This window comes from Lutra lutra, chromosome X, assembly GCF_902655055.1.
Source record: "Lutra lutra chromosome X, mLutLut1.2, whole genome shotgun sequence".
In the NCBI taxonomy this organism is placed as follows: Eukaryota; Metazoa; Chordata; class Mammalia; order Carnivora; family Mustelidae; genus Lutra; species Lutra lutra.
Genome location: NC_062296.1, coordinates 77,756,030 through 77,828,118, shown reverse-complemented (window position 1 = coordinate 77,828,118; position 72,089 = coordinate 77,756,030).

Genomic DNA, 72,089 nt, shown 5'->3' with positions numbered 1-72,089 from the left:
TGCATGTTTTGAGACACAGGTTATAAGGAAAATCTCAATACCTCACCCTTAATTTTGCTCTAAACATAAAACTGCTATAAAAAAATAAGCCTTAATTCTTTTTTATTATGTAAGGTCAATGCTCAACACAGGGTGTGAATCCATGACCCCAAGATCAAGTGTCAATGCTCTACTGATTGAGTCAGCCAGGTGCCCCAAGTCTTAATTTTAAGAAGAAATTATACAAAAATTGGAAGTAGACAAGACTGACTACTAAACGTTGTCCAAAAGACAGTTAATGTAACAATTGTAACAATATTTAGGTCAAACAAAGTAGACTTCAAGGCAAGACTCTACTACTAGAGGCAAAGAGAGATAGTAATTCAGACAGTGGATATCTGTATCTATCTACATCTATATCTATATGTAGATCTGTATCTATAAAATAATGAAGGAGCAGAAAGAAGACTAGCTGAGGACAAAGCACAAACTGACACACTGAAACCCCTCCCCAGCCCCATATGATATGTGTAACATTCAACCAGGAAGCTCCCAACTGCATAGCTGTTAATGTCTAGCTAGAGGGGAAAACAACCCTATTAGCTTGACAATGGCAAGGCCTCCAGTATCCTGTGAGTCTTTAGCATATGAAAGTTCTTTTGAAAATCTCCCTTTTCCCTTACATCCCCCTAACCCCATAGTATATAATCAATTGCTCCTTACAACCCCAGTGCAGCAGCTCTTTCTGCCCACAGGTCCTGTACGCATGCTTTAATAAAACTACCTTTTTGCCCCAAAGACATCTCAAGAACTCTTTCTTGGTCAATGGCTCAGGTCCTCACCCCAACACACCTCACTTATATTCCAAAACCACATCATCTGGCACCCAACAAGGGGTATGTGTGTGTGCATGTGTGAGAACATGTATTATTTGAGGCACTTTGGGAACATAAACTGACCATATTCTTTTTTTTTTTTCTTTTTTGAAGATTTTATTTATTCATTTGACAGACAGAGATCACAAGTAGGCAGGCAGAGAGAGAGGAGGAAGCAGGTTCCCTGCTGAGCAGAGAGCCCAATGCAGGGCTCCATCCCAGAACCCTGTGATCATGACCTGAGCTGAAGGCAGAGGCTTTAATCCACTGAGCCACCCAGGTGCCCCATACTGACCATATTCTAAGTCATAAGCAAACCTCAAAAATTTTGGAAGGACCAACAAAGTTTGGAAAACAATTAAAGGGTATCCTTAAATGTGTATAAATTAGGCAACATACTGCTAAATATTCTTAAGATCTTTGCAGATACAGAAATTTTATAAAATTCAGTGCCTGATAATAAAAAAATCTCTTATCAAAATAAAAATGGAAGGAAACTTTTTAAGACTGATAAATGTACTCTATTATAATACAACAACATAAGTAATCTCATGCTTGCTTAATATTAAAATGAAGAGGCTGGATGAGCTGTGCCATTACTGAAACTGGGAACTCAAGTCCTGGCTGGAGGATATGGCAGGTAATTGGGCCAATCACGCGGGGCCACCTGGGGTTGAAAATGAATCACCCTGAAGATACTAGAAATCTAAGCCTGTGCTATACAGGAGAAAGTTTGCATTTATACTGATCCCTGAGGGCAGGAAATAACAGCCAGAAGAGTTAACAAGATAATCAGTCCAACATTGTTGACATTTACACAGATAACCAACTAAAGCTCACTGTAATGTCTCCAGTCAAAGGCAAGGAGAGATTTCAGGGAAAGATAAAAAAAAAAAAAACCCACCTTAAGTATGCAAAAAAAAAAATCAATCAATCAATAAATTAATTAATTATACCATTCAAGGAAACCAAGCCATGATAAAGTTGGAAGACTGAATTAATACTCTGAAGTAGGGTGACTGGTGGTGCAGTAGGTTAAGCATTTGACTCTTGGTTTCGGCTCAAGTTAGGATCTCAGGATCTTGAGATCAAGCCCCACATCAGGCTCCACACTCAGCACAGAGTCTGGCTGAGACCCACTCTCCCTCTGCCTCTCCCCCTGCTCTCTCACTCGCTCCCTCTCTCTCATAAATAAATAAATAAATCTTTAAAAAAAAAATTTTGAAGTAGAGATATAATAAATCAATCTGAATGGCATTTTAAGATAACTGTGCTTAAATTCAAGGAACTTAATTGTCTCTCAATAAGTGACTGGAGATATAATTGTGGTACATTTGTTCAGTGGGACCCTGTACTGTGTTTAAATAAGGAAGCTCTATAATTCTGTGAAATAGTCTTTAAGATACAGTTTTAGGATAAACAGACAGGTGCAAAAAAGTGTATATAATATATCATCTTTCTTGAGAAAGCAACATACACACACACACTCTCAGACACACACACTCGTATCTTTGGAAGGAAACATAAGCCACTGTGAACGGTGTTTGCCTCCACAGAAATGGACTGAGTGGCCAAGTAATAGGAATGGGAGGGAAACCATTTTTACAGTGACTACTCCCTTTGAATTTCATTTCTTGTTTATGTATCAAGTTCAAAAAAATTTTTTTATATCCTTGAAAATGAAAATAAAATATACAACATTGAGAGGATAGTTATGAAACCAAGTCCTGGCTGGGCAAAATGACAAAACAATTGATTTTAACTTGTACATGCCTGTGCTCACATGGGTTTCCCCGAATCATCCTTTAATACTTTGTTTGAAAGGCTCTGAGAGGCAATATATTGAGCTAGTCACTACTCAGTTGTCCTAGGAACTCTGGAAGCCAGGCTAAGCGCTGTCCCTTACAAAACCCTAGCTCAACTAAACACAATATGTATGGTATGAAGCAAGTTTTAAACCTAACTCCCCTATTTCTCCCTTCATCAAAAAGTTGGCTGACAAACTAGGTTTTTTTCCCCATCAATTCTTCTTTGTTTCCAGGGGCCCCCAGGCATCCTAAAAAAATCATATTAACAGTGTGCATTATTGCAGAAATAATTTCCAAATGCCTGCGAGTTTATACTAAGAGGGCATACTAAAAGAGGTAGGGATTTCATGTAGCATGTCTCCACGTTCCATGCTAATTCTATAGGCTTCTGCTTTTCTTCCGTTAGCTGAAGAAAATGTGGTCTTTTCTTTATTGTCAGTTCTTTCCCTATTCCCTCATAATTACTGTCCAAAAGACTAAGGATAATTATGAAATAGCTATGGACAAAAAAAGTTAGAAAATGGGCCATCCTCAGGGCTGGGTTTGGATGAGGATGAGTTTTGATAAATGAAAGGAAGGAAGATCAGATATTAGACCCATGGCCCATGAACTCCTTTGCTTGCATTTGTTAAATGGTTTCATGAGGCAAAGATCTGAACTTTCCAGACATTAGAGGACCCACCTTGTGAACTATTAATGGGAATGTAAATTGGTACAGCCACGATAGCAAACTGGATGGTGCTTCCTCAAAAAAGTAAAACACAGAACTACCATATGATCCCACAGTCCCACATTTGGCTATTTATCCAAAAGACATCTCTTTAGATCTCAAAGAGATTCTGCACTCCCAGTTCACTATAGCATTACTCAGCATAGCCAATAGGTGGCCAACAATGTAATGCCCATCGCTGGATGAAGAATAGGGAACACGTGGCACATACCTGCAATGGAATATTACACAACATCTAAAAAAGAAGGAAATCCCACCAATTGCAATAACATGGACAGACCTGGAAGACATTATGCTAAGTGAGATAAAACAGACACAGAAGGACAAATGCTGCATGATTCCATGAATATGAGGCATCTAAAATAGTCAAACTCATAAAGACAGAGAGTAGAATGATGGTTGCCAGGGACTGGGAGGAGGGAGAACTGTTGCAGTTGCTGTTAAACAGCGTGCATATTTAACATAGTGCATACAGTTAACAATACTTTACGATGCACTTAAAACTTTGTTAAGAGGGTAGATTCTCATGCTCAGGGTTCATATGAACAGTTTCTCTAATAACAGAGCCAACAGCTGTCAAAAGAAATAAGCAAAATCGTGATGCAAATCAAAAGCTGCATTTGAAATTGCTAAAATCTGGGGCAATAGTTCCCCTCCAAATTGGTGTATTTTCAAATATGAAAGTCCTTTATGTTCAGCCATTAGGAATTTCAAAGTCAAAGCAAAGGTTGGTGTGCTGCTGCACTATAAACCAGAATTTCCTTGAGCAGATTTTTTGGTAGGATTACTCCTACAGCCTGTAATTCAAGTGTTAGCAGGGGTTTGACTCCTGTCAGAAAAAAGAGAGAGCTTGAGCAGAAAATCCACACATTGTCCCCACAGCCTGTTCTAGTCGATGTCAGCTTCAATGTGACACTGCAGTCACTGAAAAAAAGTTTTGACCTCAAATTATACCTAAATGTAATTAGTACTGTTGGAAAAAAGAGTTTCGGTAGTTATTTAATATCAGACACTTCTTGTGAAGGTTTTTTTTGATGCAAGGGCGTTTTACTTCTTGTTGTTAATTTAAGCCACTACAACAACAAAGAAAATGTTCATTTTACTAAGTGCTTGTTCTAGGATAAGCACTTGTCTAAATATTCTATATATGTACCGCTTCATTAACTTTTAATAATAACCCAAGGGAAGTACTGTTATTAGCATCATTTTATGGATGACAGAGTTGATCAAAGAAGTTAAGTGACCTGGCCGAAGTTACAAAATTAGTAAACCAGGTATTGAACACCAAACTACACAATCACCAAATATAATTTTTCTGCAGCAGCACATAACATTGCCAGATAAATACTTCTTTGTGACTATATATTGTCAATTTTGCCTAATTAGGTAAATTTCATTTGCCAGTGGGAGTGAAGGAAGAAGAATGAAGAAACACTTTTTAAAATATAGACAATACTTTATGAAACATATCCTAATCGTTAACTGAATAGATTGGCTTGAGATTTACTTGTTTGTATATTTGCTTGTTGATTTTCTGTTGTCTCCACAAATACATAATTCCTACGAGGAGAAAAAACTGTTTGTTCTCCAAGGTATCTCTGTCACTAAATGACAGGAAGTAGCACATGGTAAATATGAAATAAATATTTGATGAATAAACAACCTAATGAATAACAGGACAACATATTTCCTGTTAGTTCCTTCACTTGGATTTTAATTAACACTATATGTATCACTTAATACTTTTCTTTTCTCTCTACCACAGATATTAGTATGCTATGAAAGTAATTCCCTTCATAAGCATTTCCTGAATTATTACATTAAATGGCATATGTTTCCCAAAAAACTGTAGACTCTTTCCTTCATCTTCCTGCCCTTATTTGCTCCTTCTTTTGCAATATTCAAAGTGAAGATCAGGAAATTGAGATATTAATGACAGATACGAGAGAACAGAAGACAATGGAACACTTGCCAAAAGACTAGTCCTTAAGAAATTGTGAGAAACGAGAAGTAACAGAATAGAACAGAAGAAGGCTGTCGGGGCGCCTGGGTGGCTCAGTGGGTTAAGCCGCTGCCTTTGGCTCAGGTCATGATCTCAGGGTCCTGGGATCGAGCCCCGCATCGGGCTCTCTGCTCGGCGGGGAGCCTGCTTCCTCCTCTCTCTCTGCCTGCCTCTCTGCCTGCTTGTGATCTCTCTCTGTCAAATAAATAAATAAAATCTTTAAAAAAAAAAAAAAGAAGAAGGCTGTAGTAGGACGTGGAGAAATTTTTAGTGACGGTCAAGTTTAGGCTGCACAGGAAATCAAACAGATGGTAAGGAGCCAACAGAAATGTTTACTAACAATGGGTTTCCCATCTGTGGTTGCATATACCGCCCAGCTCACATGGACAACAATTGCTACTGGAGCAGAAGAAGCTGATCTCCATTTGATACTCCAGCTATTGTAGAAGAATGGGGATTCTTGCCTTGTGATCTCTGAGGTTTTCCAAGAGGCATATTTGTCATAATTTTCTGCTGTCAGACAGCTAGGTGGTTAGGAGGGTAAGTGAACAGTTAGTTCTTTCAAGCACTCCTCTAAAAGGCATAAGGGAATTTCTCCCAGGCTGCCAGGCCCTGGTAGCACAGGTGTTAAAAATTAATTTCTAGTGAGTGTAAGACCTACATTGTGGGAGAAAAATTAAACAGATACACACACACACGCACACACACACACACGTTTGTCAAGTGTCAGTAATTAAGGAAAACTATTTCTGCAGAGTTCATGATAGCCATCTGGAGTGTCTTTGACCTTTCTCTTTAAGAGTCAGATGAGGCATAGCCATTAGGCACTTAAAAAACATATTTTCACCATACGTTGTTGGCCACACAACTGCACTATTAGGCTGTTAAAAAAATCATAAGGAGTGTAAAATGTTCCCCTACCTTGCCTAGCAGGAACAGAATTGTAGACAGAAATAACTGATGGGTTCCAAGGTGACATGCAGTTTTCCAATCATGTCTTCCACAGTGCGTTACGTTCATGTAGAGAGTCACCTAAGTGATGACTAAATTCAAGGACTAAATTAAAGGACTAAATTGTCATATCGTTACTTCACCTTTTAGGATCCAATTTATCCAGCAGTTTTTTTTCTTGTTGTTGTTGTTTTTTAAACCACTAGTTTGAAGCTCAAATCTTTTACAACTCTCAGAACAGATGGCACAGCCATATTAGCAATGACACTATATATACACACCAAGTGAACTGGTGCTATTATCTGGCTAAGTGACTGTCAGCATTTCCATTACAAACCCCAGCTTTCAAGGGTCTATAATTCAGATACTTTAAATAACATCTGGCTGAAACTTGGTGTATAGAAATGATGAGTGTTGAGTAAAAATTAGTATAATTTTGTGAATGTGTAAATACTTCCACAAGACTCAGCTTGATCAATCGAGTCCTTTTTTTAAGGGCTGACTTCCACTTATTAGTGTATTTTGGGGGTTCTAGCACATGCCATTCATTTACTCAAGTCAGTCATTCATTCACCAAATATTCCACATTTATCATGTGTCAGGTCTTGTTCTAAGTGATACAGATACTCCAGAGAACACAGTGTCTTCTCCCTACAGGGATTATATATTCATCAGGAAAACAAAATATCAGCAAATAAATATACCAATAAATAAATATCAAGTCAGTATGCACAGTTAAGGACTAGAGTACATTTCATAAAGTATTCTCAGTATTTTATTTTTTAAAGAGTTAATTTCTTTGTCAGAGACAGAGGGAGAGCATAAGCAGGGAGAGCACAAGCAGGGGGTGTGGCAGGCAGAGGGAGAAGCAGACTCCCTGCTCCATCCCAGGACCCTGGGATCACGACCTGAGCTGAAGGCAGAGGCTTAACTGACTGAGCCAACCAGGTGCCCCATCAGTATTTTAAAAAGTATATCTTGGTCCTTCTAATCTTTAATTTCACTGTTGAAAAAATGATCTTAATCATTGTTAATAGGAATAAATTCAAAGCACACCATGAAATAATTTTAGCTGCCACAGAAATTTCCTCACCTGGCATGACAAATTTTAAATGGACAAAAACATATCTTAAAAATATAGAAAATGGGCTTTAGAAACAAATCACACCAGTTTTTAGATAACTGATGTTTTATTTCCAAAGGGGAAAGAGGTACTCAGGTTTTGCAGGTCCTAAGGCTTATACTATTGGGGGAGTCTTCTTGTATGAAAATGTAGCTCCAGTAACAAATTAAAAAAAAAAGTTTTAAAGTTAATATCTAAATTGAGAAAGGAATAAAAAAATTACAAATTGATAAAAACTTCCATATATTTCAACATCTAAAGATCCAAAAATCCAGGTCTTAGATAGAAACCCATGTAAGTGACAGTGTCTAAAGCTTTCATTTCACAATCTGCAAGGTAAATTTGTCTCTAAGTAGGTGAATTGCCAAAAGTCAATATGGTGAGTTGATACCAATCTTAAAACCAAGGAATTTTTTAAAACCTAGAATAAAATTTGAAAGAAAATTTAAGACAAACCAAATACTGATTGAATTTTAAAAAATAAGAACCAAACATTTAAGCAACATAAGAGAAACCAGAAGAAATCACATTTGTAAACATTTGTCTGCTGCCTAAGCTATTTTTTCCCTGTAAAACCACATATCGTTGTCTGAAAACTTGTTTTCAAGGCCAGAATATTGTTTTCTCCCTACCTAGTAAATTAATTTCATGTAGCAAACCCTGTCTCTTTTGGGCACATGTAAGATAAGGATCATAGGCGATATCTCATTTTGGTGAAAAAGAGCATTATGCTAAGCTAAAGGTCAAGGCATATGAGTGATGAATGATCATGGTGGCCCCAAAACTCTACTTGTTAAGCATAAGGTTGTAAAGGAAAAAGGCCAGGGTTGGGATACAGGTCAAATCTATTTTTTCACACTTACTAGATTAGAGTTCTGAGGTAAATGGATTTCTCTCTCTACATTTCAGTTGTTTTATCTACAAAATTTCAATAACAGTGTCTTTACTGTAAGGATATTTTCAGGCTTAAATGATATTCCTATGTACAGAGAACCATGCATACAGCACAAAATCACCAAATACTAGCTTCGCCTCCGTCTATACTTTCAAGTAGTGTGAACTCAGAACATGTGTACAAAAGCAAAATATGTTGTATATAACCCAGTGTTCTTTCTGGTAGTGTCCAGTCACCATAAGGTGATCTCAGCACTCTGATGATGTCTTCTGTTATAAGAGCTTCCAGGGACTTACTCTATCTTCTTTAAAAACAAACAAACAAACAAACAAACAAAAAACCCCACAAACATCTCTACATCTATGTGCATTACAGAATTATTTGTTTATCGTGCAAAATATCCTGTAGGTGTAATGATCACAGTACTTTTGTTCAAAGATATCCCATTAGCCAGCCAATTATGCTGGTGATCTGTTAGTCTCCTTTACAGCCCAAATGCTCCCTGCTCTCCAATTCATATGAACCTTTAAGAATGCCATATGTTCAAACTGCCTCACTCTGTACTTAATCCCTTTCCTACTATTATCCCCGTCTGTGTAACTGCATGCTTTGGGGAATGAGTACTTGACTTTTTGTTGGTTTTAAATCCAAATTACTGCCCAGTTTATTTACATGTGCTTTCTTTAATTGCTTTCTTCGGGTATTGGTTTCATGTTTACTTGACCAAAAATCTTGGTTGAAACAATCTGTTATGAGCATATGTGGAAAATTTCCAACTTGCCCATCTTATTCCTGGTTTGCTATTCTAAGAATATGACCATTTATGTCTCAGTATTGTTGACAAGACACATCCTATCTTTGTTCCTCTATCACTGCAGACTAGTTCTCAGACTCTACATTTTCTAAACTTTTATTTATGCTATTTGGCTTAGGTGAGGAAAATACCTAAAGTCTTTTAATTAATGAATGTTTAATTAATGAAAAGCAATTAATTGTCATTACTAACATCATTTTCATCAATTGTCATTAATAACATCATTTCAAGCCAAGTAATGGCTATATGGCTGGTAATGAGAAGTTAAATGATATAATTGTTACTGTTACCCCTGAGAGGTTATGGAAAATCCTGAGAATATCTCATTGACTTGATGTTTTCATTAATATCAGGATTGGTTCAGTATTTGCTTTAAGATTGATTTTAACTTCAGTGCCTCAGTCGGTTCAGAATCACACTCTTGGTTTCGGCTCAGGTTGTGATCTCGCAGTTGTGGGATAGTGCCCTGAGTCGGGCTCTGAGTTCAGTGCAGAGCCTGCTTCAGATTCTCTCTCCCTCTCGCTGACACTCTCTCTCAAATAAATAAAATCTTAAAAGAAAAATATTGATTTTTGACTGTCACCTCAACCTGACACATCATATTTATATACCTCTGAAGAATTGGCTAGTATATATGGTAAAGATACAATTATCTAAATGCTCACGGTGCCTCAGACCAAATGGTATTTTTGGTTAATGACTTATTTTTTTTAAAGAATTCTTTATTTTTATTTTAAAGAGAAAGACAGCAAGCTGGGGGAGGGGCAAAGGGAGAGGGGAAGAAGACTTCCCACTGAATGGTAAACGGGTGCTTAATCCCAAAACCCTGAGATCATGACCTGAGCTGAAACCAAGAGCCAGATGCTTAATCAACTGAGCCACCCAAGCATCCCTTGGTTAAGAACTTTCTGAAGAGGTCTAGCAAAAGAACTTTTGGGGGGTGCCTAAGTGACTCAGTCGACTAAGGATCCGCCTCTTAATTTCTGCTCAGGTCATGACTAACTCGGCTGGCTGCATACAGAACTTGCATGCATGCACACGTAAATAAATAAATAAGGAAACCCTAAAAGAAAACCCCAAGGAGGAGAAAAAATCCTTTTCTCCATCTCACAAATTCTTTTTCTCATTGCTCTAAGATACGTCAGTCACATTTAGTGTGACATCTAAATCCATTCATAAGAGATTTGCAATAATTATTATCTAGCTTTACTATATTTATAGCCTCTTAGACTGAAGGGTGAATGAGTATGTATGTAAAGTTGTAGCTTACCCCTTGTTCATGTGTACTTATGTATAATTTTGACTAGTAAAACTAGACAGAAAGGTAAAAAAAGGACTATATTTCATAGATATTAATTTTATTAAGATCTCTCTTGTTGTGGACTACATATATGAAGTTATTTCTTGAAACTTTTGGCATCAGTCCATGCGCACTGTTCTCATTCTCTGTCTCTTCCTTCTCCTCTTCAGTCCCTACTCCCTTCCCTCAAATTTAAATGAAAATAATTTTCAAGACACATATTGCTAAAAATAAGTCAATGAATAATTGAAAAAAAAATGATCAAACCCTTAAGGTGATTAGGGGAAAAAAACCGACATAATCCTGCTTTGCCTTTTCTGGCTTAGCTGATCAACATATAGTTCCAAGTCTCCTATAGGGGGAGCTGCCGCACTATTAAATGCTGAAGACCTGGCCTACAGTGAAAGGTCTACGATTTTAAGCCTACTTTACATAAATAGAAAAGAAATAGTAAGGGCTTATTAACATGTAATTGTGGAACACAATTTTTTTTCTTTCTTTACAATGTCACAGATGTCAACTGAATGTTTCTAAGGAAGTTGATACTACAATCTGTTGGTAAAACACGGTATTTTTTTGTTTTGTTTGTAGAAGATCATAGACCAGGTGTCAAAGCAAAGTATTAAATATGGGCTGCATCATACACGAAAAGACAGATAACTTTACAAAAGAATAAAATGATAACAATTTCAGAGGCATGAGGGACAAAGGAGGGACAATTCTCCCATTCTTCTGCACCAACGGCAAGGGGAAATATAACAATACAAAGCAAATTTTATTAAATTGATGTCAAAACTTAATGGCTGATCCTGGAAATGTGGTTTTGTAGCAAATGACTGAAATATCATGAAGGGAAGAGAGGAAGTAATTAAGATGAGATTTCTCAACTCTTTTTTATATTTTGAGAAGCACCAAGCTATAACTTGCGAAATTTAATTAAGTTCTGATGGAAGCCTCAGTGTCTTTTATTTGTTTCCTGACTCTTAGCTAAGGGTTATGAATAGTAATTGTTTTCAGTTATTGTTTAAAAGAATCTAACAACCAAAAATTAAAGTATAAATCAGTTATTAGCAAACACTTTAAAATATTAGATATCTATAATAATGCTAGTGATGAACTGAAAGAAAATAATTTGAAGATTTAAGGCAAAGTTCCTAGGGTTATAAAAAATAGTCAATAAAGACATTTGAAATCCAGCAAAGCCATGCTTATGCAATAAAATTATATCTTTTCTACAATTAAGCATTTAAATGAAAAATATGGTATCTTTTAATGGTGAAATTTATGTTAATTGTTTTGCTTGCTTTCCCATTTTACTGAAAGAATTGTAAATTTGTTAGATTTCTTATTTAAATTCAAGAAAAGTATTCAATTTTATGATGTTTTTAGATAATAGAGTTAGTTATACTACAAACGTTTAAATATTTACAATGCTTTATACCTGGATGATTTATACAGACTATGAACAGACCATTTAAAATATTTCTCTAAAGCTTTATTTTTCCCTTTTACAGTCACTAAATTCAATGCCTGAATCAAGCTCATAAATTATATAACTTATTGGTTAGTACAGTTACTGTTGCTTTTTCCACATGCTAAACTCTTAATCATAACTTTTATAATGTACAAACTGACAGTGAATGGGCTAAAAGTTTTTTTGACCTCAATCAATTTTTAGTGATTAATTATTCTGAAATTTACTAAATTGATGACAGAGAACAGTACATTTGAAAGTTTTTAGCAATGGCACAGCATGATTCCTATTGAGGATCTGAAAGAATATAATATGTACAACAAAGAAAACTGAGTGCAACAAAAATATTTTTATAGAAATAGAAAAATAAAAAAAGAAATAGAAAAATATAAATTTTATATCCTTCACAGGCTCAGAGTTTTATCAGTATCAAAAAATCTCAGTGATATTATTTCTCTGACACTGGAATGTATCAAAAGAACTATTGAAAGTTGTAGGAAAAATGATTATTTTCATCTACAAGGCTGTTTTGTGCTACCTTTCATCTTAAGAATTTCAGAGTCCTTAGCATGTGAAATGACTTACTGAATAAATCATGCATGTACTCAGCTTGATTTGCAACAAAAGAAGAAAGTGAAATCTGAGGTTAATCAATTAGTTAACTTGAAAAGTAGTATTTTAATTTAACAAATGTTCTGAGCATTATGCCTGGAACTGTAATAATCCTTGGAAACAAATAGTCCAGTGAGATACCATATGCTTGTCTTCCACTAGACAGGTCTAAATTCATAGCCAACCTAAGGATCTGGATAGGGAGACAAGAAGCTTGTAAAACTGAGGGATCGGTATTTATACAGATAACATAAAACTCAGAGATGCCAGTAGAGAGACAAGGAAAGAAAGAGAGGCATTCAGAGAGAGCTTTCCTAAGGCAATTCAATATTGAAGGATACTTGTAAGTGCAAATATAAGTTAATACATGCCCACCCTGTTGTTCTAATGAGATACAATATACACAGGCATAAATTCTCATATAAATCTTTTGGTTAATTTAAATATAAAACCTCAGGAAAATATGGAAGGAAAGGTCAAATACCAATCTGTAATCTCTGATTTCATTGATTTGTTTATAAATATTTAAATCTCAAATATTAAAATACACTATTTTGACATATTTCTTTATTCTACTCACAGTTAATGAAATGATTTTATTAAAATGCACCAAAGCCTACACCATCATCAATGTCCTCCCATCATCTTGATCCCTTTTCTGAGTCCTCTAACACTGTTCTAGAGCAAAGATTCACCACTTCAGTCTAAGTAATTACAGACATTGCCCAGCATTGAGTTTGCATTTGGTATTCACACTGAAAAAGTTAACTGAAGCCATGAGCGCACATTTGCATATTATAGAGACTTGGAAAAAAGAAACCATCCTTTTGATCTCCACAAAATAACTACTTCTGATAATTCTTTATTATTGTTACTCTTATTATTAAAGATTGATTCACATTGAATGTAGGCTTGGAATGAGACTTTGTGATTTTTAAGTAAACTCTAACTTCAATGTGGTACTTGAACTTGCAAGGCAAGATCAAGCTCTAACGTGCTCTACCAACCAAGCCAACCAGACGCTCCTGATAATTCTTTTGAAAACAATCTTGAAAAGATTAGTTTTTAGTGACATTTGGCAATAAAAATATTGACAAAGGAGGTAAAAATGTTCTACTGGGTGAAGGCAGGCTGGTGGGGGAGGGTGGGAATTGTTAAATGAGCATTCGTCAGAGTTAAGGGGTACTTTAAAAATATTTGCAGTGTGAAAGTTTTGGGTGATGTTCATTGAAGTTTTTTGGAAATGTTATTTGCTGGTATGCAGTCTGAATGTACAGGAAGAAAATATAATAGGTGGTATTTCTCTCTCTCTCTCTCTTTTTAATAACATCACATTTCTTTCTTTCTTTTTTTGGTAGACCGTGTTTTAAGAGTGAGGCTATGGCACATGCTGCAAACAAGGAAGCTATGTTTTACTACCGGTGGTACAAAGAAGGGACAACAGCACTGTAAAATGTAAAGTGCGTAGTGAAAGCACATAAAACTGGAACGGTCCTTGGGGCCCTTGTACACCATGCTAAGGATCTGGAAGTGTGTGGAGTTGGCATTTAGTTGTAGGGGACACTGGGAGGGGGCCTGGGAAGAGATATAGGATATGCTCCAGAAAGCAATGCACATGGTCATATTCAAGTGATGTTTAGGAGTTAAATTAAATAGAATTGGGCAGGATAATCCATTAGAAACATACATCTAAATCAATCAAGTTTGAATCCATTCAACATTTTATCCCCAAATGATATATGTATTTTGGCAGGAGCTACCAGGATACCTCTCACTTCCAAATATTCACACAATACAGTTGCCATTCTGGATTCATAGATGAAACCACTACTTACACAGTGTCATTCTGTGAATTTGGTGGTGGGGGTGGTTGGGGGACAAGTATATATACAGTCTAATACAGATTGCTGGCTTTGAATTTTGGAAGGACTTACATGAACTCCAAAGGACTTCTCCAAGTAAAATTGACAATTTTGGATCTCCTTTGACTTATTTCCCTCTTTGACGAGTCGGCCACACTTCTGAGCTACAACTGAGGTTTGAATCCCTTATCTGAATGACTTCCTGCCTACTGACATATTCATATATTGATGGCTAGGACAGTTATCTACTCAGTTCCTACATTTATATTTTTAGGAGAGAAAAACTCTTGTTCCTTGTTTTTCTCCATTTTGCCATGGTTTACATATAAAGACTGAAACAAACTTTTCACATATTATGGAAAATATTTGTGGTACAACTTGGGTAGAAAAGAGTGAAAATAGCTTGTAAGAACACATGCCCCAGTTCCTTTCTCTTTAGTTCCCTGTATGTTTCCTACATAATAGATTGAGAGGCCTTCTTTTAGCATCTATGTATCTTCTGGGCGTTATCGGCTCCCCAAAGAGGTCCCCGTGGCTTCTTTGAGATAAAAACAGTCCACAAATATATCTGAAGTTGAACACTTATTTTCTTTTTTTCCAGCCATCAGTGGGTGTGTAATTCACCATTCCAAAATGTAGTGACTTCAAACAACATTTAGTTTGCTCACAGATCTGCAGTGTAGGCCGGGCATGTCAGGGACAGCTTGAATCTGTTCCATGTGGCATCAGCTGCTGTGGCTCAAAGACTGGAGCCAAGAATAGACTGAAAACACATCCCCTCGAATGTCCCAGGCTTGCACTTGCAAACACCAACAGCAAAGGGATGAACAGATGAGGCTTCTTTGGTTTCCTCTCTCTGTCCCTATGTGGTCTCTCCAAAAGGTCTCTTGAGCATGGTAGCTTCAGAGCCAGATTTCTCAGATGTCGGTTCAGGGTTCCCAGGACTGGTGTCCCAAGGGAAAGAGAGTCTGGCAGATGCTTCTCTCTTTGTAGGAACCAGCTTCAGAAGCCATACATCATTTTATTCTATTCACAGAAGAAGACACCAAGCCCTTTCCCACCCATTGTCCTAGGTTGAGGGGAGTTGAAATATTTACCTCCTCTTGATGGCGATAGTTCAAGATTCTAGTCACTTAAAGCAAAATACACTCTGGCAAGTATTTGTAGCTGAGAAAATTTTTCTTCTTGGTCCAAATAAAGTCAGTAGCACATATAGTCACATCATACTGAGCACTATAAGTGAATGCAAACTGTATTATAAATGGGTATTTTGCTTGGGAAAACGGACTAGATAAATATTGCCATGCAGTCTGGATGAATACAAAATATTATCTAGGACCTCAAAATACACCTTGGAAGTAGAGTCACTAAAGCAATCCAAGAGATACAAAATGGATAACCTGTTAACACAGTTTGAGAAAAATATATTTGAAAAACCTGTCTACCCCTTTTAAAGGTGTAAATGGACATATCCTCTACAGCAATTAGAAAAGTAGCCAGAACACTAAAAGCGCTCTTCAAATAGAAAGAATAGGATCTCGAAAATGCATCACTTCCATGTCATTTATATTTCATTTTTTAATTTAAACCTCAATCAGTCTTCTTTTCCTAATTTGATCCATCCATCTCCTACTCTCTACAGTACAATACTCATTTAAATTATAAGCCCTTTTTGTAATAGATGGTTTTTCTAAGAGTAAAATAACTTCAATTATAAGGCCGGAGGAGGGAAGGTTGAAGTTAAACACTTCAAATTATTCCATATTAAGTACCTAAGAAGAGGAAATCAAGAGTGCTGACATGGCAGAGTAGAGGAACAGATATCAAAGGAGACTGTTCTTTAACGATTACTGACCGCCTGTCGATTTCTGCGTTACTGGCAGAAACGTTACTGGCAGTAACGTTACTGGCTGCGGCGCCACACTAGCAAAACAACCGAGCGGACAAAGGAGTCATTTTAGCACCTTCATCTTCTTAGGAGAATTGTTCCTAAAAATTTAGCTACAAAGTGGTCTCGAACTATCTGACTCAAGTTAAAGTGGCAGAAGCCTTTTCTTCTCTGACCACATGTTCACGTGTGCACGTATCTGTCATTTGCTTGCCAACTTGCTTCCTCTACTGCTCACCGAGCTTAATGCATATGCGGTTTTCTACAGCTGCTTTAATACTAAAAGAGCCCCTACTGGTATCCAGTAAAACAATGGAGTGCATATGGTGTCTTGATCCCTTAAAATCATATTCTCTTAGAGACTTAACATCTGCTGGGAAGCGCAAGGAAAGAAATGTTGAGGGGAAAAAAAAAAGAGAGCGACAGGGAGAGACACAGATATAAGACAAGTGATTACTTTCTTTTCTAAACCACCCAATAAAATCAGACCACAATCTCTAATGTATTAAAATGAACATTTTTGGGGCACCTGGGTGGCTCAGTGGGTTAAAGCCTCTGCCTTCAGCTCGGGTCATGATCCCAGGGTCCTGGGATCGAGCCCCGCGTCGGGCTCTCTGCTCGGTGGGAGGCCTGCCTCCTTCTCTCTCTCTCTCTCTCTCTCTGCCTGCTTGTGATCTTTGTCTGTCAAATAAATAAATAAAATCTTTAAAAAAAAAAAACGAACATTTTCCCATACTCCCCATCACCGACACTCACTTCTCCTGATATAGGGAGGGTGACTAACACTGTGGAAATGTGTCCTCTGTTGGGTACAGTTAATGAACAATAGTCAGTTAAGCATCTGCCTTTGGCAAAGGTCATGATTCCAGGTTCCTGGGATCAAATTCCACATTGAGCTCTCTGTTTCATAGGGAGCCTGCTTCTCCCTCTGCCTCTACTTCTCTCTCTCTCTCTCTCTTTCTCTGTCTCTCATGAATAAATAAATAATTCTTCAAAAAAAAAAGAATTTATCTCTTTTATAATTAACTTTTTACATATGGTTGGAAAGATCCCTCATCCTCGAATCATAAAGATAATGCTCCTGTATTTTCTTCTAAATATTTTGTTCTCCTTTAACATTTGAGAAATTAAGCCATCTAAATAGTGTGTGTGTGTGTTGTGTGTGTGTCTATGTGTGCATGATTTAAAGTAGACAATGTTTTTGTTTCTTAGATGGAGAGCATCATTTGTTCCATTAACTTTTTTTTTTTTAAGATTTTATTTATTTATTTGACAGAGATCACAAGTAGGCAGAGAGGCAGGCAGAGAGAGAGAGAGAGGAAGAAGCAGGCTCCCTGCAGAGTAAAGAAAGCCCGATGTGGGGCTCGATTCCAGGACCCTGGGATCCTGACCTGAGCCGAAGGCAGAGGCTTTAACCCACTGAGCCACCCAGGCACCCCATTTGTCCCATTAACTTAAAAGACCATCTGTTCCCTGCAGATCTTCCCTGGTACCTGTGCTATTCATTCATTCATATACACACACAACACACATGCACATGAACTCAGAAACACACTTGCTAGCATAAATGACTTTTACATTGTTTCAAACAACAGTTTGTCTATAACTACAAATACCACCCTGTCTTTACTGCTAAAAGGATATACTAATCAGGCTCATTTGCTTTTTAGAACATGTTGCCAATTCTTTGGAGTTTGCTCCTGCTTGTAGATTTGTCAAGCTCCTTCATGAAACATGTTAATGATATTTTAAGTTTCATTGGAAATATATAGAACAATTTGGAGAATTGGTACCTATATGAAACATGAATTATATCAATTTACTTGTCATCTTTTCTTCCTTAAACTAAAAAGCAATGGCCCTTGGGTAGTTCAGTGGGTTAAAGCCTCTGCCTTCGGCTCTGGTCATGATCTCAGGGTCCTGGGATGGAGCCCCGCATCAGCCCAGCTTTGGGCTCTCTGCTCGGCAGGGAGCCTGCTTCCCTTCCTTTCTCTCTGCCTGCCTCTCTGCCTACTTGTGATCTCTGTCTGTCAAACAAATAAATAAAATCTTAAAAAAAAAAAAAGAATTATGTTGACTGGTTAATTTGCCCAGATATTCATTGGGGCAGAAAATAGATCTACACTCCCTAACTCTGTGGCACAAAGGAACAGTACATTTCTCAACCGTCTTTAGAGTTGTGAAGGAGTCGTATTATGGAATTCTGACCACTGGCATGTGGAAAAAAAAATCAAGTACATAACTTCCAAGAATAAATCATGACTTCCAGTCATAAATCAGCATGCATTATCATCCCAAGTGCTGCTTTGTGTGTATACGGCTAGAAATAGGAGACACCAGAATTTTAGTGCCATAAAATAGAACCTATGCCACTGTGCTTCAGTCCAGGTTCATCAATCAACAGTCTCTGAGGCTTATTGGAGTACTTATGGGAAAACATGTGTGGCGGGGAAAAGGAGAAGTTGAGAACAATAGAGTTTCCATGGAAGCTTCCACTAACGCTAAGAAACACTGTAAGTGGGCTCACTGTTCAGTTCTCCCAGCTCTTACATCTGCATGTCGATTAGGCTTTGGCTGCAGGCAACCCTGGAAATGGGCATGATCTCAGGGCACAGCACTTCACCAGCTGAGGCGATCCCAAAAGAGAACAACTTCGAGCTTGGTAGCAGTAGCACTCACAGCCTCTGGGGGAATAGGCTCTTTATTCTTCAGGGTGACTCTAAGAGGTGGATCATACCATCTTCCTCAAAGCAAAGTACACTCTGACAAGAGTGAATACCAAAGAACTAAATAGTAGTGTTCCACTCCAGAGATGCAAGAATTTACCCATGTCCATAGCTGGGGTTAAGTACCCTACCTGGTCTAACAGTTCAAGTAAGGTTCTTTCTATTCCCTCTTGGCTCAGAGATTTTAAAATGATGAATGGTATTGAATAAAAAGTGTTCTCAGCTAATTGTAGGTGGTCTTTCCTTTCAATTAGCATGGGGAATGAATTAGCAACATCTTGCACCACTTGTTTGAACTCAAATTGACTACTGGGTATTATTTGTATACATGACTAGATGTGACATATTTATATTATGTTTATGTAATATTAGTTTTTTTTTTTTTTAAAGATTTTATTTATTTATTTGTCATAGAGAGAGAAGCGAGAGTGAGCACAGGCAGACAGAGTGGCAGGCAGAGGCAGAGGGAGAAGCAGGCTCGCTGCCAAGCAAGGAGCCCGATGTGGGACTCGATCCCAGGACGCTGGGATCATGACCTGAGCCAAAGGCAGCTGCTTAACCAACTGAGCCACCCAGGCGTCCCGTATGTAATATTAGTTTTATAGAATGATATCATTAGTAGTTCTTATTTGCCTATATTCTGGATATTTTACAGAAGACTCCAAGTATATTTTAGTTAAAAATGAGGGGGCGGGGGACAGAAATGTCTATAATTTGGGGTTTGGTACTTTCTTTCTGAAGAAAAAAAAACAAGACAATTCAACTTCTCTAATGACTATAAGATATTTCGGGTTATTTCATGTCTCCTTGAGGTGACACTATCAAGATTTTTCAAATCTACAAGCTACATTTTCCTCTTTTTCAAAATTTGGTATTGTTTCTAGACTCTCATCACATCCTCAGTTTTTATTCCTGTGGTTAATTTTTGAAAAATACTTAATACAAAGCTGTTTTATATTCTTCACCATTTATATTCTTTATATTCTTCACCAGATTTCAACATTTCAAGTCCCTTGGGGTCTAAATCTGTTACATACTGCTTCAGCTGATTCTATAGCATTACAGCTTGTTTCTCTGTGTTTTTGGTGACATAGGCTTATGAGGATGTACACGGTTGAATGTAATGATAGGACCCCAAATACAGATTCAGAGGCCAGAAGCACATTGGGATGTCCTCTCTTCCTCTGAGGATGTTTGCCAACCATGGACTCCCAGGTTCTGCTCTACTTTGTGGAGGACCCAAGGGTTAAACTTGTATACACTCCGCTTCCCATTAGAAACCCCTTAGAAACATGTTTTCAACACAGCAGTGCATTAAGTTAAACATTTGTTGCAACATGTTATAAACAACCATAAGAAGGAAGTAAATCTATAAATACATCTATTCTTTTTTTTTTTTTTAAAGATTTTATTTACTTATTTGACAGAGATCACAAGTAGGCAGAGAGGCAGGCAGGGGGTAGGGTGGAAGCAGACTCCCCACTGAACAGGGAGCCCGATGCGGGGCTCTATTCGAGGACCCTGGCGTCATGACCTGAGCCAAAGGCAGAGGATTTAACCCACTGAGCCACCCAGGCGCCCCTACATCATCTATTCTTAATGATCGTTTCCCTATTTCTATAGTAGAAACAATTAAGAGAGAAGGACAAACAGAAATAATATAATTGACATACTATGAGGCTACTATGACGTCTTCATTGCTGCTGCCACCATGGCCACTCTAACTTCCACCCCTTTAATTATACAGGTCCAGGTACTTGTTCAAACGTATGCTGAAATCTTACAGATCTAATTAAATAATGACAGTAAATGAAGAGACTTCTTTTCCTTTCCACTCCCCTTACTTGTCACATCAATTCAGTTGTAAAGCTGTGAGGTTTCTTTATAGACAGCTGGGTGACTGAGGAAGGGTGGGATGACATGAGCAGTCAGCGTGTAAGCAGATCAAAGGGGTATCTATCCGTATGACAGAAAATGGCTGGGTATAAGGTGCCAAGTCCTGAGTAGAGTGCAAAAGGCATTCATACAAGTGAGTAGTCAGGAGCCCATGTGAGATTAAGAAGAGCTTCTGTATGGGGCAGGTGATCCAGTGAGACGTTTCAGAACTGGAGTAAAGAGGTCCTCCGTGAGCAGATGCAGGTCAGCCTAGGGCCAGGGCCCAAGAAGGGTGAGGAGGCAACTCCCAGAGTTGGCTTTGTACAGGGTTTGAAAAAAAGAAAAGAAAGCGAAGTCTACAAGGAAGTCAAATTTGCCATCGGGTGTCAGATTCTAAGTGGGGCGAAGATAACATTCATGTGTTTGGGAGTCCAGCATGGGAAGTAAGAGACAAAGCAGAGTGAAGAAGGTGTCAATACACTGAGAAGGAGTGTATCAGAGCCTGACTACAGGGAAGTGAGCATCCTTGTGGGTAAGGAGGGGTATGACCAGCCAGATAGGAGTGAAGAGTGCAACGACATACGTGGGGGGACTGTAGCAGTGGAAGCAGACTGGTTATATACAGGGGATTTTATCAGATACTGAATATATTAAGGTTAAAGGGAGCCAGGATTCTCACTGGTGAAGAAATAATTTACAACTACAGAAAGGGAGAATAACAGAAAGGGTCCTTTGATTTTATATATACATATGTTTGTATGCCTTATATATCTATGGGTGTACACATATGGACATGTATACATCATGTATATAAGATACATATTTCATACATATTCATATATAAGAAATATTTCATGTATATTCACATATATAATATCATGTATAGGGCATACACCTTGGAGCAGAGACCCACACAAAAGCACCAAACTTTTGGCATCCATGTCTTGGCTTCTTAATACCAATCTCCATTAGAAGAAACCAAGGGTTAGGAGGAGGGATGATTCTATGTCCCTGGCAGAGAAAATATCTATATCTTCTATTGGCCAAATTTGAGCTCAAAATAAATAATAATAGTGGATATGGGGCGCCTGGGTGGCTCAGTGGGTTAAGCCGCTGCCTTCGGCTCAGGTCATGATCTCAGGGTCCTGGGATCGAGTCCCGCATCGGGCTCTCTGCTCGGCAGGGAGTCTGCTTCCCTCTCTCTCTCTCTCTCTCTGCCTGCCTCTCTGTCTACTTGTGATCTCTCTCTGTCAAATAAATAAATAAAATCTTTAAAAAATAATAATAATAGTGGATAGTAGGACATTTAATACAATAAGTCTGTCTCTATGCTTAAATAACTGAATAAACAAATAAGCAGGTAGTTATTTAAATCATTTCAAAGTAACCTTCCTCAGAAAATACTTAGTAATTAATTAGAAGAATTTTACAGTGCCTAGAAGATGACATTTCACTCAAGAGAACAAAGTGAGCATTATCAGTAATAAATCAAGTCAAAATTGTCCCCACTCCTATAGGAAATATTAAGAATAACACAGCATCACTTACTAATTTGAATATAATTCTAAGGAAATGTCAGACAAACCCAAATTGAGGGTAATTCTACAAACTAACTGGCCTGTAAACCTCAAAACTGTAAAAATCATGAAAGTCACAGAAGAACAATTCCTGACTGACAGGAACTAAGAAGATATGAAAAATTACTGTAATATCGCATTCTGAACCATACCCTTTTGTTATAAAGAACATCGCTGGGACAATGGTCTATGAATGGGATTTGAAGTCAGTTGGTGGTCATCTAATAACATTAATGTTCTGACTTCAAAACAAGGGCATCCCTTATATCACTAAATGTTTTGGAGGGGTTAGGACATCAGGTTAGCCACCGATGCTTTCATAGTTCAGGATAAAAGAAATTATTTGTTCTTGTAACATATCCTCAAGTTTGAGATTACTTTAAAGAAATTATTCAAGAATACTGTATCATTTGCAGTTAGGGTGTGTGCCTGAAATGTAGTACATAATCAAGAAATATTTATGATGTGATTTGATGAATAACTGAAAGAGAATGAAAAATAAAGTTTTTTGTTACAATGAATTGATATGCTTGAAAAATGAATAAATGGGAAGGTATGCACTGCACATTTGAAAAGAACAAAAAGAATCATATTTAACACATAACAATTAGGTTATAGCAAACTTTTTAAGAATGCAAGAATCGGATATACTTAAAACTATTTATACACAGAGCCTCTATTTTTAAGATTGCAAGAGCATTGAAAAGAAAAACATTATCAAAATAGCAGGCATCAATCACTGTTAATCAGCCTCTACCTCCAGTCATATGTGGAAATTCATTAAAATCCAAGTGTTTCGAAATGGTTCTAAGAGCACCCGGCCTAGAGAGGAACTCACGTGCCTAAGGTGGCAACAGTGATTGTCTTCCCACAATGCTGTGGTTTGCAATACTAGTAAGGTTTCCTCTTTCTGTTGAGGTTAAGAGGCATAGCCAATTTTGTCATATGCTCCAGAAGTTCCTGTGGTATCCCTGCCTGCCAAAAGCAGTGTTTCAGCAGCTAGGGCTTGCTGATGTTTGCAGCATGTTGTCTAATAATGGGTATGGAGAGTGATTATGTTTGAGATGAGAATATTATCCCCTGTCACTGGCAAAGTCACTAACATACTGATATCATTCTTCAGAAGACATCACTCACTTAATGTCTTCAGGACAATCAAAACTGCTCTAACAACTTTTTGTTAACATGATCTGCTTATAACCAACCTGCTTTTTGTGTTAATTCAATTTGGGGTTATTTGTTTTCTAGTCACTAGGACTTTTGCTAGGAGGTAGTCAAGAATTTAAAAGGTTCGAAAGGGGGGCACTTGGGTGGCTCAGTGGGTTAAAGCCTCTGCCTTTGGCTCAGGTCATGATCCCAGGGTCCTGGGATCAAGCCCCACATTGGGCTCTCTGCTCAGCAGGAAGCCTGCTTCCCTCTCTCCCTCTGCCTGCCTCTCTGCCTACTTGTGATCTCTGTCTGTCAAATAAATGAATAAAATCTTAAAAAAAAAAAGGTTCGAAAGGAGCACAATCTACAATGAAATCCTTCTTTCTAATATGTCTCCTTGCTTTGAGCTCACTCTGCAGAACTTTTTTCTTTTCTGTGTGGTCTCTCTGAAAAATCTAACAGTTAAGGCTACCTCTATCTACCCTTTCAATACACACAGAGTATTAAAGTTGTAACTCAAGAGTCACCCCCGGACATGTGAATGCCCTTCGAGCTCATACCCAAATGCCAACACATGCATAGTTTAATCTGATAGCTCAGAAAAGTATACTAAACTCCATTCATCTGGAGTGCATTGTTAGTTCATTACTCTCATTTACACTATTAGAGGCATTAGTGGCTTTAGGCAAAACTTCTACTAAATTCCAAGGACATCTTAGAAATTCCATGAAATACATGGCCTCTTATTTCATACTGTCTTCTAAAATCTCGTTTTTATTTTACACTTACTGTACACATATCTACAGAAAGTATCATATGTGTTATTGTATCAGATAATTATGAAGTGTACTTGTATACATACAGTCCACAAAGTTGTAGTCAAACCAAATTATCTATATTAAAAATTGTGCACAACTGACAAATTTTAATACTTTTAAGTTAAAGTAATTTAATACCCTTTTAAAAATTATTTTGTTAGTTGGGAAAAATAAATTTAGCTCCATTATTTTAATGAAAATAAGCATCGCATGTCTATATAAAATAATTTATTTTTATTTTTATTTATTTTTTTTTTAAGATTTTATTAATCTATTTGACAGAGAGAGATCACAAGCAGGCAGAGAGGCAGGCAGAGAGAGAGGAGGAAGCAGGCTCCCCGCCAAGCAGAGAGCCCGATGCGGGGCTCGATCCCAGGACCCTGAGATCATGACCCGAGCCGAAGGCAGCGGCTTAACCCACTGAGCCACCCAGGCGCCCCTATATAAAATAATTTAAAATTGGGACACTAAAATATACAAGCTTTAGCATTCTTCAGTATAATGAGCTAATGTAGGTTTGACAAATAAAGAATGGCTTTTAGTACTTCAATAAATAGCATGATCATGGAAGAAGTTTTATCTTTTGAGAAAGCAAGTTAGTAGTAATTAAACATGTACATTAGGTGAATAATACAGTTCCTTTTAAGAGAGGGTCTTCATTTGTAACACTTGCATAGATGCTAATGTATAATTTGAATTCTTTGGGGGTTTTTAAATAAGGCAGGATAAATAATACACCGATAAACACTCTCATCCTAAAATTAAAAAAAAAAAAAAAACCCTCACACAACTTCATGAAGAGAAACCACCCCAAAGCAAGAGATTAACATTAAAAATGAGGAAAGAACAATGTTCATTTCAAGGTTTCCAAGAGAACATAAGCAATGGCAGTTACTCGACAAGATGACAAGGGCATGACAACACTAATTATTTCTGTGACATCATCCTATTTAAATGACAACTTCACTTTGTTAATCGTGGGGTTTTTTTTTAAACATCCTGTCTCCTATGGTTTACAGTTTTACTAGATAGCTTATTATTTATCTTAATGTACTAGAAGGATTATAAATAATCTACACGCATATATATATTTAATCTTTTAAAATAATTAGTGCAATTTAGGGAGGGAAAATTTAAACATAATAAAAACATACTGAAATCAGGAAAATTAAGAACTTTTGTAAATGAGCTTTTAAATTTTCTTTTGTATTATGCCACACCTAACTATGGGCTGCTTCTTGGGAGAGAGTGTAGGTGAACATCCAGGAAACTCTTATCTGTTTCTTGACCATTTTCACTTAGTCGATTAAGGCATTTATATCCTCAACCATTTTTTCCCAAATTGATTTTATGCTCCATTAAATTATATGTTAATAATCATGTAGTTAAGATGATCTCATGTGTATTCTCTCTCTTCCTTTAAAGGCTAATATTTGCGTCAAGTAGATTTTGAATATTAGGCTTCTGCATAAGAGTTGTTTTGTTTCCTTTTATTCCCAGCTAATTGAGATAACATCCTTGTATTAAGATCTGAGATTTGCTCAGAATCTCTACAACCCTACTTATAAATACAATAAAAATTGGAAGCTTTTGGAATATATTTTTAGTTGTTAAAGCTCTGCCTGGGACACTGGTTTGTCTGATTATAGCTTACAAAGAAATGCAAAGAATGAGACAGATACATTGGACTAGTTACTATCCCAAGCTTCTCTGGCCAGAAGGTAAATAGCTGCAACAATGAGACCATTTAATTCCTGTCTTTTCAGACAATATGCTTTATAAGCCCAACCATACCTCCTGCAACTGGGAATACTGTGGTGGAAGAGAAAATAAATTGGGGGTGGAAGAGAAAAGGTCAGGTCCAGCCTAAAAAATCACTTGAAACCTTTTTCTCTGACATTTAGTTGATCTGGCAACTAGCTTTGATGTACAATGGAGACTATCAATAATATATTCTAATACTCTGTTTACTGAATGGTCTCCATTTTTAGCATACCTGATTTCTAGAATCTAGGGTTTATGATGAGGGGTAAAGCCCTAATGGGTGTGGAGCAGGAGGGATCTCAATTTCTAATCACAAATTTCCTCCCTGGCCATTTTTCTACATGATTTTTACTGGGACTAAAAGATGGGGAGAGGAAGCTACTCTTGGTATGTTATTATAACACTTCTGTGTAGGATGGCTTATTCTCTATGCTTAACAGTTATTCCTTGAAGAGCTTGGAACTGGAGAATATTCCAGTAAGTGCAGTATTTCCTGAAAATAAGCCCTTGCCCTTATTACAGTGTCATGTGAGGATACACATTTGTCCCTGGGTACATAGGTTTCCTCCCCCCAACTTGCCACCTGATTTCTTTTTGTCATGGTAAAATATACAACACATAAAAATCTACCATTTTAACCATTTTTAGGTGTACAGTTCAGTGGCATTAAGTTCATTCAGAATGTCATACAATCATCACCAATATCCATTTCCAGAATCTTATCATTCCAAACAGAAACTCAGTAGCCATTAAAAAATAATTTCCATTCACTCCAAATGCCAGCATGGGCAACCATCATTTTCTTTCTGTCATTAACAATAGGCCTATTCTACATAGCTCATATAAGTAGAATTATGCAATTATCTTTTTACGTTTAGCTTATTTAACTTAGCATAATGTTTTTAACTTTCATGCACATTGTAGCAATTAGAATTTTATCCCTTTTAAACCATGAATAGTACATCATGCACACACACATACACAGATACAAATGTGTGTATATATATGTGTGCACATATGTACATACATATATGCAAATACATATATTTATACAAATATACACATACATGCAGGCATATAAATACATAAATATGCATACACATATACACACACACATGCAGACATATAAACACACCAAACGTGGTTATTCATTCATCTGTTGATGGACATTTGTGGTGTTCCTACCCTCTGGCTACTTTGTATAGTGTTCCTATGAACACTCATATACAAATATCTGTTTGAGTTCCTGCTTTCAGTTATTTTAGGCATATACCTAGAAGTTCAAGTACTTGACAGTATGGTAATTCTATATTAATCTTTATCAACAACTACCATCCTGTTTTCCCTAGTGGCTGTACCATTTTACACTCCCAACAACAATGCACAAGAGTTCTAATTCCTCCACAATTTTAGCATCTGTTAATTTTCATTTTTTTAATGATAGCCACCTTAAGGGATATACACTGATATTTATGCAACTTTTTAGAGATTTTATTTATTTATTTGAGGGAGAAAGTGAGAGAGATCACAAGCACAGGGAAGGGGTAGAGAGAGAAGCAGACTCCCACTAAGCAGCATAATCTAATAAAAGCTGTAAACATGAACCTGTCTTTTTCTTAATCTTTTTTATTTTCTTTAAATATTTAATTTATTTATTAGAGAGAAAGAGAGCTAGAGCAAGAGAGAGCATGAGCAGAGGGAGGGCCAGACAGAGAGGGAGAAGTAGACTCCCCAGTGAATAGGGAGCCCGATGTGGGACTCAATCCCAGGACCCTGGGACTGTGACCTGAAACTAAGGCAGACACTTAACTAACAGCCACCCGGGCGCTCCTATACACACAATTTTTAAGCTTTCTCAGGGTTTATAGTGTTTACAGAGTAGTTCTTCTTCTTTTTTATTTTTTAAAGATTTTATTTATTTGAGAGAGAGAGCGTACAAGCAGGGGGGAAGGGGCAGACAGAGAGGGAGAAGCAGGCTCCCCGCTGAGCAGGAAGCCCAGTACAGGGCTCTATTTCAGGACCCCGAGCTCATGATCTGAGCTGAAGGTAGATGCTCAACCAACTGAACCGCCCAGGCACCTCAGGGTTTATAGAGCTCTAATGCAAATGTATATAGTACTTCTATTTTCTTCTTCATATTGCCTCATAAATTTCTATTATTTCTTGAATATCAAACTCTACTAACATTTGTTAATGAGCATTTCCTAATCTGGGGTCCTATTCCTTCTTCTTACCTTGAGGACAGTGAGGAAACTCAAGATAATTATCAAACACTTATTTGAATGGGAAAATAACACTATTCCAACAGGCAGATAACAAGAAAATTTAAGATCTATGAAGAAAATCATGAAGAGACAGCTAAGTAAGAAGTCTAGGGAAAATATCCAGCTATCATTATGCCTTCATAATTAATATTGTAATAACTCAACACTACTAAAAGGACAAATGTGATATTAACTTTATGCTTGTTACTGTAATAATGAAAATAGTGGAGGTTATTCTTTTGTCGTTAGATTAACAAAACAATCTTCATTTTACTTTTATTTGAATTCCTATTCATTATGTTGAAAACACAGTTGAAGCCAAAATACACGTTTTACAACTAGTCTAAAGAGGAAGTTCAAAGACTGGAGAAACACTGTCCACATTGCCCCATGGTGGCAGGAAATGCAAGGGGGTAACATCAGTGGAAACCTTCAGAACTGGCAGGTTTCAGATTATCTTTATAGCAGTTACTTCTACTGGCTGCTTCCCAGTGGCCCTCCTTAGATGAGTAGCTAAAAGGCAAAGGGAACCAGACACAATGTAGGGCGGGGCATTTGTTAACACACAAAAATCAGGTAACAGACTATAACCATGGAGTGCAACCAGCAGATTATATTCTCCCCAACTGTTACCTCAACTGGGTTCTTCCTAGATGTCACAAGATTAGCAATTGTGATTAAAGCCTATTTATGTATAAAGATAAATTTAAAAGTGTACTGTAAATGTTAGAGTTACATGCAAATATAAAGTATTATCAGCATATGGATATAGAACTATTCATTGATTTAATGAGATTTTCTATTTTTAGAAATTAATTTATATGAAAATACATTAGCTATGATATGATTATATTAATTTCTAATGTTAAAATGATATTTTACCTAATATTTAAATTACTTCTTTTTTTATGTATACAGTAATATCTATTCTACTAAAAGTGGAAAAAAGCCCACTAGATTAATTAGGCATCCTCTCCCATGTCTATTTTGATTTTCCAGGTAATTTAAACTAAAGTCAGTTTGGAAATAGTGTGTTGCCATAAAATGCTGATTGCAAGTGGATACTAGTGATTGTTTCTCCAACTCTCTCTCCCTGCGGGATAGGAAAAGGAAGCAATTGATTTTCTGTTGGCTTTGCTGCTTGGTAACAATTGGAAATAGTTTGGGAGCTAATGAAGTTACAGATGCTTTAAACTTGTCATTCTGAGCATTCACTGAGGAAACTGAACAGAAGAGGGAATCTTGCATTTAGAGTGGTTAGTCTCTTGAAAAGTATATACATAAACACATGATTAGTTAAGAGCCACTAATTGACCTTTTTTTGTACTACTTGAACTGTAGAAACATTAATTATAAAACTTCTGGAGGGCGCCTGGGTGGCTCAGTGGGTTAAGCCGCTGCCTTCAGCTCAGGTCATGATCTCAGGGTCCTGGGATCGAGTCCCGCATCGGGCTCTCTGCTCAGCAGGGAGCCTGCTTCCCTCTCTCTCTCTCTCTGCCTGCCTCTCTGTCTACTTGTGATCTCTCTCTGTCAAATAAACAAATAAAATCTTTAAAAAAAAATCTTCTGGAAAGAATCCATATTGTGTATTTTGTCTTATCATATCTCAGGTAACTGTAATAATTAATTTAGATTAAGTGTCCAGAAAAATCCATAATATTAGCAAAAGAATGGAAAATACATCAGTGAAACAGAACTGTCAGGTAAGATCAGAAACATCTGTATGTGAAAGAGGAATATATGATAAAGATGCCATCTTAAACTAGCAAAGAGTATGATACTAATTTAGAGAAAAGTAAATTAAATAAAGATGGATATGTAACTTATAATATTCATCAAAGTCAAGATGCATTAAATACTTATAAAGAAAACAAATTAAGTGTAAGAAGGAAGACAATGCTAGGATCTTGAGCTAGGAATGGATTCTTTAACAGCAAAGAAAAAAATTTTAAAAAGGAAATCATATAACCTTGACTACATTAAATTTGTATATTTGCATGGCAAAAGACAGTATAAAATTATAAATCAAGTGTAAGATCATAGGATTATATTTGCAAAATACTTCACAAACACAGGCTTAGTATTAACAGTACGCAAAATATTACTATAAATCATGAAAAATAAAACAAATAGAAAAACAGACAAAATTCACAAGAAGCAGTTTACAAAAAGAACTTGAAAGAAAGGGAAAACAAATTATCTGTAACAGATTAAAAGATGTATAAGCAGTAAGGAAAATTCAAATTTTAAAAAAGATAATATACACCATTGCTTTTAACCCATCAGGGTAGTATAAAGTTTCAAAATTTGAAAATAACATTATTGATACAGTTGCAGAGCAGTAAGATCTCTCCTACACTACTGCTGAGAGTGTAACTAGCACTTTGGTAAAATTATTAATCACAAAACACACATAGCTCATGACTTTGGAACTTCATAACTCCTTGTTGTAAGGATAATAACTCAAACACACATGAAAAACATTTCTTTTTTTTTTTTTTTTAAAGATTTTATTTATTTATATGAGAGAGAACAAGGGAGGAGAGGGAGAAGCCAGGGAACCCTTCATGGGGCTAGATCCCAGGACTCCCAGATCATGACCAGAACCAAAGCAGACACCCAACTGAATGCCACCCAGGTGCTCCACATGCCCACACTCCCTTCCTTCCTTTCTGCCTTCCTGCCTTTCCTACCTTCCCTTCTCTTTTCTTTCCTCTCTTTCTCTCCTTCTCTTTTTTTCTTTTCATTCTTTTTCTCTTTCTTTCCTTCCTCTCTTTCTCTTTCTTTCCTCCCTCCCTCTCTCTTTTCTTTTCCTTCCTTCCTATTTATTTATATGTTTATATATTTATATATATATTTATTTATTTTACAGACAGAGCCAGAGAGGGAGGAGAAGGGGCAGAAAGAGAGAATCCTAAGCAGACACAGTACTGACCATGGAGCCCAAGGCAGGGCTTAATCTCACAACTTTGAGATCATGACCAGAGGCAAAATCAAGAGTCGGTAGCTGCAAGCACCTGGGTGGTTCAGTTAGTTAAGCATGTGCCTTTGGCTCAGGTCAGGATCTTGGGGTCCTGGGATTGAGCCCCTTGCTTAGTGGGGATCCTGCCTGTCCCTCTCCCTCTGATGCCCTCCCTGCTTGTGCTCTCTCACTCTATCAAATGAATAAATAAAATCTTTACCAAAAAAAAAAAAAAGAGTTGGTGGCTCAACCAACTGAGCCACCCAACCCAGGTGCAACTACATGGAAAGCATTTCTAATCCACCTTTATAATAACATAAAATGGAAGCAATGTTTATGTCAATCAGTAGTTGAAGAACTGAAAAACTTGGTATATTCACACAATGGAATATTATGTGGCAGTTAAAAAGAATGAGGCATAATTTAGTAAATTTGAATATTTATCTCCTCAGGACACACCACTTACTTTAAAAAAGGTCACATGACCCATGTATATAAAATTCAAATAAAAAACCATAAAACAGCAAGTATATCTCTATGATATATTTAATATGTTTTAATTTCATAAGAATATTTTATTTCTACATATTTATAAGTTATGCAAAATGATGGCATATGAAATCAGTATAATCATAGCTATCATGATTTTAGTGGTACAGATGGATAATAAGATAAATAAAAAACATATAGTAAATCATATAATGATAAATGATAAGGAAAAATAATAGATAACTCACAGAAAGATAACAGGAATTAGGAGAGAAAAAATAAAAAAAAATTGCATTGCCAGAAAAAGTATCAGTGAGAAGGTAATATTATATAAACTTTCTAGAAAATGAGATGGTAAGCCATAAAGTTATTTGAGAGGAGAGCATTCCAAGCAGACAGTGCAAGGCCCTGAAATAACAGCATGGGTGACATGTCAAAAAAGGACAAAGAAGCTAGCCTGGTGAGAGTGGAATGAGTGTGAGGTATATAAGGTCACAAAACTATATGATAGGGAAGGGGTATATATCAGAAAGATCCTTGATTATCACCGAGAAACCTCTTATTTTTTCTCTGAGGGAGATACAACCCATTGCAGTGTGTTGACTTCATGAGTGACGTCATTTGACCCAAGTTTTAACATAATTGTCTAGTCTGCCCTCTTAAGAATATACTGAAGGGGAAAAGATAAAACCTGGAGCAATGGTCAGATTATTGCAGAACACTGGCCAGAGCAGTAGAGGTGATTTATCATAAGAATGAAGAGGGTGAAGCAACTATAATTGAAAAGCTGAATCTATAGGATTCACTACCAGAGAGGAAGTGGGATGGAAAATACAGTAAAAATTATGCTGTCCAGATTTTTGACTGGAGAAACTGGAAGGATGAAACTGCCTGTAACTGCAATGAGAAAAAAAAAAAAAAGGAAAAGGAACATCTTTGTATAGTGACTACAGGGTCAACATTATATTTGTGCTAAGTTTGAAATGCCAGTCTAAGTATCACATATAAATATCAAAAGTCCAGGCCAGTAATCCACATAGAGGAGTTCATAGGAGAAAAATTACATTTTGAGCTATGTTCCTGGATGAGGATCCAGCTTTTGGTGACAAATGGGTGAATGTAGATAGAACAGAGGTCCAAGGACTGAGTCTGAGGGCAAGTGAACGCACAGAGGTCAGAATCATTACCTAGGAAAACAACCTAGAAAATGATGAGTTGAGGAGCTAGAAAGGGAAACAGAAAGATATGTGTGATGTCCTGGGAACTAAGCAGAGGATAGAGCATTTCTGGAAAGAGAGTTAATCACTCTGGCAAAAGCTACTGATAGAGCAAGTAATAGAAATAAGAACCTGCCACAAGATTGAACAATGGAAGTTTTTGGTGACCTTGATATAAGAAGTTTCCATAAGTTGAAAAATGGGAGGCTCCAGAGAGAGTGAAAAGGAGAAAAGGTGGAGACAGCAGTATTGAAAGCAAAATAAAACAAAAACAAACAAAAACCAAAATACCAACAAACAAAAAAATTCATGAATTTTTGCTGTAGTAGAGGGAAGGAAGAAAATATGGTTGAAGCTGAAGATAGAAGTGAGGTCAGTTTAGGGAGAATGATAACCTGTTTCTATGCAGATGGAAAGGATTCAGCAAACAAAAAGTTTTTAGGAGATAAGACTCAGGAGAGAAATTGCTTGACTGGATAAGGGATATGGTTCATTCGTGGAGGATCTGGCCTTACCTGGGTATATGGACAATTCATAGTTAATCTAGAACATATAGACAATGATAAAGGTAATTGGGCAGATGTGGTTGTGGTGAAGAAAACTTGTGTTTTTTTCTGACTGCTTTATTTTTTCAGTCAAAGGGAAGGTGCACAACATCATCAGCTGAGAGTGATCACAGAAGAGGAGGTGTTGAGAGTATTTTAAAAAAATGAATTAGAAACTAGTTCCCTAGAAGAGAATGGACTCGGGAAAGATAGTATGATTGTTAGAAAGCAATAGGATAACATAAAGTGAGTGACAATGAATTTAAGTGGGCCTAAATACCATGGTCTATGGTTTGCTGCAGCTGTATTGAACTATGTGGATGCCATTGTCCTTAACATTGATATCTGAGAAGGTATGACTGAGAGAAGGGAAAGAGATTTGAGATCTGTTTAAGGGAGGAAGAATAATGATTGAGATCTGTGTAAGGGAGGAAGAATAATGATTGAACATGAATAATGATTAAATTGGGCTTAAAAAAAGGAACTGAAGAAAAGAGGGACATGAAAGACAGAAAAAAAGTGATAGAATCAATGAAGGTACAGTGATGGTTGAGTTGAGGGAGTAAGTTAAAAGATACCAAGTGGTAATTGGACAGTGGACGCTTGAACTGGAATTCTGAAGATGATGTACTTACTGACAGTAACACATCAATGACCATTAGTTTAAAGTTAAGGTATGATGGAAGGAAAAAAAAAATCACTGGACAAAATAAAAAGAAGGCACTGAAATTTGAGTAATGAATAGTCATCAAAATGGATGTTGGAATCCACTGTCAGCTACATTTTTAACAGCAGTAGCATACCCAGAGCATGTCAATGAAGGAGGAACTAACATATTAGTGAAATAATAGGCATAACCTGAGGAGCGAATAGCTGTAGTAAGGAGTAATGGATACTATGAACTAATGACATAAAATTCAAAATTGTAGTACTCTAAAAAGAGATAAGGAGAATAGTCTGGAAGCAATAATGAAGAACACCACCATCTGCAGATAAAAAGGTAAGAGTACAGGGGTATAGGAAGAATGCAGTGACCGGTTATGAGGGTGTCAATGAGAGCAGTGTTTTTTAGAAACAATGCCTAGTTTCAGTTTAATTAAGAAGGTAACCTTTATTTGAGGTATAACTGACATGTAACATTTTATGAGCATCAAGTGTATGACATAATTTGATATTTGTAAACATTGCAAAATGATCTCCATCATTATTCTAATTACTACCACCACAGGTTGCAAAAAATATTTTTTAACTGTGATGAGAATTATTTTTACTCTCTCAGCATCTTCCAAATATGCAACACAGTATTATTCACTATAGTCACCCTGCTGCACATTACATCTCTGTGATTAATTTTGTGGAAGGTTGTACCTTTTGATCCCCTTCACCCATTTCACTACACCACCTTACCTTTCTGGCAACCACAAATCTGTACCCTATATGTATAAACTTGTTTTTGTTTTTGTTTTAAGATCCCACATATAAGTGACATCATACAATATTTGTCTTCCCCCTTCTGACTTATTTTACTCAATATAATGCCGTCAATGTCCACCAGTGTTGTTAAACATGGCAAAACTTCATTCTTTTTTCTGACTGAAGAGTATTCCATTGTATATATATATACCACATCTTCTTCATCCGTTCATTCCACAATGAACACTTAAATTGTTTCCGTATCTTGGCTATTGTAAACAATGCTGCAGTGAACATAGGGGTGCATGTATCTTTTCGAATTAGTGTCTTCAATTTCTCCAGATAAATACCCAAAAGTGGAATTGCTGAATTATATGGTAGTTCTATTTTTAATTTTTAGAGAACATCCGTGCTGTTTCCATAGTGGCTGCACCAACGTACATTTCCCACAACAGTGCACAAAGGGTCCCTTTGCTCCACATCTTTATTAACACTTGTCAATTCTTGTCTATTTAATAATAGGCATTCTAACAGATATAAGGTGATAGCTCATTATTGCTCTGATTTGTATTTCCCTGGTTTTTAGTGATGTTGAACATCTTCTCATTTGCCTGTTGGTCATCTGTATGCCTTCTTTGGAAAACATGTACATTGAGATTCCCTGCCCATTTATTAATGGGTTTGCTGGTATTTGTTTGCTTGTTGATTTGGCTATTTAGTTGTATGGGATCTTTATAGATTTTGGAGATTAACTCCATACCAGATATGATGTGTAAACATTTTCTTCCATTCAGTAGGTTGCCTTTTCATTTTGTTGGTTATCTCCTTCGCTATGCAGAAACTTTAGTTTGCTATAGAACTACTTACTTATTTTTGCTTTTGTTGATTTTGCCTTTGGAGTCACATCCAAAAAATCATCACCATGACTAATGCCAAGGAGCTTACTGCCTATGTGGTTTTCTAGGAGTTTTACAGTAGTAGGTAGAAAGAAAGTTTTTGAGCACAAGTTTAGAATACAGTGGATTCAGCTGATAACTGATCTTGAGGTACACAGGGGAAGATGAAATAACTTTGGGAGGGGGAAAGAAACATATGTTTTACTGTCAATCCCCCAAAATCCATTCTCTTCTTTGTGCTGCTAGAATTGACCACTATGGACCATATCACCTGGCTTCCTTATTGGTCACCATTGGTTTGGGTTTGGAAAAGAGGCAACACTATTAAGAGACTGGATGATGAAAGCAAAGAGAGAAAAGGGGTATCCATTTTTTCCCCATTTTCTCCCTGTTTTAGGCCATTGTTCTGAAAATGTCTTGTCCAATTCATCATGAAAATTCTGATTATCCTCCCTCACTGTTGGAGCTTTCAGTAAGCTCCTTAACTATTCCATTCTCCTACTGTCCTCATGGTAATGATTTCTTTATGTTGTTTGTCCCTGGGTACACCAAATTCTTCCTGAGCGCCTTAACTCTACTCAGACCTCTATAAACTGCTTCTTCATCAAATCTCTTCAGCCAAAACATCTGAGTGGCATTCTTTTTCATGATAGGACCCCAACTAATTCAGGCTATAATACAGGGTCAGAACAGAGCTGTGTACAAATTACAATTACCGGGATGACCAAAGATTCCTACGGTGATTTCCAAGAAAGGAATAAAGAGTATCAAGAGATCACTGTTGAGTTTCCCAAAGCAGAAAATCTCTGATTTGTTAAGGGGAATAAAAATCTGTGGGTTCTTGGGGCACCTGGGTGGCTCAGTGGGTTAAACCTCTCTCTGTCTTTGGCTCAGGTCATGGTCTCAGGGTCCTGGGATCAAGCCCCGCATCGGGCTCTCTGCTCAGTGGGGAGCCTGCTTTCCCCTCTCTCTCTGTCTCTCTGCCTACTTGTGATCTCTCTCTCTCTCTCTGTGTCAAATAAACAAAAAAATTCTTTAAAAAAATTTGTGGGTTCTTGCCAGAATCCTGCAGAATTCTAGGTTTCTAATTGACTCCTGCTTCTGGAGACATGCAATCCTCTAGGGGATAGTTAATACAAGTGTGTAGGTTCTTTATTGACTTTATTGACTTGCTGGTTGAGATTTAGAAAATGAAAAATTAAAACGGTATATAGTCTGAGAGTAAAAAATAAATGCATGAAAGTAGAAGGTAAACATTAAGCCCACTAAATGAATGGATATTATAGGGTTTAATGTGTATTATTCACATATGAATGGGGACAAGTGTTCTTGAATCTGGAGAGAAGTACAAAGCTTTATAGGAAAAAAAAAGTATAGTTGTATAACATACTTTGATGCAATAACACTTTTGAGATAGCTTTTCTAAACATCATGTAATGTAAAGTCCTTCTAATTCTAGACCTGTATTTTCAAGCAATATTTGAAATAGTAAAACCTGAAGTGCAAGGGCATTCAAAGATTAATTTAAACCCTGTAACACTGGTATTTTAGTTATCGTCCAGAGAACAAAGACATAGCTGTTACAGTTCCAAACTAGAGAAGATGAGGAGAGGGTCCTGACATGGCTGACCACTCACGTACGCATTCCTTTCTAACTTTAACCTTCCTATCTTTTTCAAGGCATGTGCTCCAGGTAATTTGTTCTTTGGAGCCAGTTCTGACTCTGGGAAGGAATTCTGATGTAGTAAGAATAATTTGTATTAAAAAATTATGAAAATTGATTTTTTTCCCTTAATAGCTACAAAACCCAGTGTATTTCTTGCAGTTTGTATGTAAGTACTGTTATTCAGATCTAGTTTGTGGATTCTGCCCATTCATCCAGCATTTCTATTTTTACCTTTGCTACACGACAATGTGCTTGAGTTCCAGATCACTGGTCCTTATTCTCCTAGCTTAATGTCTCTATGTTCTGCTACTCCATCTTTTAGATGCTGTATTTAATGATCCTAGGCAGTTTCTTCATGACTCTAGTAAGATTTTTTATTTGTCCTCTGATCCTTGTAGTGTATAGCACTTCTGAGGAACACTGTATCTGTCTCCTCTTTTCTCTTTCTACAAATTTAACTCAACTCATACCCTCTAGCCCTCCTGATGACTGGGGAACTCTGTTGTCTTACTAGTCAAGTTATCAAATAATATGATACAATAAAATTTTCCTCGGTTTTCAAAGATACATTGGTATTTCCCAGATAAGCACATACAGAATTTAGTTTTACTAAATGAACTTATTTAATCTAATAAATTTAAATTATTTATTAATATATTGATCATCATACAGAGCAAAGAAGAATTTCATATGGATAATTTCTGGCATGAACTCAGTAACAGGAACAGTGTCCCTAATAATGACATTGATTATTTGTATAACTGAAAAAAATCTCATTGCATCCTCCTTTTATGCTTCTAAGAATATAATTTGTGTGCTTTAAAGCAGATGTATATGCCAGAGGTTCATTTCCAAAGGTATTTCATATTGTGCTTCAAGTTAGGCCTAGTACAGTCTCATACAATTTTGATTGGAAAGTACACTGAAATGGGTACATGGCAAATACATGGAGAAAACAATACAATATAAAAAATAGGTGAAGTTGATACAAGAAAAATCAGAAGTTTTTTTTTTTTTAAGATTTTATTTATTTATTTGACAGACAGAGATCACAAGCAGGCAGAGAGGCAGGCAGAGCGAGAGGAGGAGGCAGGCTCCCTGCTGAGCAGAGAGCCCGACGCGGGGCTCGATCCCAGGACCTAGAGATCACGACCTGAGCCAAGGGCAGAGGCTTTAACCCACTGAGCCACCCAGGCACCCCGAAAAATCAGAAGTTTTAGAAGAGGAAATCACTTCTCCTAAATTGAATATGGAAAAAAAATAACTCCTGAATTTTATTTCCACCATATATAACAATCTGCTTTGAATTGAATCTATGTCTATCCCATGACTTTGATCTGTTCTCCATTTCACCGTTTCCTGCCTCTTTTCTAACTTCCACGACCTGAGGATTTTTATAGAATTAATCAAAAACAATAATTCTGAAAAACAAATTCAATTCCTCTCTACACAGAAGATGTATACATATAAATGCCCACATGCATATTTATCAATAAATTATCTTTAGCAGCGTCTCTGCTCATTCCCAGAAGGGCAACATTAATCAGTAAGCAGATCCTGTTACTGTTACTGACTAGCCCAGATCTATCTAGTGCAGACTCTAAAGATATTCCCATTCACCTTGTTCACTGTACTTAAATAACTACTTATGTTCAAAACAGCACTCTGACTTCTATAGTCTTCATTATTCTTTTAGTTTAATTATTTCCGAGCATTCAGAGGTTCTAATTACTACAGGATCCATAAAAATGTCTACAACCCCACTGTATTTCAGTATCTGTCCATTCTTCTTTAAGATGATATCACATGTTCCACACCTGGTAACTAATATTCCAAGGGAACTCAAGAAAGACAAGGCAAAATTTGCAGAAGGAAATTAAAATGAGAAAAGCTTGGAAGAAAATTTACCTTGATATACCATGATGCCAAATTTACTTGGTGGTGATCTACTAAAATGAAGTAAGGTGAAAAACGTTACAATCATGTTGAGGCTGTCCTGAAACATGAGACCAACTCTGCTTAATATTCACAGCAACAAATAACCTCATGAAGTCAGAGGCAACACCCTCCACCATCACTGTGGGTCACTGCCGCCACGCCAGCACCACCAGCATCACCACTCTCCAAAACACACACATTAATTAACAGACACATATCTACTCAAATTCTTATTCTTTGACTCATGGCTCCAAACCAGGCTCATATAAACCTGTCCAATATAAACCTTATACCTTTTCCACTTTTATCCACCTCACAAATGGAATGGGCATTCTCTTATCCAAGTGGAAGACACAATACATCTTCAGTGCTTCTGCTCTTTCCTGGGAAAATTCACCACTTTTTTCTTTTAGAAAACTCAAAATTATACATTTAATGAGGTCTTACATAATCCTATCATGTTTCTTCCATTAGAAACACCAAGCATACATTTGCTTTCCAATATTTAATGTTCTATGCACTTACACTTTTTTCTAATACCATTTTTGCAACTTCTTTTCACTTTTCCCCACTGGAACCCATTTAAATGGCAGAATCAGTCCTTTTTTTTTTTTTTTTTTTTTTAATGTTCTGGCTTTCAGGTCAAATTTTGTGAGCAAGTCAAACACATATAATCGCTAGGTTAGCATTGTGAATGTAGTGAAATATTTCTTCCAGAGGGCTGATTTTAATTATGATTCTATTTAAAGCATATCAGTAACATGGTAAAATTTACATCCACTATTCTTCTCTAAAATAATAGGGACTTCGTGGGTTTTTTTGTTTAAACCTGTTTTATTATTTCCTTTGAAAGAAGTGTTAAAAATATTCAAATGCTACTGATAAACCCTACCAAAAAATTATATTACTTTGTTTAAAGTTACTATTAATATTTAATCCATGGCAGATGAGTTACTATGATTATGACTAAATCTCACTTTTAAAAATTCATAATTTCCAGTCACCAGGCACACAAGAACAAGCCATGACATATGCATTCTCTGAGATAGGCTTATCAAACACTGAATCAAAACCTTTCCTCCTACTCCTGAATTAAAATGTATTTGATACTATGAGAGATCTTAAATAACAGATTGAACTAAAGCTAAAATGTCACAGTTTTCAGTGAATGATCATTTGCAAGTCATGTTATTGAAAGCAGTACTTATCATTTTAAAAGCAATATCATCTTCAAATTTCCCCCCTCTTGTTATCAATAAAGATTTTTTATCATGTATAATAGCAATTTCAGTAAGTTAATTGAAATAGAGCTTAAAAAAATCTTCTAGGGACGCCTGGGTGGCTCAGTCGGTTAAGCCACTGCCTTCGGCTCAGGTCATGATCCCAGGATCCTGGGATCGAGTCCCTTGTGGGGTTCCTTGCTCAGCAGGGAGCCTGCTTCTCTCTCTGCCTCTGCCTGCTTGTGCTTTCTCTCTCTCTCTGACAAATAAATAAATACATAAAATCTTAAAAAAAAATCTTCTAAGCAACCCCCAACTCGTTTAGTTAACCCCCACAACCCTGTGTGTAAATGCTACTGTTATTTTTATTATACAGATAAGGAAACTAAGACTATAATTAAATTACCCAAGATCACCCAGGTGATGACACGGGGCATAAATATCAAATGCTTTCTCCTGTATAATATCTATATACAAGCTTCTTTGTACTTTACAGGCAACAGACAAGATGAAACAGAGACACCTAAATACTGAGTGACCAACTATCTTGGTTTGACCAAAATTATATACTTTCCTGGGATGTGCAACTTTCAGTACTAAAACCAGGCAGGTCCTGAGCATAGTGGGGTAAAGTGGTCACCCTAAAATAATCTAATAAATATGAAGTTGTAAAAACAATGCTTGACTCATGGTAAGTAGCACATTTTATTGATCAGTAAGCAACCTGGGAAACAAATCTCAAAACTATAAAACAACATTTTTTAGCTCACACTTCAATGGATCAGTAACATAGGTTGGTCTCAGCTAGACAACTCTGCTGGTCTTATTGGGGTTCATTCATATGAATGGAGTTACCTGGTCTTACTCATATGTCTGGTGTGAAGTGCTAGCTATTTATGTTGGCTATTGCCTGGAATGACAGGGGTAACAGAGAAAATATATCCAATAATCTGGCTTGAGCCAATTCATACACAAACAGTCACAGGATTCCCCAGAGTAAGAACAGTGCTCTTAATATTTTCTCACAGTTCTCCCATAACACCTTAGTCAATTCATTCTCTACTCCCAAAAGACTTTTTCTCAACTTCTTATTTCTCCTTAAATATGACTCCTTGTTCTAGCTCTCAGGTTATGACCTTGTTACTAAATTATCTGAGAAAAACAGAAGCGATCAAAATAAAACATTTCCATTCTTCTCCTATCAAAATGCTCCCTGTCATTACCCTTAATTTTGGTGCAAAGAATCTTGCATCCAATGACAACCCCCTTTCTTGTTGTATTGAATGCACTCACCATTCCCAACTTAAAAAACCTTGCTGAAGCCATGGATTATAAAACTCAATTATCATTACACTTGTGATTCTCCCCCAAATCTATATAGATTTAACACAATCCTTATCAAAATCCTTGCAGGAGTCTTTTTGCATAGAAATTGATAAGCTGGGGCGCCTGGGTGGCTCAGTGGGTTAAGCCTCTGCCTTCGGCTCAGGTCATGATCTCAGGGTCCTGGGATTGAGTCCCGCATCGGGCTCTCTGCTCAGCAGGGAGCTTGTTTCCTCCTCTCTCTCTGCCTGCCTCTCTGCCTACCTATGATGTCTCTCTCTGTCAAATAAATAAAAAAAAAATTAAAAAAAAGAAATTGATAAGCTGATTCTTAAAATTCGTATTAAAATGCTAAGATTCATAATAACTGAAACAGTATGAAGAAGAAGAAAGAAGAAGACGAAAGAAGAAAGAAGAAGAAGAAGAACAGGGACGCCTGGGTGGCTCAGTCAGTTAAGCATCCAGCATCCAGTTCTTGGTTTTAGCTCAGGTCGTGATCTCAGGGTTATGAGATCAAGCCCAACATCTGGCTCTCCACTTGGCATGGGGTCTGCCTGAGATTGCCTGTCCCTCCCTTTCTTAAAATCAATCAATCAATCAATCATTTAAAAAAAAAGAACAAAGTTAGAAGGCTTACTGTTCCCTGTTTCAAACTTAATGTAAAGCCACAGTAATTGAGGCAATGTGGTATTGATCTAAGGCATACAGATCCATGGCAGATTCATGGTCAACTGATTATTGACAATAATTTGATAACAATTAACAATGAATTCAACTGAGAAAAGATTGTCTATTTAACAATCTTTTTATAAGACTAGATATCTACATGCATAAGATCAATTTAGACTCTATATCATACACAAAAATTAACTCAAAATGGATCATAAATCTAAATGTAAGAGCCAAAAGTATAAAGCTTCTGAAGAACACAGGAAAAAAATCTTTATGAATTTGAGTTTGGTAAAGAGTTCTTAGATATGACACCAAAAACAAAATCAATAAAATTTTGAAAAATGATAAATTGCACTTTGGTGCTTCAAACCACACCATTAAGAAAACAGAAAGTTTTCAGGATGTGGAGAAGCTAAAACCCTGAAACATAGCTGTTTAGCACATAAAATGGTGCAGCCACATTGGAATGTAGTTTGGTAGTTCTCAAAAAGTTTATCATAAATTTACCATGCAACCCAATAATTCTACTCCTAGTTTCTACCAAAGAGAAAGGAAAACACATTGAAGACTTGTATTTAAATGTTCATAGTAGCTTTATTCTTAAGGACCCCAAAGTGGAAACAATCCACGTATCCCTAAATTGTTGAATGATAAAATGTGGTATTTCATGTAACACTCCTATGATATCTGTCAAAAGGAACAGACCATTGACACATGCATGGAAGAACCTTAAAAACATGCTAAGTGAAAGCATCAAGATTCAAAAGGCTATACATGCCATGATAAAGAATGTCTAGAAAAGATAAATGTATACACAGAGAAAGCAGAATAGACTGAACATTAGAATGGGTATTAATTGCAAATGGACATAAGGGATCTTTCCAGAGTGATGATAAAATCTAAACTCAGATTATGGTAATGGTATCATAAATAAATCTATTAAAAATCATTGAGCTGTACACTTACAATGGGTGAATTTTATATTATGTAAATTACAACTCAATGAAACTATTAACAAAAAGGATTTGTCAACCATAGAGAAGTTGGGAGTAGCCAAGGAGACAAATGAGATGAAAGGACAAGGAAGAAGGGAGGAGCCTGGAATGATAGCTGGATTCTGAAGCCAAAGCATAAAATATGGCCAGTGGAAAAATCCCACAGGCAAATATGGCCAAGGAACTTTAAGAATGTTTAAATCATGTTCCATTTCCAAATTTGCTAATGTGGTATGAAAATGCACATAGTGCAGCATCAAGTCTTCTACTCCTTACATCAATACATCCTTTTTTTTTTTTTAAACTAGCCACATCTTTCCCTTTCCTCGTAATGACTGCTTCATTCATTCTCTGTAACTGAGCATAGGAAATAATGCCACTACGGTGTACTTTGTTGGGGTAGGGGAGATGCAAGATGCACAAATTTATTCAAATCTCTTCTACACAGAGACAAGAATTTTGTAGTCTGGCTCTGTAAAATTCAGATGATTGTTCCAACTTCCCAACTTGACTTAGGAAGAACCTCCATCTTGTGGCTTCCTAATTTCTTTTTATTTTTAAAAAATATTTAATTTATTTATTTGAAGAGAGAGAGAGATAGCAACAGAGATAGCGTGAGAGAGCAGGGAGGAGAGGGAGAAGCAGGTTCCCACTGAGGAAGAAGCCCAAAACAGGACTCAATCCCAGGACCTTGGGATCATGACCAGAGCCAGAGCCCAAGGCAGACGTTTAAAAAACTGAGCCACCCAGGTGCTCAACTTCCCACTTTCTAGGGGAATAAGTTTTTGACCTCTCTGCCATGTTCCTGAAATACACAAGAACTAATACAAATGTGATCAACTTTCTGACTAGAGGGGTCATGAGATACTATGGCGAGAGAACCCATGAATTTGCTCTTGGATCCATCACTGTTAGTCCGGTTTCTATCTCTATTTGCTCAGATTCATGCTATTACTGAATATACTTACAGACTGCACTGGAAGTACGCTGTGTGTGCTTTGCCTAACATAATATTAGTAAAACAATTCAGTGTGATTCTCCCAAAAGAGAATTTCTTGTCTTCTAATATAGTGCTGACACAATCGTGTACTACCATATACTGAAGGTTCACATAGGTCTATATAGAAATCTCAGCTCTGTTATTGGTTTGCTGTTTATCTTTGGAGTAGTACCTTAATCTTGCTTAAGCTCATTTTACCCACATGCAAAAATGGGGATAATTACATTTAATTCATAATAAGTTACTATGAGGCTCAAATTAAAAGATATATCAGAGTACATTACATATAGTGGAAAAACAGATTTATAGAGATCAACTGATTATTTGTTATTGCTCCATATTTTCCTTATTGGCATAGTCAACATGTGATTTAAAATTCAGCTCACCTTCTTAGTGATATTCTGTTCAGCAACCCTTTATTACAGTGAAAAATGAGAAATTATGCATCTATCCATCCACCCATCTATCCCTAACTATTAACTGACTCTCTAAATATAATTTTAAAAGTGATGTTTAATATACTTAAAATATGAATATTTCCAATAAATGTTGCAATGTACCTAGAGATTACTCATATGAGATGTTACTATTGAGTAATAAGATAGATTTCAAATAATAGCACAGACATCTGTAAACAGTTGGGGAATTGATCTTATTTTAGAGACATGGTTTGTATAACATGGAGTGATAATTCGGCTACTCAAAGTCTCACTGGGGAATGATAAAGTAATTTTAATGTATTTTTTATAGTTGAAATATATAAAATTCTACATTCATAGATGCCTCCAGGGATTTGGGTGATAAAATTATATCAAGCTATATTTCATAAACCAAGGCATTATATGTTTGGGATTTTTTTTTTTAACAATTATCTATTCCATACCAAGGAACCCTTGGGGAGTGAGTCTGTTTAAAAATTATACATGTTCTAGAAATAAGCTGGCAAATTTGTTTTTTGCCTTAAGACTCATTCATAGGCCCTATTTTGCAAGTAGTCTACAATTCACATATTTTCTTCTCAGTTCTCTCTATCCTCAAGTTCTCTGTTCTTGGATTTCCAGAAAATTTTGGTGGCTACTCAATAGTCTATTCTCTTATATTAGGCTGGGCATTCCAGAAGCAGACCCTGAGGCAAGTACTCACTTAAAATTGATTTGCTAGAAAAGTGTCAGGAGAGTAGGGAAGAAAGGCTGGAATGGGGAGGGGTCTAAGCGAGGGTATAATATCAAGCAAAGACCCAAAGAAGAGAGTTTGTCTAAATCCCACAGAATAGCTTTACAGACAATGTTGATCACATGTAAGAGTTGTCTCCATCACGGCACAAGGGAGCTGGAGCATTTTTACACCTTCCATCAATCACTTATCGGTTAAACATCTCCTGACAGGGAAGAAAGAAGGGGATAGGAATTATAAGGCACTTCTGCCATTTCATGCAGCCAAGGAGAGCAGGTTTGGCAGCTTGAGGACAGTCCTCAAAGCAAAGAGATACATGTGCTGGTTACTGGGAGTGGAAGCATCTAAGCAACTTGGTAAAGAAAACATAAATGATAAAACCATCATAGGGCATATGTGTAAAGCATTGGCAACATGTCAATTTGCTCCTTAAAAAAATTGACTTTTTGGAGAGTGCCACTGTACAGCCACAGCATGAATGGTCCACATGTTTATGGCAATTCTGTTTCCTTGGCTTTGGCTGATGTAAGTGTGAATATGTACCACTTATCAGGTAAATGGAAAATCAAATTTAGGTCCCTGGGAATGCTGTTTCTCCCTGGAAAAGTATGATCTTTCCTCCTTTGTTTTCTGCTTTAGATGTTGCCACTCGAGACTGTAACACTTGGAACTACTGTGGTCATAACATTTCTGTAAGTGAAGGACTATGGGTACCATAAGACGCTGCAGAACCAGAGACTCAACCCAGAGACTGCCAATCTCCGGACTTCTAGTCAAATAAATGATAGACGCCATTTTAACTTGTCAGAGGTGTTCAATCTAAAGTGTATATACCTCTAGCTCAGGGAAAGATTTCCCTACAATAGAAAGCATGGATTGTACAAAGATAGTGATTTTCAGAGTGCCTACACTGAATCTGCCTACAGAGTGCACAAACATGTTGGAGGTGCTGGTTCTGCTTTTCCTCCCACCCCATTTTCCTTCACAACATCCTTCAGCACTTGTAAGAGACAGAAAACCTCCACTCTATCCCTAAACATTGTCCAAGATGGTAAAACCCTCCAGGAGACAAAACAAAGGACAATCTGCTATAATATAATTATATTGGTTTGGTGGGAAAAGAATCATTCTAATTACTGGATAGCAAATCATTTTTTGAGGCAAGTGGTTTCTACTTCCTTGGTTTCCAAGGAAGTGAAGGGAATTCTAATCAAGTTGTCAGCTAATAGATGATTAAAATGCTAACTTTTGGTTATTTTTGTATGTAACTTGGGAGTTCAGAGAGGCGAATCACTAAAACAAATTTTATTTCTCTAATTCTTCTGAACAAGGTTTATGAATGCTCTGTATTAACGAATTTAAGAATGAGGGTAAAGTCTATATTCAACCTGGGCTCATCCTGGCAATAAGTAATATCCATTTATGAATACATCAATTATGAAAAAGAAAAGAAAATCCCCATTCATCTCATTAAGAGATAAAATATTCAATAACTTATTTTTCATGTTTAATAATTCTTAAAATTGTCATGTTTACATTCTTTTGATCACTTGTGTATTAATTAATATCATGATAATTCCTTCCCAGAATTAGAGTTGTATATTATAGCAAATTAAAAATCATAATACTTCTAAATATAAGCATGTTAGTCACTGGAATATGATAGATTAATAAATGTATTGTAAGCCGATCACATTACAATGAAGTCTGAGGGAAAAACGGAATGGAAATGCTTATTTAAATAAAAAGTGGAATGAGGTAACATTTCCAACTATTAAGAACTATTCCTTTATGTTTAAGCAGATGATAATGGATATCAAGATGATAAACCATTTATATTTCATAGGAAATACCTAAAATATAATACAGCAATTTTACATTCAAATATCACTATTTACAATTCACTATAAATTGTTTGCTATGAAATTATTGTAATGTTGCAACTTGAACATAACTTAAAAAGGAAATGTGAGAGGGAATGCATCGTTTACAAAATGCTTTTCCGGGGTATGAGAGCAAAGTATTTTTAAAACAATTAGTTTAAGATAAAGACAAATACTGCATGTTCTCACTTATTGTGGGATCTTGAAAGCCAATGTCATATATATTACAATAGTGGTTGCCAGGGTGCTGCTAGGGGAAGGAAATGGAATTTTCCTTCAAGGGTATAAACTCCCAGGTCTAAGATAAATAAGATCTGGCAATCTAATGCATACCAAGGTGACTTTAATTAATTAAAAATACTGTATTATATACAGTTGACCCTTGAACAACATGGGTTGGAACAGACAGGTCCACACGAATTTTTACCAGCATGATATGAAGAATGTATTTCTTTTTCCTTATGATTTTCTCAGTAACATTTTCTTTTTTCTACCTAACTTATTATAAGGATATAATATTCAACCCTGATACTGTACCAAGCATATCAAGAAGGGATGACCCCTCCTCCATTTAGTGACAAAATATATTCTACAAATAAAGTGAAATGTATAGTCTAGAAAGTTTCTAAAAGAGGATGGTACCCTAAATTGGGGTCCTTTTTATAACTGGGAGGTAGGAATGGGATACTGAACTTGAAAAACCCTCAGTAAAGACTAATTAAACTAAATATAGCACACACCTGCACTGGAGATCAATCCTTGGATCAGCCATGACTGAGCATGATTTTATTGCCATCTTTTCTCATGGCCACAAACAAGCTACAATCCCAGTCTTATGGAGACAGCATCCCAGTGGGAAAGACAAACAATATGCAAACAAATGAACACATGATAGTCAAGTCCTGATTAGGGGAGGCCCTGAAGATAAAGTAAAGCATGGTAAGGAAACAGAGACTATAGTGAAAATCAGGAGGTCAAGAAAAGCCTCCTTCTGAAAGATACATATGAAGAAGGAACTGAGTAAAATCAAAGAGTGAATCATGGACTTAGTGGAATGAGATCATCCAGAAAGAAAGAGCAAATAAATTTTTTTTTTCATTTACTATCTGATTTTTTAAAATGGAATCCTGAAAGATTTCAATTCTTATTATTTTATCAAATGTTAAGAACTGACTTTCAATGCATTATCAATTTTGGCTTACCCATATATTCCATGCTATTTCTGCCACACTATCTCTTTAAGTATTTGTAATCAGGCACACAATCATACCTCCTCATCACTTTCTTTCCTTTAATTGGGTCATTTTCATCTTCTATATCACTCACTCACTTTTATGAATTATTTTAAAGTTCCTTATTAGTTTTGAAGTTGGTCATTCTATATTCTTCCATGAGTTACTTATACTTTGGTAAACATTGTACTATACATTTATATGGAATTATATAAATCTGTAAATAATTTGTGAATATTTGTATGTGCACATATATAGACACAGATTTATTTTTTATATACATAAAAATGTATATGTATAGGCACTATAGATACATTCCTCTTCATTCTCCTGCCCAACACCTCCAATACCTTACTGAAATCAGCTTTTATTTTTAGTCACAGATTATAAAAGAAACAAACAAAATGATTGTATTATGAAACATGAAAGATCTCAAAACAAGAACAACTTTGTCTTTGAAAGTATACCATCATGTTGAGTGAAGGGACTTATATATAACTTTAATGTTATCACTTTGCATTGTACCTATTGTTTCTCTGTCCAGTCTCAACCCAACATGCCATTCCCCCCATCCTGGAAGTGTGAATCTTCTTGATAGCATTAACCATTTAACTTGGGCTTTCCAACTGCTTTCAACCTCAATAACTAGAACAAGTTTCAGAGTGATTTCCATAAGATACTCAGCAACAATAAAAGAAGGTGAATTGGAACATAGAGCTTACAGAGAGCTCAGATAATATGCAGTTATGTTTGTCAATGTTTCCCTCCCTCTCTCCTATGTCTTATTTCTCTTACAACCTGTTCACACTATTGCTGGCTTTGTTGTTGGAAGAGCTGGCAGATCTTAAGCTTTCTTTCTTTAAGTTACGGATTTTGATTTATCTTCCAGATCTTTCCTTAAGATACAAGAGCAACTGTCAGGAGGCACAAGGAATGAGCAGTTTTGTGAATAGGCTGTAAGATATAAGGCCCTTTGTACTTAATGTCTCATGCCTTGAGATTTAAGCCTAGGTCTCAGTGAAGGGCATTTTGGATGAAAGGGACATGAAAGGAAGCAAGATGGTATGATAATGCTGCTGCTCTAAAGTACAATATAATACCAAGATTCCTCTATATGGGTTGAAAAATGGAAATAAATTTTAGGAGTGGTTTGACATATACACTTAAATCCTAAAGTCTGTTTACATATGAAATCCTCAATTTAGTTCCTTAAGAAAATACAGAAATATTTTTTCTAGTTGATACCAAAAAGTCATTTTATCATATTTTCTAATAGTTTTTTTTGTATGTATTGGGGGGTGACGGTTGTATGCTATTTAATAAATGGTCTTAATTTTAAAAAACAGTCAAAATTGAAAAATGCAAACTCTTCAAAACATCACTGTTAAATTCCTGTAACCATAATTTACTACTTCAAATTAATTTCAACACCTACTACAAGGGCCAAAAGTCAAAGCACTGACATCAGATGCTGGTGAGGATGTGGAGCAACAGGAATGCAAAATGGTATGGCCACTCTGGAAGCTAAACATAGTCTTAACATATGATCCTGTCATCACTGTCCTTGGCCGTTAGGCAAAAGAATTGAAAACTCATGGCCACAGAAAATTTTGTAGATTAGTATTCATAGCAACACTATTCATAAATGTCAAACAGTGGAAGGTGTCCTTCAGTAGATGAATGGATAAGTAAAATGTGGTACATTCTTATAATAAAATTTTATTTAGTGATAAAAAGCAATAAGCTAGAGGAGTCAAGATGGCAGAAGAGTAGCAGACTGAGATGACATCAGGTCGCACGAGTTCAGCTAGGTAGTTATCAAATCATTCTGAACACCTACAAACCCAACAGGAGAACAAAGAGAAGAAGAGCAGCAATTCTAGAAACAGAAAATTGACCACTTTCTGGAAGGTAGGACGTGCAGAAGTGAATCCGAAACGACAGAAAGATAGACCGCAGGGGGAGGGGCCAGCTCCTGGCAAGCAGTGGAGCAGGAGAACACAAAATCTGAACTTTTAGAAGCTTGCTCCACTGAATGACATTATTCCAGAGGCTAAGCGGGGGTGGAGCCCTCACAGGGACAGTGTGGTCTCAGGTCCCATGGGGTCACAGAAGGATCGGGGGTGTCTGAGTGTAGCACAGCTTGCAGGTATCAGAGCGGGGAAGCTGACTACAGAGATGGAGCCAAGGAGTCAGCTCTCAGCTTGGGGTTACCTTAACCCATGATCCACAGCACAGTTGGGCCACTGCTCTTTGAGCACGGATTCCACAAGTGGCAGACCCAGGGAGATCCACCTTACTCTGCTGAAGAGCAGCATGGCAGGAATCTGCTGGGTTTGGAGACTCCAAACAGGGCTGTGCGCCAGAGACTGAAACGCTCCATCACAGGCCAGGTGAGCTCAGAGCATGGCCGGAGACCAGGGAGTCAGGAGTGATTGACCACTTTTCTCTAAGGGAGCACTGAGGAGTGGTCCCAAGCTCTTGGCTCCTCCAGGCTGGAGATAGGGAGGCCACCATTTTCATTCCCATCCAACAGAGCTCTACGGAGCTCTACGGAAAGTGTTCGGGGAACAAAAGCTCCTGAGAATGAACCCTAGCAGATTACCTAGCCCAGCCCCTGGCAAGGGCGGTGCAATTCCACCTCAGGCAAAGACATTTGAGAATCACTACAACAGGTCTCTCCCCCAGAAGATCAGCAAGAACATTCAGCCAAGACAAAGCTCACTGATCAAGGGGAAAAGCAGAATTCCAGAGGAGGGGAAAGCAAAGCATGGAATTCATGGCTTTCTTCCCATGATTCTTTAGTCTTGCAAAGTTAATTAAACCTTTTTAATTTTATTTTTTTCTTATTCTGTTTTTTTTTTAAACTTTTCCTCTTTCTTCTTTTAACGTTTTTTAATTAGTTCACCTTAACAATACCTTTCAAAAAAATCTTTTTAAACCTTTATTATTACGGTCATATTTTATCCTTCATTGTATCTAACTTTATTTTTTGTATACATACAGCATTTTTTCATCTAAAAAATTTTGGGATAGAATTTCTTCTAATAGACCAAAATATACCCTAAATCTGGCACAGGGCCTTGTTCTAGTCTCCAGCCTGAGCAAATTCTCTCCACTGTTTTTTTCTTTTTCCAACCAACTTATCATATCGATTCCTGTTTTAGGATTTTTTTTTCCATCTTTACATTCATATCCCATCCCTTCATCGTGTTTACTCTTATTTTTGTATATATATACATTTTTCTTTCTTTAAAATATTGGGAGATAGTTTCTTCTAAGAGACCAAAATACACCCAAAATCAAGTGGGTGGCTCTGTTCTATTCACCAGGCATATATATATATATATATTTTTTACTCCTTTTCTTCTACCCCATTTTTGGGTCTCTTCTGATTTGCGTAGCAAACATTTCTCTGGGGTCTTTGCCACCATTTTAGTATTCTATTCTCTCGTTCATATATTCTTATCTGGATAAAATGAGAAGGTGGAAAAACTCACTACAGAAAAAAGAACAAGAGGCAGTACTGAAGGCTAGGGACCTAATCAATATGGATATTGGTAATATGTCAGATTTAGAGTTCAGAATGCCAATTCTCAAGCTGCTAGCTAAGCTCGAAAAAGGCATGGAAGATATTAGAGAAACCTTGTCTGGAGAAATAAAAGCCCTTTCTAAAATAAAAGAACTAAAATTTAACCAAGTTGAAATTAAAAAAAGCTATTAATGAGGTGCAATAAAAAATGGAGGCTCTTACTGCTAGGATAAATGAGACAGAAGAGAGAATTAGTGATATAGAAGACCAAATGACAGAGAATAAAGAAGCTGAGCAAAAGAGAGTCAAACAACTACTGGACCAGGAGGGGAGAATTGGAGAGATAAGTGATATCATAAGATGAAACAATATTAGAAGAATTGGGATTCCAGAAGAAGAAAGGGGGGTGGGCAGAAGGTATATTGGAGTGCATTATTGTACAGAATTTCCCTAATATGGCAAAGGGAACAAGCATCAAAATCCAGAATGCCCAGAGAACCCTCCTCAAATTCAATAAAAATAGGTCCACACCCTGTCATCTAATAGTAAAACTTACAAGTCTTACTGACAAAGAAAAAATACTGAAAGAAGCTTAGGACAAGAAGTCTGTAACATACAATGGTAAAAATATTAGATTGGCAGTGGACTTGTCCACAGACACCTGGCAGGCCAGGAAGAACTAACATGATATATTCACAGCACTAAGTGAGAAAACCATGTAACCAAGGAAACTATATCCAGCTAGGCTATTATTGAAAATAGAAGGAGAGATAAAAAGCTTCCAGGACAGGGGCGCCTGGGTGGCTCAGTGGGTTAAAGCCTCTGCCTTCGGCTCAGGTCATGATCCCAGGGTCCTGGGAACAAGCCCCACATCGGGCTCTCTGCTCAGCTGGAAGCCTGCTTCCCTTTCTCTCTCTGCCTGCCTCTCTGCCTACTTGTGATCTCTGTCAAATAAATAAATAAAATCTTAAAAAAAAAAAGACTTCTTTAAAAAAAAAATTAAAAAGCTTCCAGGACAAACAAAAACTAAAAGAATTTGTAAACACCAAACTAACCCTACAGGAAATATTGAAGGGAGTCCTCTAAGCAAACAGAGAGCCTAAAAGTTGTAAACCAGAAAGGAACAGAGACAATATACAGTAACAGTCACCTTACAGGCAATACAATGGCACTAAATTCATATCTTTCAATAGTTACCCTGAATGTAAATGGGCTAAATGACCCAATCAAAAGACAAAGGGTATCAGGATGGATAAAAAAACCAAAACTCATCAATATGCTGTCTACAAGAAACTCATTTTAGACCTAAAGATGCCTCCAGATTGAAAGTGAGGGGATGGAAAGCAATTTACAATGCTGATACACATCAAAAGAAAGCTGGGGTGGCAATCCTTATATCAGATCAATTATATTTTAAGCCAAAGACTATAATAAGAAATGAGGAAGGACACTTCCTCATATCCTATCATACTCAAAGGGTCTGTCCAACAAGAAGATCTAACAATTTTAAATATCTATGCCCCTAACATGGGAGCAGCCAACTATATAAACCAATAAATAACAAAATCAAAGAAACACATTGACAATAATACAATAACAGCAGGGGACTTTAACACCCCCCTCACTGAAATGGACAGATCTTCCAAGCAAAAGACCAACAAGGAAATAAAAGCTTTAAATGACACACTGGACCAGATGGACATCACAGGTATATTCAGAATATTCCATCCCAAAGCAAGAGAATACACATTCTTCTTTAGTGCATATGGAAAATTCTCCAAAACAGATCACATCCTGGGTCACAAATTAGGTCTCAACTGGTGCCAAAAGATTGGGATCATTCTCTGCATATTTTCAGACCACAATGCTCTGAAGCTAGAATTCAATCACAAGAGGAAGGCTGGAAAGAACCTAAATACATGGAGGCTAAGGAGCATCCTACTAAAGAATGAAAGGGTCAACCAGGAAATTAAAGAAGAATTGAAAAAGCACAAGGAAACAAATGATAATGAAAACACAACAGTTCAAAATCTGTGGGACATAGCAAAGGCAGTCCTGAAAGGAAAATATGTAGTGATACAAGCCTTTCTCAAGAAATAAGAAAGGTCTCAAATACACAACCTAACCCTACACCTAAAGGAGCTGGAGAAAGAACAACAAAGAAAGACTTAACCCAGCATGAGAAGAGAAATAATAAAGATCAGAGCAGAAATCAATGAAATAGAAACCAAAAAAACAGTAGAACAAATCAAGGAAACTAGAAGCTAGTTCTTTGAAAGAATTAATAAGACTGATAACCCCCTGGCCAGCCTTATTGAAAAGAAAAGGGAAAGGATCCAAATAAATAAAATCATGTCCACAATAGCCAAACTATGGAAAGAACCTAGATGTCCACCAACAGATGAATGGATAAAGAAGATGTGGTGTATATATATACAATGGAATACTATGCAGCCATCAAAAGAAATGAAATCTTGCCATTTGCAACAACATAGATGGAACTAGAGGGTATTATGCTGAGCGAAACAAGTCAATCAGAGAAAGACAATTATCATATGATCTCCCTGATAGGAGGAATTTGAGAGGCAAAGTAGGGGTTTTGGAGGATAGGGAAGGAAAAAATGAAACAAGATAGGATCGGGAGGGAGACAAACCCTAAGAGACTCTTAATCTCACAAAACAAACTGAGGGTTGATGGGGTTGGGGGGGTATGAGAGGGTGGTGGGGTTATGGACATTGGGGAGGTTATGTGCTATGGTGAGTGCTGTGAAGTATGTAAGTCTGATGATTCATAGACCTGTACCCTTGGGGCAAATAATACATTATATGTTAATAAAAAATAAAAAAATAAATAAAGGCAATGAGCTATCAAAAAAGGAAAAAAGAAAGAATGGGGTGCCTGGCTGGTTCAGTCAGTAAAGCACTTGACTTTTGATCTTAGGGTTTTGAGTTTAAGGCCCATGTTGAGTGTAGAGCTTACTTTAAAAAAAGCAAGCAACAACTTTTAAAGCCAGGAAAAGAAATGGAGGAACCTCAAATGCATATTGCTAAGACAAGAAGCCAGTCTAAAAAAGGGTGTATACTGTATAATTCCAGCTATAACATTCTAGAAATAGCAAAAGTATAAAGATGGTAGTCTAAAAAGGATGAAGAGGGACTCATCTCAAAACATCTTTGTGAACATAATTTTTCCACATTTACCTCATTCTTCATAATAAATGCATATCAACATTTACTGTGCACCAATTGGAATCCAGAAAGTTCCTTATTGATGCATACTTATCTTGATTCAAATTATAAATGAATGCAAATTATAATGTAATGGATATTTTTGTGTATTTATATAAATATCTTCTTAGGACAGATTATTAGATAAATGATTATAGGGCTAGCCCATCAGTATTAGCAAATCTTGGCAGATCTTGCCAACTGACTTCCCAAAATGTTTCAGCAGTGTTCACATCAATCAACATGACGTGGGAGAGCTAGAGTGTCTCTGTTTCTTTACATTGTTCAAAATGATCACATTTATTTTTAAGATCTCACTATTACTTTCTTAAGTAATCTCCACACCAATGTGGGGCTGGAACTTACAAACCAGAGAACAAGAGTCACATACTCTACTTTCTGAGACAGTCAGGTGTCCTAATCACACTTTTAAATCTATGGTGATCTGAGTGCCAAAATAATCTCATTTCCGCTTTAATTTGTATTTTACTGACTTCTAGTAAGAGTGAGCCCTAGCGACACATTTATTGGCTATTTGCATTTGTCACTTCACAATTTGCTTTGTATTGGCTTTTTTCCATGTATGTATGGCCTTTTCCTTATTGATTTAAAGTTTTAAAGCTTTTATGGATAGTGACCCTATGTTTGTTATATATGTGAAAAGTATTTTCTCCCAAATATTTTCTTGCTCTTTAATTTCATTAATCTTAACTTTTTTGTGTGTGCATTGTTATTTATATTATTTTCACAAAGGAAAATCTGTTTAACTTCATGAAATCTTTCTTCTTTTATTCCTTCCTTCTGTTTCTGGGTTCTAATTTTCTGGAGGCCAGCTATTTATACAATGTTATAAAAATATGTCTTTTCCATAACTTCTATAATACTTATTGATTTATTTAAATTCAGTTCAACAATTTTTCTTCCAACATCATTTAATCTATATTTACTGTAACATTTCCCTATTTGTTTGAAATGTATCTTGATCATACATTGAATTCTTATGTATACCTGAGTCTTCTTTATGGATTCTATCTTGTGCTATATCAAATTTTGCTTCATCCTCAAATTCTACCATGCTTCAATCACTGCAGTTTTATTTTGTATTTTGATTTAAAATAAGGCTAGTTCCCTATCTTGTTCTTACAAAAGAATTCCTTGACATTTCTCATGTTTTTTTTCCTATTGCCATATGAACTTTAGATTTAGTTTGTTGGATTCTTTCCATAATAGAATCATCTGGGTATTTCATATTGAAATTATATATTCAATATGAATTTAGAAAGAATGGATATATTTATAAAATTGGTAACTTTAGTCAGAGAAATTTAAATGTCAAAAATATGAACAAGATGGAAAAATACAGGGGCGCCTGGATAGCTCAGTGGGTAGAGTATGCAACTCTTGATCTCTGGATTGTGAGTTCACATCCCACGTTGGGCATAGAGATTACTTAAAAAAAAAAAAGAAAGAAAAGTACAGAACGAATGGATTAATCTTTCACCTCATCCCCAGTTATGTACATTCCTAATTTCTACCTCTTATCAGAGCCATTGCACCATGAAGCAATATGGGTAGTTTAAAGTAAGTTAATATTAAGACTTAATTTATTTCAGTGTAACTAAGAAGAAACAAAAACAGAAATAGGAAACCAATAGGAACATACCTGAAAACCTAAGAATGTAAGCTGTTGACTTAAGCCAGGTTAACTTCATGCCACACTAAAATAAAACTTCATAGGATCGTTTTAATTATTTACCCTGGGTGTCTATAGCACTCTTGGCTCTTGAATACAGCCAGAATATGTAGATCATTTTAAAATCTCCTATTTTGATTCTCTTCAGCTCCCATTTCCCAAAGCTCTCTCTCTGATTTTCTCTGTTGAGTGCAAGGTAGATTTTTTCTTGTCTATTTCAAGTTAACTTTTTATCCTGAGATTACTGTAGAGTTATATACAGTTGTGAGAAACAAAAACAAAAACAAAACAGAAAGAGCCTATTCCTCCTTCACCCAATTTCCCCCAATGGTAACATATTCCAAAACTACAGCTCATTATGGCAGCCAGGAAATTGACAGTGATACAATATACTGACCTTGTTGAGATTTCCTTAGTTTTACTTGTGTTGGTGTGTGTATGTCTCCTTGGTCTTTTTCTACTTCAGATTTAATTAACTACTGTACATCAAGCCTATGAGTATTTTATCTTAATTACAGAATAACAATTTGTTTAACAATTTTGCTGTGGATGTGATGTACTGAGTGTCCCAGGATGATTTGTCATAGAGTTTAAATTTAATGTATATTAATAATATTAATGTGTTATGGAAATTAAACCATAAGACCATGAATTTGTGACATGTGAACTCAAATGGATCAAGAAGGATATTTCTATTTGTGAGAAAGAGGTTGGTTTCTCATCTGCTGATTTTAATTTATTGGTATGCAGTCTAGGTGATCAGCTTTCCAAATGAGTTTTTGCTTTCACATTATTCCAGCGAGACATTTATAATTAATGCTACAGAATAATTACACTGGGTTAATATTTAGTCAATCTTTGTCAATATGAAACAAAAGCATAAATCTAATACTAGATGAAAAAACCAGAATACAAGATGGCTTTAGAATAAATAGAGTAAATGCTGATTAATTTACTTACAACTACATTTTTCTTTAATGAAATTCTATTTCGGTGGCATGACTATCTTTATTTGAATTCATTGTTTCATCTTGTCATAACTGTTATTCATTTATACACAGACATTTGTGCTTAAAAATAAAGCCATTGCTTAAAAGGACAAGCTCTAATGTTTATTCCTCATTTTAAATCATTCTGTGGGTCTTACTTTTTCTTATTATGCTTGGCTCATCATAATAGGAAAGAATGTTCAGTCTCAAAAATAGTCAAATGGAATTCAAAGAGGATCCTCCTCAAGTTCAAATGATAAGGATAAAAACTTCCTAACTAGGGAAAACGTGTTCTTTCTTTTCTTGTTTATCTTTTATTATCATTTGTTGTGTTACAATCTAGAATGGTTGTCAATTTCTTTTACTTGGGATTTTTCCCCTTGAGTTCTGGGCTATATGAACTACTTCGACGTTTCTGGACACAATTTATTCTGATTTTTAACATCTATTTGACAAAATAAGGCAAAGGTAAAAGGAAATATAGGTAGATCAGTTAACATAGTTGTGAAGCTCAAGTCAAGAGGAGCCCTTGCTACCTGGGACTCAGATCACCTTCTCTGGATTGACTTTTGCCAACCCTGAAGAGCTAATTTTATTTTGCTGGTGTTAAATTTGAAAGAGAACCAGAAAGAGAACCAACATCCTCATTGTTGTTACTATTTTGTTCACCAAAAAGTCTGATAAAAGCAAAGTTAAAGGAAAAAGGAAGGCATAAACATAGTGATTAACATATTTTATTCATTCATTCATTCATTCATTTATTTATTTATAGCTTCTCTACCTAGCAATAGGTCTGTTAAGCCAAACATATTGTTTTATTTCACTATAGACCTAATATTAATTGCTTTTAAATTGGTATGGGGACACTTAATGCTTACTTATTTCCCACATCTATAAAGAAAAGGATAAAAATAATATAAAGTTCATATAAGCCAAAAATTTGAAGATAATTTTACTAGACGAGAAAGAAGATAGATAAAAATTCCAGATAAAGGGACAAATATTAGCAAATATACATAAGCATAAATATGCATATGAAGTATGATGAAGTACATCCATAGCAAAGAGTGTAGTGCTATGAATTACCATGAAAAATAATTTCATGTATGATAACGAAGGGCTTTGTGTACTCTGAAAACTGATTTAAGATATTAACATCCTCAAGGACATTTTGAAGATTTCATTTCCTACCTAGCTCTCTTTTTTGTATGTCTCTGACAGTTTCTTCTTCCTAGCTATTGTAATGCAATCTTGAGCTCATGTTCCCATTAATGTTACCTTCTTTCAAGGCCTCTAATGTTGTTCCTTATTCAATGAGAATTTTAGATTTGTGGGGTTTTTTGTTTGTTTGTTTGTTTTAAATCTTATGTAAGGAAACTGAATTCACAAAGGGAAATGTGGCTAGGTGTGAAACATAAGCTGAGCAAATGCCTGGCTAGGTGTTACCCTAAGTGAGACAGATCTAGAAATCAGAACAGCTCTCCCTTGATTCTCCTGTTAAGTAAAGTCAAGAGTTTGGAATCTCGAAGCATGTCCATGCCCTAACTCTGCTAACTAGAAGCATTTCCACACCCATACTTCTGGAGGGGCTTTCCTTCTTGTTATAATGAAATATCTTCCTCTGTAACTACTGCTGACTAATATGACCGAGTTCCTAGGATGAATTGATGCTGGTGCAGAATAACAGGGCTAAAAGAGACACCCCAAATAAATAAGTTGAGGACTGTAACAGTGAAAATAATTCTATACACATTTTCAGCAGGATAGACAACGTAAAAAATGGAAATGCCTTCTTTGACTGGCCTATAGAAATGAATGGCATTTTTCAAGAAGTAAGTCATCTTCCAAACCAAGTAAATGCTAAGTCTGTAAAGGAAAAATGCAGTGCACTCTTGTCCCTTCCATATACCTGGAAGAGCAAAAATAACAATGGAGAATGCAGAGGAGAGGCCAAAAGTGGTATATTCCAGTTCACGTGTAATATTAAAGTTTGAGGTTGAAAGAAATGAGCTAAAGGTAAGACTCTATGAATAAAGACAGACACTTCCATTACCAGAGCAAAGGTCTCCCTTTATCCCTACTATAAACCACATCCACACAAGGGTGCCTCAGATAAAGCTTCATTCTTGTTTGCATAAGGAGAACACTGTACTCTGCTTCAGATGAACGGGTAATGAACAGGACAGATTCTACATGCTCCTGGGCCCACATAATTGAGTAATTATCGGTATTCCATTCAATAATAAAGGTTTACTCAGCATCTTCCTCTGAGCCAGGCTACTTCTTCTGGCAATGGTGAGAAAGTCCTTGCACTCATGAAACTTACATTCTAAAGGAAGAGGAATCCAATAATTACAAGATGAATATACTATATTTAATATAATTCATCATGTCCTATAGTGACCAGTACTTTGAAGTAATTTCAGGAAGATGCAATAGCCATAGATACTGTTCCTAAATTAAAGTGAACCCTTATTCAGGAAACTACTTGCAGGATTTAGGTCAGGAAGAAACAAAACTTGATGTGAGCTGCCAATTTCTACATCAGACACAATGCAGCTGCTTAGATGAAGAAAGCAAATATTTCTGTGTAGCATAGCTTTTTCCTCACCAACACTACAGGGGCATCTGGAACACTTTCTGGACAAGTAGGCTCTTACTAGAGTTGGAAAGGAACCTAACTCTCTAAAACACTCTCTAAAGGTGTTTTTGTTTTATATGAAATATACTCATTATTTGGGAAGAGCTCACATTAATAATCCAAGTATTTCTATTGAGAAGAATGATTTTATAAATTTTAGGATTTCTGGATTCCTACACCAGACTCAGACTCAGCCGAGATGCATCTGGCAGCAAAGGGGAGAAAACTGAATCAGTGCCAAAATGTTCTTGAAAAATATCTTTGGCATTAAAGCTTTAAAATTCAGTAAAGGCTTTTTGCATATAGTCAACCCCCCACACTCCAACTCTGGATTGATATAATTAATCTATTTGAGTATGATACTCTTAGTTAGGAGCTCCCAATGGTGAGTTATTACACACTTAACCTGTCCCTGACCATTTTCCTTTTTGCCCTGGGCGAGGTTCTTACATCACTTTTCCACATTTCCCACTCCCCATGTGTTGGATGGCCCATTTTAGTTTACCTAAGCTTAGCAGAGCTTAGGCTATGCAATGAAAAGATGAGGGTCTGAGGCCTGGCTGCAGGACAAGAAGGTCGGCCAAGAGCATAACGTGTATCTTTATTAGACGCCATCACATTCTGTTGCACATTTCTCTCTTTCTTAAATTCTTTATCGAGTTCTATATAAAAATATTTATTGAACATCTATGAGTGCCACATATGGCACAAGAACCATGAAGGTCATTTATTGCCTTGTGAAAGTCATACTCAGATGGCAAAATAATTTCATGTAGTTAAGCCCACAGGGTAAACATTCACTGTAAATATTCATATAAAACCTCAGGAAACAAATACTCAGAATGAGGAGCATTTACTCTACACAGAAATGGTGAAACAACAAACTCCAGTAGTCACAGAAAATCAAAGATTGACTATGTATTACTAGTATACAGCAGAAATTTTAAAATAAGCCTTCCACCTGATAGATGGTATGACCTGTTTCTGAGCTATAGATGATATGGCCAATTAAAAAATAATATACTTTGTATCAGTGATAAAAAATTGTCAAGACTTTACCGAGAATTACTTTATCAGCAACTATGTAGAGTGATAAATCATTATTACCCATCACCCAATACTGCTCAAGAAGACTGGTAAGCTTCCTCAGAGCTCAGTGAAAATTTCCCTTAATAATTAACCCTCATTAAAAGGTTGCAGGTTATTTTCTCACCAGAATGAGCAGCAATGACATGAATGTGGCGGAGAACAGCTGTGATACAGGTGTTTTATGTTTGGTTTGCTGGAAGTAGTTCATCACTCATGAAGTAATACCTTTTTTTTTTTTTACTCACTCTGTTAGATGACATGGAGAACTACACTTATAGATTTATAATTTCTAAGTTGTTAGAAGAAAATCAAGGACTCAAGGGAACATTTTTTTGCCACTGGGATAATAAAATATATGTTTTAACGTTTTAAGAAATGAAGCTCTTGGGACTCCTGGGTGGCTCAGTCAGTTAAGCTGCTGCCTTTGGCTCAGGTCATGATCCCAGGGCCCTGGGATCGAGTCCAGCATCGGGCTCCTTTCTCAGTGGGGAGCCTGCTTCTCTCTCTGCCTCTGCCTGCCACTCTGCTTGCATGTGCTCTCTCTCTCTTCCTCTGACAAATAAATAAATCTTTAAAAAAGAAAAGAAAAGAAAAGAAAAGAAAAAAAGCTCTTAACATTAAGATTTAAAATTCTCCATTAGGTCACACAGAAAGTGAACAAGAGTTAACAGGGCTCCTACTGGTCAAACTGGGACAATTTGAACATCAAAAAGAATACTAATGTTAATGGTTTATATTATATTGAATATTTTAAAAAAAGAGTCCATAGCAATACTTAAAAACAAAAAGGGGAGAAGGAAAAGATTTTCATTGCAGAAAACCACTAACTAATACATTTATATGAACAATGCAGTACAATTAGAAAACTACCAATGACCTTTGCAACAGCTAATACAATTATTGATTTAGGCAATAACCATGAACAGATGGTAACACCATTAAATGAAATGTTCACTCTTCAAACTAATGTAACAACAATAGGACAAACTGATATAATGTGTTTTCTTGATACACTATCATAAAAAGTAAAGATTACACTTAAAATTCTTTTAAAAACAATATTTAACATGAATTAATGAGGAAACATTTAGATGAATCATAATGTGGGTCATTCTACAAGACAACTGGCCTGTTCTCTTAAAAAAGTCACAGTAATGAAAGACAAAAAGAGTAGTGGGGAATTTCTAGATTAAAAGAATTTCAAGAGACATTGACAACTAAATTCAACAAATGACCCTAGATTGCATCCTGAACCCAAACCAAAATTCTACAAAAAACATAGAGAAGAAATTTTGGGAAATTTGAATATGAACTCTGTGTTAACTAAAATTAATTTTTAGATTTTATTTATTTGAGAGAGAGAGCATATGCAAGAGAGAGAGAGAGAATGTGCACGGCGGGGGGGGGGGGGGCGGTGATGAGCAGCGGGGCCAGAGGGAGAAGAAGAAGCTTCTTAGCAGGGAGCCTGACCTGGGGCTCATCCCAGAACTCTGAGATCATTACCTGACTAAAGGAAAATGTTTAACCAACTGAGCCACCCAGGTGTCCCCTGACTAAAATTATTTTATCATTGCTCAACTCATGGGCAGTGAGGGTTATGTAAGAAAATGTCCTTATACTTAGGAGATAAGGGACAACATATTTGTAATGTACTGTTATTGTATCTACAATTTCAAATAGTTTAGTTTAGATGACATAGATATAGTTATATCAAATATGAGGCAATGTTTTTAAACAGATACCTTTTGATGAAAGATTTTATTATTATGTTGTGACTCAGATTTTCTTGGTTGCGTGGTTAAAAATGTAGTCTTAAATACATCAGCCATTTTCCATTCCATAAGTAAATTATAAAGTGGGAAAAATATAGTTTCATTTTATATTTAAATGTTAATGAAAAAAATTGACCGTGCACAACATTCCATACTAATAAAAATTAGCATTTTGAGAAAGAAAAGGAGAGGGAATTTACAAGATTTTCACAAAAGAAAAGACTATTAGGAGAAAAGCCAAGAAATCTGCACTGATTGTCCTCATTTTTTTAACACTCCATGAAGACAGGGATTTTTGTATGTCTTACACACTACTTTATTCAATTGTCTAGACCAGTGCTGCCACAAATTAGATGTTAAATAATAGATAGTTGAAAGAATATGATGTTTACTAACTGCCTTCATACACACTATTTCATTTGAATTTATACAACAAATTGAGGGGTGGGAAATCCCCTATTTTGCATAGGAGGGAATGGAGAGTCAACTACTTCCTGGGATATACTGGAGCAATGGCACGTGTCGAGCTCTATTCAACTGCACAGCCCACACATACATATCAGGTGTACAGCCCCTCTGAACATCATGTAGTCCTTTCCTTTCTAAGAAAGGAAGCAGAAAAGTAGGAATCTGCCTTTGTTAAGGTAGGGTAGATCATTAGCTGCAGAACAAAGACAACGCCCTATATTCTTTACCCTAGTCTAAACAGGAAATACAATCCCAGTAGTCTTTGCTAGTATTCAGGGCAATGAGTATCATAGAGAACTGCTCTGGCTTTAGATTTAGATGCTGCTGGCTCAAATCTTAATTCTGCTCCTACTGCCACATAGTTGTAAGTATTAAGTAATTACATATTTCATGTTATTACTTCAGGATCCAAGCTAAAGAAGGGTCCAGCTGCAGTGTCTTCATGATTACCAAAGCAGAGGTTGAGGGGAGCTGAGGTGTGTCACACTGATACACACCACCTTGGCACACTCTCAAGAGAACTAGTTATATGCTTGCTAATCTTCAAAGAGATGGGGAAGGACAATTTTCACATGGGTCTCAAAAATGAGGGAAACCTATACTAGAAATCATTTGCAATATGTGACACAAGGGTCATTTAATATGGATTTGAAGATTTAAATGAAAAATCCAGAGAAATATTACTTTGTAGTAAGAATATTTTGTACTTAGTATTATTGTAAAGTACCTTTATTCAGATATTTTTAAGAATCAGAGTAGACAAGCATTGATTCCTTTACTCGAAGGGGCTTAATACAACAGTAAGAGATTTGATTTTGAAATAGATGATATTTTAGGAGACAAGAAATGGTATGACAGTCATGAGTCTTTCAATCCTCATAGCAAACCTATAAAGTCAGTATGCTTATCTTAAGAGCAGTACTAATGCAGTAACTCTCGCTCCTATGTGCTTCTACTCCATCACACCTCCAGTCTACCATCCACACTGCAGAGTGAGAGAGATCCTCTAAAACTGTTGGAACAATCATGTCACTCTTCTGCTCAGTACACTACACAGACTGCTCAGAAAAATAAACAAGATCATGGCATGATCTACAAGTCACCACACAGTCTGCTTTACTAATCCATACACCACCCTCTACTTTCACCTCCTCATTTTTATTGCTTCCTCTCCCTCACTCACCCTGCTTCTGCTACCTTCGGTCTCCTTGCTGTGGCTCAAATAAAATCAGCACACTCCTTTCTAGGTGGCTTTGCATCTGCTATTATGTGCCCATGAAATGATCTTCCCCTATACCAGTTGTTCTCAAACTTTAGTTGCATTAGAAGCACATGGCATGGTTGTTAAAATACATATTGCTGTGCTCCACTCCTTGAGTTTCTGATTCATTAGGTCTGGGGTGGAATGCAATGATTAGCATTCCTACCAACTTGTTACTGGTTCTGGTATTTTGATAACTTTGGTTCTACACACCCACATGTCTCACTGCTTTCTTGGTATCAAGTATATGCCCTAATCCCTTATGGGAGATTCTCTGACATCCTATATTTTAAAAAGACTTTATCATCTTGTTCCCACTTGTTTTTCTTCATAGAACATATCAGATGTCATCTATTTTAATTTCCATGTACTTTCCCTTCTTCTCATTCATACCCATCAGAATTCAAGCTCTATGAAAGAAGGAACTTTATCTCCTTTGTACATTATGTGCCCCAAAGCCAAAGTCACTATCTGGCACAGAATAAGTACTAAATAAATACCAGCCGAGTTAACGACTTAGCAGAAATTTTTGTTATCCATCCCAAGTGAATACTAGAAGTAATTTGTGACCCAAAAAGTATAAGAAGGTAAATCTAATGATGGTGAGGTATAAATGAAAGATTACTAGCATCCATGAAATTTTTAAAAAGGCTCTAAATAGAATCAATTTCTGAGTGAACAGAGAAGATAAACTGTGATCTTCATTACTTACAGATATTGAAGAAGCTTATACAGGGAGCCCATTTAATTGTGGGAAAGAAGAAAGTAGTCACAATTGTTAAAGAGACTGATTAAAGAAGCTTTTACATTTCTAAAAAAACTAAAAGTGTCCATAGCACTGACTGAGTTGAGGGAGGGATTGTAGCAGTAGAAGGGGAAAAAGGATTTCCACCTTCCTCATCAGCCTCTGAGTGATATAAATTTCTATCTTTTTTATATAAATTTATATCTGGACCAAAGAACTTGTTAATATAATTCCATGTTTGTCATAGTTGCAAAATATGCAACTGAGCTATGACCACACTGATACATACTACAAAACTTCCCAACTGTAACCCACTTCAGAGAATGATCACGCTATTCTTAGTATGTTCCATCTATTTCAACTACATTAAAGTTTCACATTATGTATTTTAATATACTTCTAATTAGAATAATTTTACATTTACAGAAGAGCTGCAAGGACATCACAGACTATTCTCATGTCCTCCACACCTACTTTCCCATATTAGCAACTTCTCACATTAGTATGGTACATTTATAACCATTACTACTGATACACTGCATACTTTATTCAGATTTCCTTAGTTTGTAGCTAATGTCCTTTTTTATATTGCAGGATCCCATTCAAGTTACCATGTTACATTTAATCATCAAGTCTCCTCAAGCTCCTCTTGCTGATCCTGACAATTTTCAGGAGCAGTGATCAGGTGTTTATAAAATATCCCTCAATTTGGTCTTATCTGATGTGTTTCTCATGATTAGACTGGAATTACGGATTTTGGGAGAAAGACTCTGAAGATAAAGTACTGTTCTAATCATATCATATCACAGATTCATGCTATCCACATGACTTAACATTTTTTAAAGGATTTATTTATTTATCTGAGAAAAAGAGAGAAAGAGAGAGCACAAGCAGTGGGGAGAGGCAGGGGAGAGGAAGTAGGAGACCTCCTGCTGAGCACAGAACCCTGAAGATGCAGGGCTTGATCCCTGGAGCCCAAGCTCATGACCTGAGCTGACGACAGATGCTTAACCAACTGAACCATCAAAGCTCCCCTTGCCTTAACATTAATAATGTTAACTATGATTACCTGGCTGACATAGTGGTTGCCGGATGCCTCCACTATAAAATTATTCTTTTTTCCCTCTGGAAGGAAGTGACTATGTACGACACACACTTAAAGGGTTGGAATTTGGAAGTTAAGTGTTACCTCCTTGAGAGGGAAAAATCTATAAAACTTACTTGAAATTTTTATGCATGGGATATTCGCCCATTCTCTCCCAGTAATTTATTCATTCAATCATGTATCATAGTATGGTCTCATGGGTTACTTTTTATACTTTGAGTTATAATCCAATACTACATTGTTTATTTTGTTCAAATTGTTTGTGCTTTGGCCACTGGGAGCCCCTTCACTTAGCTCCTGTATCAGTTTGACATAACATCACTGCCGTGAATTTTTTTTAGCACTTCCTTATTTTATGGCCTTATGAGATGTTCCAGGTTCATCTTTTATTTTCCTTGTCCTATTCATAGAATCAGTCATTTCCCCAGGACTCATGGTTCCTTTTCTTGGGGCATGACATTAGAAATCAAGCACACTCTTTCTCCGGGGGAGTCATTATCTAGCCCCCTCAGCTGACAGAACAAGATCATACATGGGTTCTAAAACATATATGTGTATATATGTGTGTATATATATATGTGTGTGTATATATATGTGTGTGTGTGTATACACACACACACACACACACACACACACCCCTTATCTCTTTATGGATTCATTGTATATATAGTAAATTGAACAGGAGTTCATTGTAACATTTTTAACTCTAATCCAGGATGAAATGAATTATTCTAGCCTCTCCATTTAGTGTATCTGAAATCTCTCTCTCCAACAATAAAAATTCAGGGTACTCCCATCCACCATCCATTTACTTAACTGTTCAATTCTGCTGTACATGTATAGTAGTGTCAGGAATGTTACTTTTTACCCCAGGGAAAAGAACTCTATCAACTAAAGTGTTTATGTGCAGTTCCTTCTGCCTTTAGTCTTATAGACTCCTCTCATTTCCAAAGCTCCTTAAGTCAGTCAGCAGCTTCTACCCACCTACTTCTTCAATGCGGTAATCTTATATATTTGTAATTCTGATCCTTTTCTGACAGTAGGCATTTTTTTCTGGGTTTCCCCTGACCTCTTAAATGTCTTTTTAAATTCCCACATGTGAAGTTTCACTCTATGCTATAAAATTCAATGGGACTTCTCAAATGCACTTTCCTATCTCTGTCACTACAGCACCATATATAACACCCTAAAACATCTGCTGTACTTCATCTCTTTAGCCCTCTTCCCCTCCCATTACCCTGGTGGCAAGTACTATACTGTGTGTCTTCCCCACAGCTTTGCCCTTTCCATATGTAATATAACTGGAGTCATATAGTATGTAGTTTTCTGACTGATTTTTTTTCCTACTTAGTAAGAGCCTGTTAAAGATTCCTCCATGTCTTTGCATTGCTACATCATGACTTTTTATCACTAAATATTATTTCACTATATGGATCTACCACACTTCATTTATTAGCTTTTTGAAGGAGATCTTGGTGGCTTCAAGTTTTTGTGATTATGAATACATCTGCTACACACATTCATGTGTAGGTATTTGCCTGGACATAAGTTTGCAAATCAGCTAGGTAAATACCTAGGAACCTAATTGCTGGATCAGACAGTAAGACTACTCTTAGCTTTATAATAAATTCCCAAAATACCTTCCAAAATGGCACATCCACATTTTATTAAAAAGAAAAAAAAATGCTCTGGATGTTTGACATTCATAGGTAGATACCACAATCATGGAAATGGATTCATTAATAACAGTGAGTTGAATAAAGTCTGTTTAATGCTCTCCCCATGGGACATTGATCACAGAGCAGTGCCAACACAATCTTAATGTGTCCACTCAAGAATGAGCTTTTGATATCAAGGCAATTTGGCCTACTGCCAGATGGTGTGAAATGGCTTTGTGCATTAGTACCATAAAAAGTTCTAGAGTCCAGTGCTCATTATTTGCCAGCTTCTACGGAAGCTGTGTGTTTTATTTTTTATTTTTTTAAGTTTTTATTTAAATTCCAGTTAGTTAACATACAGTGTACAAAGCTGTGTCTTTTAATGAAGAGCCATGAAACTGAAACTCCCCATTCTGCACTGCAGTGGTCGTAACAGAAGGTATCAGTGTTTTTCACACAGAATGAGCTCCATCAGCACTCTGTTCACTCAGGGGAGAAATGAAAATTTCATTTTTCAGATGTGAGTAAAATCTAAAGGAAGTTAAACCTATATCTGAATTCTGAAACCTCAGAAAATTCAGAAAGACAAGCTGGATCCATGCTTGTACTTGTTCCTTTTCCTGTCCTATGACCATCATTTGGACTCTAACGGACTGAAGTCACACTACTGAACCTTCAGTGTGCGTCAGAATCATCTGCAATGCCAACTAAAACATGAATTGCTGGGATGCAACCCTTGAATTTCTGATTTAGTAGAGCCAGAGAATTTTTTTCTTTTCTACAGCATTCCCGGATGATGTCGATTCATTGATCCAGGGTCAACACACTGCCTAGTACCAGTACTGCATTCCTAAGTTTTCAAAGTCTTCTCCTACTTTAATAACAAGCAGTTATCCTTTACATAGTTTGAAGTAACACATTTAGAAATTTGTAAATGAAGTTTTATTTTACCTAAACAACTCAGTAGCCATCCACTGCTATGCAAGTAAATTAGAAAGCATATGAGTTCGCTGGACTACAATTAAAGGGGAAAAATTATCTTGACATTCATTTTTCATACAACCAATATTATCAAGTAATCTCATTATGTGACATAGATGGCGCTTATTAGAGTGGCTTAGCTCCTTGTGATAACTACAATGTTGTCTATTATCTCTGACAGTCTCCCAATTCCAGAGAACAAAGCCACAGCCCAGATTATAGGTTAAATTTAAGAAAAGGAAATCAATTGTGTTTTCCATCCCTCTTTTTGTAAGTTCCCCCCTCCGGAAACTAACAGGCATCTCCATCCTGCACATTTCCACTAGATCTTAGACATCTTAGACATTCTGGTTTCTTCCTTGCATCTCTCTCAACCTATATACTCGAGAACTTTTTTTCATAGGTCTTATGTAAATTTAGCAATGGTTTCTTTTCAGAAATAATTATCTGTTACCTTTAGCCTTTTCTATTAGTGAGAGGAATATTTGGAATAATCTCAAATATTAAGGTTTTCTAATAGGAGAGTAAAAAACATTTAATATATACTTTATCATTAGAAATCAATTAGCATTAGTGGAATTTTAGGAGTGCATGTTCTCTGTGTCTCTGAAATTTTCGTTGCTTTCTCTTTCAGTTGAAATTATACATACAAAATAAGCTAATGTTTACACGAAGAGTCTATCAGTTGTTTGCATACAAGTAAGTGTCTATATTAACCGTAAGGTCTAGATTACGATCTTGACCTGTAAGTATGAATATAACTAGATTGGACTGAATACTTTTAATTCCATGCTGCTTTGTAACCCGTTGCTCTTTCTTCTGCTCCAGTTTCTTAAGTTGGGGCTTTGAAATAATTGCATTATGATCAAATAATGATTCTTCCTGCAATCATGCTGAGGCCTTATTTAACTCTGCAGTAAATTTTATATTTTTCACAAAATATGAGTCAATCCTACTTAAAATTGTCAATCTTTTTTTTTTAAGATTTTATTTATTTATTTGAGAGAGAGACAGTGAGAGAGAGCATGAGCGAGGAGAAGGTCAGAGAGAGAAGCAGACTCCCCATGGAGCTGGAAGCCCGATGTGGGACTCGATCCTGGGACTCCAGGATCATGACCTGAGCCGAAGGCAGTCATCCAACCAACTGAGCCACCCAGGCGTCCCTAAAATTGTCAATCATAAAATTAGCCTATACTATATTCTAAAATTTGAGCCTGATCTCCAATGTACTAACACAAATTTATTATAAATAGTATTCTAATCCAATGAATAGATTACCTTTCTATGGTTTTATTTAACCTTAGATACACTTATGAAAATTTAAATTTTTGGTATCATAACTGACTGTGTGGTAGTGATTACAGAGTTTTAAACTATACTTTTAATCTTTACTGTGTTTGATAAGCATTTATTGAGAAATTATTATGTTCAGAGTGCTAAAGGTCTTTGCCTTAAAAGGCTAATATATTTGGATAACAACATACTTATAAGTAAAGAGAAAATCAAGTACAACATAGAAAGCAGAAGCCAAAAATCCATATGAGTCCATCAGGCCACATGTCCTAAAGAAATTCAGACATTGGGCGCCTGGGTGGCTCAGTGGGTTAAGCCGCTGCCTTCGGCTCAGGTCATGATCTCAGGGTCCTGGGATCGAGGCCCGCATCGGGCTCTCTGCTCAGCAGGGAGCCTGCTTCCCTCTCTCTCTCTCTCTGCCTGCCTCTCCATCTACTTGTGATCTCTCTCTGTCAAATAAATAAATAAAATCTTTAAAAAAAAAAAAAAAGAAATTCAGACATTAAGGAGATAACTGAGCTTCA